At 38.9% G+C, this 64,354-nt stretch overlaps 2 protein-coding genes and 1 non-coding gene across 4 annotated transcripts in view; 1 reads left to right on the top strand and 2 right to left on the bottom strand.

The window, feature by feature from the left end:
• Positions 1-7,131: 7,131 nt before the first annotated feature.
• On the bottom strand, positions 7,132-8,000 carry LOC131237354 (replication protein A 70 kDa DNA-binding subunit B-like). Of its 2 annotated transcripts, XM_058235102.1 has the most exons (3): positions 7,806-8,000; positions 7,466-7,598; positions 7,132-7,330 (listed from the first exon to the last, which is right to left on the bottom strand). In XM_058235102.1, the coding sequence occupies exons 1-3, from the start codon at positions 7,946-7,948 to the stop codon at positions 7,199-7,201; spliced, it is 408 nt and encodes a 135-aa protein (XP_058091085.1). In that variant the 5' UTR covers positions 7,949-8,000; the 3' UTR covers positions 7,132-7,198. The 2 variants fall into 2 exon arrangements, 1 of the variants encoding a protein (XP_058091085.1); XR_009167234.1 differs by lacking the exon at positions 7,132-7,330 and having other exon boundaries at positions 7,464-7,575.
• Positions 8,001-27,862: 19,862 nt separating this feature from the next.
• Positions 27,863-27,969, bottom strand: LOC131222960 (small nucleolar RNA R71). The gene has a single exon (XR_009160247.1). It is a non-coding gene; the product is annotated as a small nucleolar RNA R71 (small nucleolar RNA).
• Positions 27,970-64,301: 36,332 nt separating this feature from the next.
• The window catches only part of LOC131243323 (translation initiation factor IF-2, chloroplastic), an 11,733-nt gene continuing 11,680 nt past the window's right edge, over positions 64,302-64,354 (top strand). Inside the window, exon 1 of the mRNA XM_058242580.1 lies at positions 64,302-64,354. This exon is cut by the window's right edge and continues 1,983 nt beyond it. The gene's annotated coding sequence lies outside the window, so the exon portion shown is untranslated.

Genomic DNA, 64,354 nt, shown 5'->3' with positions numbered 1-64,354 from the left:
TTTGAGATTTTTAGAGAGAGTGCGGCCAAGATGTGGCCCATCATCTAATCTAGAGGGAGTGGACCACACTTCATCGTCCAACCATTCATCCATTGAGGTGAGTCTACACCCCTCCTTCCATCCTCCTCACCTCCTCTTTTTTTCTCTTTTTATTTTCTTGATATGTGTGAGCCCCAGTGGTGTGGAGTTCTTGTGTGCATGTATTAATGGCTATGGTGGTCAGCAAAGTGGCCCATGTCAGTATGGTCCTCCATGATGAACATCATATCCACACCATTCACATGTAATCCTTTTTTTTTTTTGTATCTAGACAGTAAGTTCTAAAAATCATATAAAATTGACTATGCTAAGATCAAAGTTTAAACTTGGGAATAATATGAACCATAATATGATCTAACTCTGAGCCAAATTTCGTAGCCATCCAACAGTCCAATCATCCATAACATCAAGTTTACTTGGCTACTGTCCAGTAACACATGAAGGATTCCAATTTTCCTAAAATAGACCCATTTTTAACTCCTTTAATGAATGTATTAACAATATATGTTCCATTGGATTCATAGAAAATTGAACTAGCTTTCCAACGGTATATAATAAGCCTCAATCGGAGTTCGTACGGCTGAGATCTTAGCCTTATACCAAAGATGTATTTGGGGGCTTGTTATGACCATTCTTGTGTGGTCGATATCCGTGATTCCAACAGTTAGATGCATTTGATATTTGTTTTTAGCGTACTTGCGATAGTAAATAATCATATGTATGGTCCTTATGATTAGATTCTTTCATGATAAATTTAGAAAATTCTAAACCGACAGATACTTCCGTAAGCATAAATATTAAATTGTTTTGCATGGTCCAGATGGATCCAAAGCTCTATATGGTTGGAAACCTATATACAACCTAAATGATGTATTACTAAACCATCCATTAGATTGGATTTTCCAACAAAGAATCTAATTATAGAGATTTGATCAATATATTTCATGTGCTGCTAGATGTGTATGTTGGATATATGTTGTACATAACATTCAGCCTCTTATTAACCCACTTAGGTGTGGGATCACTTGTGATTTATGCATTTTATTAGTTCATCCAATCTAGAAACCCATGTATATTTTTATGTGTCCCTTATCTATGGTTTGCTAGCATGTGGGCCCTACTTGCCATTGGATCTATTTCATTTTCCTTACACTTTCTGTTTGCTGAAATTTTCTACATACTTTTATTTTTATTTTTATTTTTTTTACACACGCACACACCCCCCCACACACTCACGTCGTAGTGGACTCTCACCACCTATGGATACTCGAACCCTTGACCGGGTGTTGAAACTCCCGAGAGTCTGCCACCCGAGCAAGAGCAAGGATCCAATTTTCTAAGTACTTGACTGTATTGGATGTAGGCCTCTTTGACACCTTGTAGTAGGCCCCACACTCTATAGTTAAGGGTCCCACTTTGGGGAATGTTTAATCCTTATATAAGTGAGCTGGGATGTCCCACCTTTTTGTGAGGAATGATCCCTAAGTGTTTGGAAATTGGACCCTAAGTTGTGATAAACTCCATTGCTGAAAACTGTCTGATTATTTGTGTTTTAAACCAACTTTGGGCCTCTGTAGTAGACCGCACGCTAAAGATATGAGTAAACCACCACTTGGAACCTTTAACCTATACCAAAGAATAGATAAATAATATTTTAATCAGGCTAAATCAGACCCCACATGATCAGGAAGTGGATCTCAAAATGGGGCAAGGCACAGTTGTGTAGAAAATTCTGTGCAGAAAATTAAAATACCTATGTTTGACCCTATACCAAATATTATATGTGCACAACTAGTGGTCCCAGATTATAATTTTTGAATTACATGTATAGTACTAGCAAGGGCACCTAACGGCATATTGAAAGGTGGTCTATTGTGATCTTGGGACATACTTAAGATCGAGCCAAGATTAATTCTACACTGTGTTTCCTGCACATTTCCTCTTAAGTACCCATATATGGGACATCATCGTAAATTGTATACACCAAACCAATGAGGATCGCCTTATACCTTTTAAAGCCCATACATAGAATTACCAGGTGATTAATTTCTTTCATCATATGTAGGCCCCACGTAATTATGAATTTGACTCTAAAATGACCCAACCAACCTTACGCCAAAAGTCTGTTTGACATAGAATTTATGTGAGGCCACATCAGTGGGGTCCACCACCTTCCCAAAACGTTTAATGTAACATCTAAACTCTAAAAAATAACACTCAGATACTATTGGGCTTAAAAACCTTAAGTTGGTTATCTAGTATGGGCTATCTTGTATGGGCCTTACCTTTCATGTAATGAGGTCCACCTGGCATGTTTTGTATATGGGTGTTGTATAACTTGTAAAATATTTAGTGGACAGATTTTGCTGTCCAAATGTTCTCTTAAGACATAGGTGGCCTTGAGCTCATCTAAATGATGCTATCTTAAGGCCCAAGCGGGCTTAACACCAAGAGAAATCGTTGGGGAATGAGAAACCCACAATGGTAACCTTCCTTGAGCCTGTTGGGCAGGCCCATTGTCTACTAGGGCAGCATGCCTTTCATATTACCTCTAGTCTATTAGACTACGGTTAGAAAAACCTATTTTACAATGCATAAACTAGATAATTGGGCTCTTCTTGGTTTGTTGTATATGTGGCTAGTGGGCCTAATATGATATATGATATGAAAGATGTTAGCATGTTATCCTTTATGTTTGAGATTGTGCATTATTTCTAGTTGGTTGGACATTTATGTTATACATAGTTGTGAAACTAGATCCACACCATTGAAAGCATTGTGGTTGGACATTTATGCCCTTGAGTTGGCCTATTGGTTCACCACATGGGACTCACACTTGACCTATACGACCCCATGCCTTACATGTAGTTCAAGTCCATTGTGGAAGTCACACTAGGTAGGACGCACCTAGTGATGGGTGAGATGATGACACATGTATCATAACATGATAATGATGATTGTGAGTTGTTGGTTAAAATGATAGATATGATTTAATGGATGGTGAATTAGAGCATGTCCATTGATGATGGATGAGTAATTATTTATAACACTTATGACATTGTTTATGTTAATCATGAAGTGAAAATGATCCTCATGATAATGATGATTATATATATATATATATATATATATGATGACAAAACATGCTAGTTGACCACTATGCTTGATATCTAAGTGATAATAATGCACGTATTGATTGTCATGATGATAATATGGATAAAAAAACCATATTTTACTTGATACGTGGATAATGATAAATAAATGATGTTGGTGGATGTAAGGATAACCTTATGCACGACAGAAAACTAATGCCTAGGGTATGTATAATGAGAGTATTGGACAATGGCCGTGATATTGATGATGTATGTGAATCCCTATATGCTATGTACTCTATGCACATGATTGCATAATACCTGTTATGAGGATAAATTTGATGTTGAATGATGTCTATAATAATGATGATACATGTTAGAACTTGTGTACCATCATAACCTATGCACCTTATGTATTGCGTGTTATAGGAGCCCTGATGGCCATTTGTTGAGTATTCACAAGAAGTATAGGGCCTCAGTGTGTTATTGAAGACGCTTAAATATATGGACCCTCACGTCACATTGGCTATTCTTGTGTTTAGGTCGATTATTGTTTATATCTGACAGTCATGCTAGTGTACCTAGTCTAGTAAGAAACACTGAGAATATGCTTAGTATAACATCATGACACATGCTCATACGCATCATTTGCATACTTGTTATGAGGAGTGATTGATCATAACATGTGCCATTAGGCTGGTTATTTTTTGGACACTCTGAGAGATGGAGTTGTCCCACGTGAGCGCACAGTACGCGCAGGATTATTGCATGACTAGATAGTGTGACTCATTGTGTGACATGATTGCTGTATGCCCTAGTAACATCAGGGCTGTAGCCTCCACAAGCATATCGTGGATGACACGATTGGACACTGGAAATGTTTTGGTTCTAGACATGGGGTGACATAGATGTCCCTAGGTGAAAGTCCCTAAACCCTTATGGTACCAGGAGGTTGCTCCAACGTTGAGACCGAATGGATACATGAGCGCCTGTGTGTCGAATACCAAGAGGTCACGTCTCCCACTGTGTCGTGATCGGTTGGAAGAGGGTGTGACCTTACCCGCCTGGAGAGAAGGGAGTATAGCTAGGTTGAGTTTGACTAGCTCGAGGAATGAGTCTGCTATCGATGTGCCGGATAGGTATTAACAGACTATTGGTCAGGTGGATAGTGAGGTCTCTTACACTCACATTGGACTGCACGCCTAGGGGAGGGGTAGTTAATGTGTAGTACACTAGACCCGGGTGATTGTCCAGAGATGAACTGTACTGATATATGGATCTTGATGAGGACTGACATGTTTACATTGCATCTTGCATATGATATCGGACATGTAGGCCTAGCACCGCATAGCCTTAGTATGACTGACAACATTACTGGAGATATCCCAGAGACATACGGTACTGATATTGTGACGCCCCGTCACTATTGCACACGTGGGCGGGCACACATGAGTGGACACTAATGTGGGCGAGGCCTAAGGGTCTGGGCGAGCTACCAGGGGTTGACAAGCTACTGTGCTGGCAAGCTATTGTGCATACAGTGGGGTGAAATCTTATCCCACATTGGAAGCATTGTGGTGGTTATATGTGGACTTACTAAGTAGGAGTTGCATACTCAACATCTGACTCATTCATTCATTCACTCACTATCCACTCGGGTTGGTGGTGCGCAACTAAATCATTATGTGAACTTTCACTATGGCCATGATTTCGGTTCGGTACGCGACCAACCTGAGATAAGGAGTTTACCACATTGACTCTAGCTATCCAAATTTAAGAATAGGACTGGTTTGGATAGAAGTCCCTTATGATAGACACCACAGCTTGCGTTACCACGTACTATCATCCCGACTCCACACGTCAGCTCTGTCATTGCCCTTCCATCATATGTCATATAGTAGAAAATGGAATTTGATTATCTTGTTCATGATGATTAGATATTTTAATGATTCATGGTCGCTTGTTGAGTGACATGCCTATTATTGATGTCATGTTCATGATAACCTGTGTAGTTGTATGACATGATTGATTGATAACTTATTCACATATGATAACATGGCTAGTTGATAACATGCCTATGGTTGTTTTGGATGTCTTTATGGGAGCGCTCTGATAAGACTTGTTCTACTCCCGGCACACAGTAGGCTCACGAGCTGTGGTTTGCTCATACGTATGACTTAAACCTTTTTTAGGATGCATACAAGAGCTGTTGGAGTTTGCTATTGTTTCATTCATTACTGTTGAGTTGGTGCACCATATTATGTGTGACATGTCGAACAGGTTCGTCTCTTCGATATACGTTGATACCATGAACAAAATGTGTAACCGCCTAAATAAATTAACTGTTCAAAAAAAATAAAAATTCTACGCCATGAGCTGAGTTTCGTGTTCGGTAAATTCGCTAATCGTTCACCAAGTCTGGTAAGTGGTGAGGAAAGTTCTCCGACCTAAGTTCGGGACTTGAGAAGTGGTACTTCCCAAGTTCCGAATTTGGGGTGTGACAGAAACAATCCATGTGGTAGACGGTTTATGATGAGCAACCCATGACATAACATGTGCCACTCACCTCGTGGATTGTTCCCAAAATTTTGCACCAAAGCACACCTTAAATTAAGAAACAATCCACTTGGTAGAGCCGCCTACCACATGGCTCCGTACACCCTTTGCCAAAATGCTCATATCTCTCTCCTTATAGCTCCATTTTCAATATTCTTATGCTTGTTGGAAAGGTAATTTGATAAATTTTCTATGGGACTAAAATCACCTTATTTGGAGTCCATTCGAGACTTGAAAATAAGGCCAAATTCACTTAATGGTGAGACCTTCATTTCTTACAAATTTCAGCGACACCACTTTCGTAAATTGGTTATATCTCTCTTGATATTCATTAGATTTAAGTGATCTTGTGCTTGTTAGAAAAGTAATTTGACGAAATTTCCAATGAACCATAAATAACCTTTATTTGATATTATTTGATTTGTTATGCCATCTTGAGAGGAGTGAGTAGTAAGTGGAGTGGGTTCAGGGCCCGGTTTTAAGTTTGGGTTGGACAAACTCTTATGGGGTTTTCTTAGGATTTTTAGGTTTGGTTTTGGGCTTGGCTTTGAGTTAGAAGCGATTAGATTTGGGCTTGATTTTGAGAAAAAAATTACAAGGCATATAGCCTAGATCTTATTGCAATTGGTCATCTCTCGCAGGGTGGAGTGTCTACACTAGGTTCGTCATCTTATGTTAGGGAAAAGGCCTAAAAATCACCCCATTAATGATTCAGAAGGACCATATGATTAGAAAAGGTGTACATGGCAATAATCTCCCTCTAAACTGTTTCCCTTAATATGGCCCATTCATAGATGAGCATGATGTTTAGGCCCCATACCTAAATTTTGGTGTGCCATTTAATGGTTGAAGTGGATTTCATATAATCATCATGGTGGACACTGTAAAAATCAAGATTGAATGTCTCTCCCTCCACTTTTTTCTTTTATGTAGCCCACATAAATCATAAGTCGGCTTTTTTTTTTTTTCATCTTAACCTAAATAGGGATTATGCATTTAATGGTTAGAGTGGATTTTATATACACATCATGGTGAACCCTGTTAAAAATCAAGTCTCAGGGTCACTCTTTAATATACATAGATTATTTAGGGAAAAAAAGAGAATTGTGTGGGACGCCTCTAATGATTTTAATGAGGCCCACTATGATGTACATGTAAGATCGCCTCTAAGCACACCACACCAAAAGTCATTTAGGAACGGTTTTAAACCGTTCCTAAATGCTTCAGGAACGGTTTCATACCGTTTCTAAATGAAGCATCGCAGAAAATTAGGAACGGTTCAGAACCGCTTTGGGTACTGTTTCAATTTTTAGAAACAGAATTTTAGGAACGGTTTTAAACTGTTCTGGTGCCTACGGTCATATTTGAGAACGGTATTTTTTTTTCTTATTTCGGAACGATTTTAAACGAGAAAACCTGCTGTATAAAATAAAATATAATAAAATATATTTAAGCCATAATCATTTAAGAATCAAAAGATAGTAAAAACAACCATGATGTAATTTGAAACATTATTTATCTGACTTGCAAACCTGACCGTAAAAACTAAAATCTACAATGGAAGGCTTCAAAATAAAAAAACAAATCAATGAAAGTCTGTCAAGCAGATGAAGAGCTCCACAATGAGATGACCTTTTATGTCCCTAACTAACAAGCAACAAGTAAAAAATACGAACAAAAACATGTGAATAGATTGAAAGAACAATCAACTATCAAAACAGTGAAAAAAATTGTGACAATTGAACATACATATGGGGGGCTATTGTTAGTTGACCCACCTGGTTTTTGGATATGCTCGATGCACTCTTGACCCGAGGGGAGCTCGTTCTAGACCAAGCGAGGCAAACTTGTTCACTTGCTAGGTGCGACAATGCATTTCCTGTGAAATCTATAACAACATAAGAACACCACCTATGGTAGTTCAACAAGGAAACTCAGGCAATCATCTTAACTGAAACTTGTAATGCATATAGAAATAGCAAAAGGTAGAGATGCTGAAAATTTCTGCTGAGGAATGTTCAAAATCCAGAATGTAATACTCTAGATTCTTATGAGAAATACATCATGTACATTGTAAAAAGATAATTGGAATGGCATTGCAGGTATAATTGGACTTACTTTCCAGGCTGATTTGGAATGGCATTGCAAGTATAATCAAGAATAGAAATCAGACCAAAGTTCTGAAGTTTTCTAGAATGTATTTCTGAAGAGGAATGGATTAGAAGCATTGCCTTCAGCTTCATCTTCCCATCATTAGCCATAAGCCTGCAGATTACATTAAAATATTAGTTGTCAATGCGCACATATCTCCCATAATCCAAAAAGAACAAGGCTAACAAACTGAGAGCCCCTTGGTGGAACTTTCATAAGATCCACCCCATTAAAATACTAGTTGTCAATGGACATGTATCTCCCACAAACCTGCAGATTACATTAAAACCATTCTTCTAATGTTCCTTGTCAAGATGAAAGAACTACCTAAAAAGTGCAGTATTCCAAAAACTAGGTAGGCCACACCATAGGAAACAAAAGAATATTGATGACTTGGAAAGAAGAGAATGAACACTGTGGGGCTCCACAATGAGTTCCCCAGTTATTAAACTGTCAAATCCCAAAAGCGGCATATGCATGAAGTTGGAAATCATCATTAGTATGGTTTTATAATTTAAAGGACAAGAAACAAAAATTATCATTAGTATGGTTTCTATAATTTGAGAAAAATTATGTTGATGAACCTGCAAAGAAGTGTCACGAGAAAACAAAAATTGAACATAAGGAGCAATAATAGTTCTTAAAGAAAATTAAATTTGATTTAAATAGCCATTCAGTTCTTCAACAAGCTGGCTAGTGGATGTAATGGAACTAGCTTCAACAAGCTGGTTGGTGGATGTAATGGAACTACCCTTCACCATTTCCTGAAAATAGGAGTAAAGCAAGCAAAGAATTCTAGTTAATGTAATGGAACTAGCTTCACAACTATTGATTGCTCCAACCATTAGCAAAAGGCATATACTGCACCTATATATCATGTTTATCAAAATATCCCAAATATCACAAATCATATAAGATTCCAAACAATTTAGAATTGATCAATCACCGTGAAATGCCAAGTTATTTACCCAAGGCATGTTTTGTTCCACAGCACTATAATGCAGATGCATAAGAGATTAGGTTATCTGGCAAGTAATGCAAATGCGTAAGAGATTAGGTTATCTAACAAGGCATGTTTTGTTCCACAACACTCTAATACAAATGCTACCTTGATGCCTGGTGGAGATGTTGAAAGTAATGAAAACCAATAGAAAAAGGTTAGCATTTCCAAGAAATGAGCTTTTCTCGAGATATAACCATGAGAACATTGTATTAAGTTACTATTGTAAAACACAGTCTGTGAAGCAGAGCCCTCTCAAAAGGAAATTGAGGTTTTCAATTTTAAAAAGAGATAAATACATCTTGGTTTTTGGTTGGCATGGACGAATGGAAAATCAAGTATACTCATGATGAAAGGATTGAATTCATCGTCTGGAACTCAGTTCTGGAAACTGTTGCAATTTTCATTCACTGAAATGTCCTGTTCACAGCCATTTACTTTCCTTGTCATTCAGTTAAATACCTATGCCAATAAAATCTATCAAGTTCTACCATGCATCACAATATTATGCGAATCCACCGCATCCAACTTATGTGAATCAGTTGGATCATGCCACAGTCAGAAGAAAACAGATTTGATAAACACGTGACTGTTAATGAAGGGAAAGTACCATAACTCAAGCCAACAAGTCCTACTAGTTATATAATTGGATCAGAGAAGGCCAATGCATCTCCCATGAATTGCGAATCCATACAATAATAAAGGCTTGGACATGACAATATGCAGTTCTAAGACATAGGAAGAATATTCCTGCAAATAAAAAGGGTCTAAGTTTGATTGACTTGTAATGAACAAATTCACTTGATCAAGTCAATTCAAGTTGAGTCAGCCAAAACTTACAGCAAGCTAGCCTGGGTTTCTCTAAACCTAAAGAACCTAGTCAAAAGTACCTTGACATTTTGATCAATAGCTCAAAAATTCAAAAGAGTACTCAAAGACTAGATTAGATATCAGGGTAAAACAACAATTTATAGCCATTTGAAAACCAGCCAATCTTAGAAGTAAAAAGGGAATAGTACAAACATTATTTAAAAAAGAAAAAGAAAAAAGAAAGGGAACTTGTTCACCTGCACCATGGGTTGTTGGTCCAATTCTATTGACCATTCATTTGTTTTACATACACACAGTCCACCTATTATAAAATAAAAAAAGAAGAGAGATTTTGAAAAAAAAAAAACAAACAAAATTCAAATTACAGCCTCCATGTTGTATTGGATGTATTTGACTGATACCGGTGATGTACCCAATGCATGCCCCTGCTTTTTTTTTTTTTTTTTTTTGATGGACTCATATGGATCTGACTGAAAGGGCACTCCAAATTCCTCGAACAATGGGGCAGTTGTACAGTTTGTCCTGCAACCATTGATACGACCATATGCCAACTACAAATAGCAGAGTTTGTATGAGAGATTGAGTGCGAAGGGATTAGCCCCCATATATACGTCAGCCAAAAAAAAAAAAAAAAACAAGAATGTGACCAAGATGGAAAGGGGTCAAAGTAGCCCAGAGACTTCAAAATAGATGATAATGCTAACACAAACTCAATGCGAATGGGGATCCAAGATATAGAGAATTCATTACAACCATCCAACAACTCTGAGTTTGAACATTCAGTTGCAGAGTGTTTAAGCTTTGGTTTACAGAATGAATTTGGTAAACTTATCTTAATATGCAAGGAACTTAGCAGCATCAATACCCGTCTTCAGAACATTTGTAATACCATAAGTCCACTTGGCAGCTACGATGCACTGACTAGCATATTTGGGCCATGCGCCATCCGTGACAATGCCTAGTAGATTAACAGTACATGCATGCCAAGTGTATGGAAATGCAATGCACGATAACTTAAGATAAACAGGTCCAAAATTGGATCATTTTGCATGCAAAGTGGCTAATTGCTCCAGTACCTTATCACGTCATCTTCCATTAATTATTGCCATTGGGAAATAGTTTGCAACATCCCGCATGACTTCACACATCTGTCAACAAGTTGCAACAAATTATGATGTGAAGGAAAGCCTTTGAGCCCAACTTCAGCATAGAAAACTACCAAATGCAGGCTTTCTGAAAATGGCAGTCACAAATGTGTTAAAAGAAGAACAATAGAAAAATGTAGTTTGAGCATCCAAGTGTGGAATTCTCTAGACAAAAAGGTGGAAATGGTCTAAAAACTCGTATGAATGGAATAACTTCTCATTTCTAGAACTATAGTGCAATTATGTCAGGTGACTGAACATTTGTAGAAGGAAGCCTTCTGCATGATACAAATAAAATAAACACAATTAAATCCTTGTAGCATGTTTGTATACATATAACATATCTATATAACATAAACAAAAAAACAAAAAAGAAAAAAAGAAACAAAGAAACAAAAAACAAAATGAAACAAAAAAATAAAAAATAAAAAAATTGGATGATGATGCATGTCAGAGGATACATATTTCAACAAAAAAAAAAATGGAAAACAAATTTACTAGGTTGAACTTCAATAAAAATCTCATATGAAATTGTAAACCTAAATATGCATGTTTTAAGTACACCTTAGAATCAGGCACCTTCACATATTCTACAAAAACAAGAAGAATATTTTTCGGCTTCAGATCTGTGTGAATAAGTTGCAAGTCATGCATAACTGTGAGAAGTAAAGAATACAAATAACATAAGAAATTATCTGACCATGGCCTAGAGCATTTTAACATAGCACTCCCTACTGCTATACTTGTCCACAAAAAGTAAATTGTTGCAGAACTCCAAGTAACTAACTACTAAGAGAGAAGCATGTGGAAATGATAGAATACGGAAAGCAATGAACCATTCATAGAGTCAACAAAGCATTCATAGAGTCGACAAAGTAATCATAGAAGACTGAAAGTAACCCAAAACAGAAGAAGAAGAAGAAGAAGAAGAAGATAGAATGATTCCTCTACAATTGACACTAGATAAACCCGTTTCACATTCCAATGATGCCTGCCGATTTCTCAAAAAAAAAAAAAAAAAAAAACACAATTGAATGCAACTCATATCAAGCAAAACATCAAAATCCCAACAACATAATCAAATAAAGGAGGAAAAAATACCACAACACATACTAGAAATTCATTAAAGAAACAAAAAAAAAAAAAAGCCATCACCATCATAGGCTAGGCCAATTGAACCAAACAACTCTTTTGCTACATTATGTTTCTTTACAGGCATTGACTCTACATTAAGCACATCCATCTGTTTTAAGGCGTAATCAGAGAGTTGCTCAGCCCCTGCTAATTGTGAATTCATTGTGTTATATAGATTATGCAAACACTGAATTTGTCAATATATAAAGTTTGAAAATGTCAATATCATAGCCCCTTGTCCAACAATGCAACCTGCAGCATATAAAAGAAAAAAGAAAAAAGAAAAAAAAAAAAAAAAGACCACCTGATTGCATAAAAATATGAAAATTGCAGGCAATGTTGACAGATGGTGGTTGAGAAGCTTTTGACCAATCAGGTATTTGAATACTTTAAACATGAGGAATTTTTATTCACAAAAATATTGTTGCTTTGTGATTTTCTAAGTTGTGAATCAAACCTTTCTTAGTATAAGACTTCTTTAATACAATGGAATATTAGAGAAGTGAAAAGAAGAATGAAGAAAATGTAAACTTCTCTATCCTTCTGCGTATGCCACTTCAGTGTCCTTCCTACTTCTGTTTTTCCTTCTCGAATACACAAAATAGACAGAAACATAGAGCATAAATCAGAGAAATGAAGGGAAGAAAATATAAGGAAAAAAAAAAAAAAAAAAACTTTCAAAATGAATTTTAAGTTTTACTTGTACTCAAATGCCCTGTCATCTAATTAGTGGCACACATGAATCTATTAGTGATGGAGAGTAATGTCTGGTGGGCAGAGCCATTTGCAGAACTCTTGCCAATCTAATTAGTGGCACACACGAAATCGCAACTTAACATTTATTTTGACTGCACAGAATGGGAGAGCTAATCACTCAAAGTAGATACATGTGGTAGTAGGAATCTGCTTGTCGTGGATAAAACACATACATCATGATGGGCCCCACAGCTTTTCCAATAGTGCATAGTACTGACATTGGTGCTGTATGCCACAATACGCAATCCGAGTCCAAGGAGCACATGCAAAAGAAACATTCAGTTCATACGCAGAACAAGTCCAGAATTAAATCATATATCATGAGCTTACATTTATTTTGACCACGCAAAATGGGGGAGCTGATAGCTCAAAGTAGATCCATGTAGTATTAAGAATCTGCTTGTCATGGTAAACTGATTAATGAGAGAAATAGATGGCAGAAAATGGACCTTTTTTCGAATGGAAAAACTCTTTGTTTTTAGCTCCCTTTTGTAAATAATGATGAATTCCGTGCATAGAATCAATCAGATCCTCTATAAAAACCCAAAAGACCTCCTAACATACTCAATAGATGCATACAGATAATGGCAGATGGTCTGATTTTTGCAACATATCACAGGATTCCTTCACAACACATCACAATCTACTTCAAACGATGTATCACAAGCGGATTGTTGCAAACAACATATGGGATATCACAAGACAACAACAGATGGTGTCCAGCTGATTCTTCAAACACAAGATAAAACCAGTTCCTATAAATCACAAGTTGATTTTCCAAACCAAATATCACAGGATAACAACAGATGGTGTACATAGAAACACAGTAATTAAAAAAAATAAAAACAATGACTAACAACAATGCTCAACAAGAGAGGGACCTAATTTCAGAAAATATCACTTAGTAATTTTCCATTACTTTCAAAAAAATTTGCAGTCATCCAACCATACAACCATATGGGCCGACTCATGGGTAGAGAAAAAAAATGGAACTCAAATGCGATCTACACAAAACATTCCTTGTTGAGAAATTTCATCAAACAGTTAGCATACATGACATACAGGAGATTATATACAATGGATTTTTCACTTTTTACAAGTGAGGCCATTGTTCAGTGACCTAAATTTCGATATTATATATGATCCATGCACCAAAAATCTGAAAAAAGGGGGCCCAACTTGTATAAAATAAAAAGAAAAAACTTAATAATAACTGGTAATTTACTAATAAATTGGAGATTGGTAAGGAACATAATCATTTATGTTTTTCATGTGAAAGTATACTCAGATGACTGAATGACTGAATATCTCACTTTGTTGGAGTGCAACACAAAGCACCCTACAGACGAGTGAGACAGAATCTTCAACTGAGAACACCACAGCACCACCATAGCTTCTTTCCTCTCCTCCGCCACACTCACTTTCTCCCAGAACTCATTCTCGTCATCTGTTCTGGACCTGTTTTCGGTGGGCCTATTACACAGAGAGAGGGAAGGAGAGTGAGAGGGAGATCGAGAAAGAGGGTTGAGATCGGGAGAGGGAGATCGAGAGAGAGGGTTGAGATTGGGAGAGGGAGATCGAACGAGAACGAGGGAGAGTGAGAGGGAGATCGATAGAGAGGGTTGAGATCGGAAGATCAAAATAGAGGGAGATTGAGACAGGGAGAGGGAGACGGAGACGGAGACGACGATGGAGATGCGAAACGAGGAATTTAGGGCTTTTAGCGTAAGAAAGGGTTAAAACCCATCGGCAGTCTGCGGCAGACATAGAGCAACATGCATCTTGGGCCTTGTGGGGTCCACTCAGAGGTTTTTAATCGAATCCGTTCTGTCCATCTATTTTAAAATAAAACAATATAATAAAAGAAGAAGATTCAAACTCAATTGAGACACACCAACAAAACAGTAGAAAAAACAGTAGAAAGAACCATGTATAACATAATGAATCCAGTACGGTTCCTTACCGTTTCAAATCAGAAATGGCTTAAAGCCGTTTCTGAACCAAAATCTCAACCGTACCGGTTCGACAATTTTGGTGTAGTGCCATTAGATAGTCCCAAATTAAATTCAAAGAAAAAAAAAATCACTCACCTGTGATATGGGTGGGCCACCCTAGGAAATAATTGGCAGAAAGAGATGCCCACCATTGATTTTTACAAGACCCACCATAATAAATATATAAAATCCACTCCAACCATTAAATTCTGATTGAGACAAACCCAAGTGTAGGGCTGCAATGTAGAAATAACTCAGTGAGACTGAGGTTGTACCCACAGAGACTTATAATTGTGCGATTTCTGGAACACTTCAGAACTAGAACTAGAACTAACTTATAAAATTTGATTTAGGAAGTAATGATATAATTGAGAAGGAAATCAATAAAGATAAATCACTAGAGCACTGAAGATCCACTTATAGCCATTATTAAGATTTAATTCACTTAATTTAATCATATAACTCAACTGAAATTAAAGTCTTATCCTATCTAGTCGGATAATAACACGGTTTAATTATTATGAATATACCAAAATAAATTTGAACTTCAATTGAATTAGTTCCCACATAAAGTACTAAGGTATTGATCGCATGGAATTCAAAGCATCTATCGTGCCCTTAATCTACGATAGATCAATAAATTTTACAGATCAATTCCTTTCAAAATAGATAAGTAAATACTCTTAGCTTTTTTAAAAATCTAATATGCCCGAAGTCAACAATGGATCAAAATAAACTAAAAATATATCTTAATTCAAACCAAATATCAATGAATTGTTCAATAATCAAACCAATTACTTGAATCAAAGTAAAGTAAGATATTAAAAATAGCTATAAGCTTTTTCTCTTAGCCTTAGCTAAGAGGTTTAGCCAACCAAAGACATGATTAAACTAAAACTCATAAGAAAAATATACAAACCGAATAAGAACTACAGGATTTGAGAAGAAGAAGGATTCCGTAGAAGCTCCATAACTCCTTGCTCTATCTCTTCTACCCTAATTCATATATAGGAAGGCTAGACTCACACATTTAAATAGAAAAAGTTGACACTGACTTGAAACTAACTTCATTTTTCCCACTTTTGTTATGTTTCGATCGCACTGATGATCGTCTTTGGTTATGGCTGAACATGCCTTCGGTCACACCAAACCTTTTTTCGATTACAACCAAATTTCACTAAAATAAATATGAAGCCTCTATCTTCCTCATGTCGCACTGAACTCTCATTCGGTGGCACCGAACATGACTTCTATCGTACCTAAGTGTCGAGCTGAATTTCTTCTGAAAATCATAATTATTGTTGAATTGTTTGTGCACTTTCGATTAAATCGAACCAATCTTAGGTGGGACCGAATAATCTATTATTTTTGTTGACATACTTTGTGATTTTTCCAGCCTTTTCTCTCTTTTACACTTAATTTTCTTAGAATTTTGGCACTTGAATTCTTTATTAATTACTTCCAAATTTTCAAATATTTACTTGGCCATTCTTTGAGCATTAAATCTTCTCTTTTAATCATTCTTTTCATCTTAGCTCTCCAAATCACCTTGTACAGGAAAACATTCATAATTAGATCAATTAAGCATATCTATGCTTATAAAACTAATGCATAATAAGGAGAAAATATAAAGATTCCACTAAAATTTTTAGGCATATGCCACGAGGGAAGGTAGTGGAATGATGATTAAATCAATTAATGAGATAGTTTTTAATTTTTAATTTTTTAAAAGGTACTGGAATCAGAATTCTATATTAATTAGGTAGTTCTTTATAAAACTCATTTTTATAAAGTACTATATTTTCATACTGTTATCCTTGTTAAAAAAAGGTTATTGTAAAGCTACCTAATTAATTTAAGTAATTTCATTAAGACAACTTTCGTTAGATAGTTGGATTGATTAGATCATTTTTTTTTTGCTAATGCCAAAACTGTCATCCCAGAGAGAATGCCATATAGTTTTATTTGATGTGTGGAACACCCATGCATGGTTGGGCCCACCATATTATAAATATATGAAATCCACTTTGTCCATCAGTTGAGAACAATTTATGTTGATCGAACATACAAAAGATCATCCTGAAAAGACTCATATGAGCCACAACAATGGTAAAACGGTAAAATTGTGCCTAAAAAATCTTCATGTTCATGCGGTGTGGCCCATTTGAGTTTTGGATAAAGCTGATTTTTGTATCTCCCCTTCATCCTTGTAAGCCACACCTAATGAACGGGTTTGATGAAAAATACACACCATAATAGCCCCACACACAAACCTTTAGTTGGTTTTCCATCCTCATTGGTCTTTGTGGTGTTGCCCATTTCAGTTCTCTATTTAGCTCTTTTTTTTTTCTTTTTTTTTTTTAAACCCCAAGGCCTATCTTTAAGAGCACACATGATGGACGGAATAGATGCAACACAAACAACATGGGTCCATGGAGCTAGAGTGGGTCTACAAAACTAAGGTGTTTTATTTATTTATTTATTTATTTTTTATAACAATCCGAGCTGTTCATAGGATGGGGCTCTCCTTAAACTAGGGATTCTAGAAATGACATTCAATTGAATATTTATATCCTTATATTTAATAGAGAATTTGGTGACCATCCATAATCAAAGCAAAATAGCCAACTTAATAAAGAAATCAAATAATCCAATTGAGAACTTTGGTTTTTTTCATCCACCATAGAAACATCGTAAAAATGTCATCCAGATTTAAAGGCCACAATCCTGAAGTATCTTTACTACATTACGTTGGGATGTATATGAGCAAACTCCCACAAGTTTTTTTTTTTTTTTTTTTCAACACAAGATCCCACAAGTCTTTTTTTTGTAACGCCCCCAATTTCGAGGGCCGAGTGAATACTCAGCTCCCGAGATCCCGGGTATTACTTGCGCTTTACAAAGCTGGAAGTTTCTTTTGTACGCTTATTATGTAGTATCTAAACACTTGCGTAATTAAACTAAAATAGAGCAACATGTCCCAAAATAATCGGAATGAAAGTGGGGAAGTCAAATAAACATCTACGATATATCTAGTCAGGGTACGAGCCTATAATTGGGCCCAATATACACTTCAAAGTTCTAAAATGAATACATAACAATCGACCAAATCCAAAATACTCAACACTCTCAATCAAGTAACACCCCACCTATATCGGCCTGTCAAAAAGTTGGTAAAATGAGAACTCCTCATCCTAGTCCAAGTATGCATCCTTTAGCGCATCTGCCTCAGCAAGTCTTGCATCTATGAATGCTTCTGGTCGTTGTTTTAAAACACTGTCATAGAGTGGGAGTGAGTGATCAACTTAGTGGTTCCATTAACTATAAGTGAAACATATTATCAACCCAATCAGTACAGGTAAGGACATCAATAGAAAACCAACATTTCCTAATAACTCTTATTAAGTGTGAAACATAAAGGTATGTCATGATACATGCTCTTACAAAACAACACTCCCTCCCAAGCAACTTCAACGCCTATATGGTATATGTCAACACTTCCTCACAGGCGACCAAATGCTAAATCGCAAGTCCTAGCTAATGTAATGCAGTGAATGTGAATGTTAGCTGAGTAGTTATTTAGTCATATTCACCAAGCAAATTTGGGGAAACTAGGGTGCCCTCATTTTATCATGGTCTCAACCAGATCGCGAGGCTCTGAGTGGCCAAAGCAGCCTCTCACTTGTGTCCCATAATCCATAATCAGGTTCATCACCCATGCGACAATTCCCTCATCGATGTGAGCTAACACTGGCCCAACTGATCGCTACAGACCCAAAAAAAATAAAAATCACACATCCAAACATTTTCTAGCCTCCATGAGAGCTTTGTGTGTAGCCCGCTTCCTACCCTCTCCTATCCCATCTCAACCATCAAATCTCCATCTCTTCCATTAGGATCGAAGCTAAGGTGCAAAGGAAGCCAAGGGAGCAAGAAGAAGTGGACGGTGGGTGATCTTGGTCCCACATCTTTATTCTTTTTTGTATTGTCTTTTTGTGATCTAAGGGCCCATATATGGTGGGACCCACTTTGATGTATGCTTGTATCCAAGAGGGGCCCATAGTGGCGAGGCCCCTCCGTTATCTCCGATCTCTCTCTCTCTCTCTCTCTCTCTCTCTCTCTCTCTTTCTATGATCATGGCCCACATATGATGTGTGTATTTTACCCATGCCATCCAAATAAGTGGGCCGCCTTGATCCCTTTTTGGGGCCTGCATGACCGGATGGTCACACAGGCCCGGATGAAAGGGAAAGATAAATATTAGACTGATCCTAAACAGGTGGGCCATGTGGGTCCCACCTTGATGAGGTGCATACCCACACTGTCCGTCCAGCAGACGCACTGGTGGAGGGTGCATTGGCAGTGAGGTATAGCTAATAGTGAAGTGTTAACTGACAGTGGAGGTGTACTGACGATGGGTGTGTGCTGACAGTGAAGTGTGGACTGATAGTGGGGTCCATAGGACTCACCCATGCCATCCATCCGTTTTGATGGGCCACACTACAGTGTATGTGTTTTATCCAAACTGTCCACCGTCTTTGGACGGTGGGACCCACCCCACATGTGGGGCAACACCCTGATGTATGTAACTGTCCAGGCCCTAGGCGGCCTGGACGTTAGATATTATATATATATATATTATATTATATTATATAATATATATTATATATTATATATTATATATACATGATGGTGGGCCCTACGTGAGACCCACCTCGGCCCCTTTGTGCAACAAGATGCGTGTACAGCAGCTACTAGCTACTCCTTTGGATGGCAACGAGCCCGCAAGTCCCACGTGATGTACGTGTACCTCCAACCGTCCATATGGTGGGACCCATCTACCTTTTGCCGATGGCAAGGTCTGTGGGTACCCACCATGAAGTATGTTTTGTATCCAACCACCCATCCGTTGATCTTTGGGGCCGCCTGCACCAGCAAAATTGGCTGGGTACCGCACACTAGTAGGTGGTTTGGACCCCACTGTACTGTATGTTTTGTGTCCCACCGTCCAGATGGCTGGACGATGGGCCCTTCATAATATATATATGCCATCCAAACAGCTTTGGTGAGCGTGGACCCCACCTGTTGTGTACGGTTTATCCAACCGTCCATCCATTTGGCAAGCTGGCTCTAAGGCTTGAGACCAAATGAGACAGATCTAATATCAAGAGGACCACATTGCAGAAAACAGTGTTAAGTGAACATCCACCATTGAAACCCTTCTTAGGGTCACAACAGTTCTGGAACAATTTGAAATTTGTTTTTCATCTTAGTTCAGGTCTGTGTGACCTTACGAACAGATTATATGGGAAATAAATGTTATGGTGGGCCTTGAGAATTCTAATGGTGGGAATCATTATTACCACTGTTATTTGGAGTGCAGCCCATGTGATTTATATTTATATATATATATATATATATATATATACTCTAAAATGATCCCTAGGAATAGATGAATACTGTATATGGCGCGACCCACTTGATAAAGGTTAAGTCCATTGGTGCAGCCTGATTTGATACGCATGAGGTCCATTAGTGCAGCCTGATTTGATATACATGAGGCCCATCGATTCGGCCCATTTGGTCAGCCAATTCGATCGGCCCAACGCGATGTATGTGAGGCCCATGAGTGAGGCCCAATGTAATGTATGTATGTAACCGTTACATTATTTATGAATTCCTTATGTGGGCTACTCCTAGGGAGCAATGTTGGTTAGATGTCTACATTCATGGGCAATGATGGTTAGATGTCCACATTGTGACCTTCCCTTAGGCCTTGTTAGACCCATTCTCATCATTCTCTTAGTGGGTTAACCCAAATAAGTGGGCCCCATTCCCCATAGACAAATAACTCCGTGCCATCGGATTTGATATAACCACAGCCGAGTGTAGATCGTCATACTACAGATGATCGGCCATTCATCTATGGACCCCGCCTTGTTTATATGCTGATTGTCGGTGCTAATTATCGTGGCCGATGCCAATTATCGACCCTGCTTATCGGTGCCGATTATCGATGCTGATTATCGGTGCTGATTATCAAGACCGATGCCGGTTATTGATACCGATTATGAGTATGTGACAACATAATATCATAATACATGCCCATGCGCATTATCTGCATACTTGTGATGAGATAAGTGATTAATCATAGCACATGCCATTAGGCAGATTGTTATGGTACTCCCTGGTAAAGGGAGATGCCCATATGAGCGCATGGTACACGCATGATTGTTGTATGACTGGATTGCATTTATGCATCCCGCATTGTGTGACATGTATATCGTATGCCCTAACGACATCAGGGCCATAGCCTCCATAGGCATATCGTGGTGGGCATAATTGGATACCGAAAATCTTATTCTACATGGGATGATATAGATATCCCTGGGTAAAAGTCCCTAAACTCTTATGGTGCCAGGAGGTTACTCCAACGTCTAGACCGAGTGGGTGCATGAGCGCCGAGTGCCGATTACCAAAAGGCCGTGCTTTCCACTATGTCGTGGTCGGTTAGAAGGGGGTGCGGCCTTACCCATCAGAGAGGAGGGGGCAAAGCTAGGCTGAGTTTGACCAGCTTGAGGAATGAGTCCGCTATCGATTAGTTGGGCCCAATATTGGCAGACGAATAGTGAGGTCTCTTCCACTCACCTTGTTGCACGCGATGGGGTGGCAGTCTGGCTTGGAGTGTACTAGACTCCGGTAATATTCAAGAGTTGAGCTATATTGATATGTGGACTTAGATGAGGATTCGTATGCTTGAGTTGCATCTTGCATCGCATGGCCTTGGTATGACCGACATATTTATGCCTTGCATCGCATAGCCTTGGTATGACTAATAGTATTAATAGATTTATCAGCATATTCCGCATTACTCTAATACTGTATAATTATTTTACTACCTTCCGCACACACTTTCACCACCCTCTAAGCTTTCCATAAGCTTATGCACGACCGTTGTGTGCAGGTGACGTTGGACCGCAAAAGCGCTAAGGCAGGAGCGCTTAGCAGATCATCTTCGAGCTTTTTATTCATCATCATTGTATTTCTTTTTATGCGCTTTGTATTTGTAAAGTTTTGATCATAGTAGAAATGTGATGGAGTTTTTGGTTGTTGTTTGTGGGTTATGACTTTGGTTATGCTTATTACGAATCAAACTGATGTTGAAAATCCTCCTCGTAGCATCCCAGGATCGGAACGTGGCGGATGGGCATCGGCAGCTGAGAATGGGGTTCTACGGAGGCTGTCAGTGCCGAATTCGACGATCGGCAATTTTGTAAGCCTAGTTTCCAAGTTTTGGGCGTGACAGGTAGAGAGCATTCACAGTTAATATAAGAGTCATCCCTCGAACTTAAGTGTGAAATGGTCGTGGTGTCATTGCGGTTTGAAATCTCAGTCTCATAGCCTTCTTAGTTGCCCATTGGTCACTATAGGGAGGCTCGTCACCCCGGCGTAGGCCAATAGTTCGGACACGGTGTTTCATACCATCATGCCCGACTCATGAGTCTTGTGGATTGTACTACAAACGATTTGAAATAGACTCATTCAATGGTAATGTAGGTATTCTATATTCTATTTAGCATTATTGAGAACCAAAGTTTCCAAGCAATTAGTCGACTTTCAGACCGGTTCAGTCGACCTAGGGCATTTCGGCTTAACCGACATTGGTACAGGTGTCCCGCATAGTCCAGCTACTATCGGTCATTCGAGTTCAACCCGGGTCGATCGAACAAGCCAATAACGAATGGTTTAAACTAGGCCACTCCTTAGTTCAAGCAATTAGCCGACATTCCCGAGGTGGGAAGTAAACATGTATTCCTACGATTTAGCAATTACAATATTGTTCTAGCATAGTATTGTCGTCACATCCACATAGGCATTTTATCAGACGCATGAGTACTAGTAGGTCTACACATTCATGTAAATATCACAGTTAACACGTGAGTAGCATTTGACATCACAATTTTACCCAAGCATTTCATTGAGCGTATAATTAGTAACAAAAGTTAAATCAAGAAAATCAGGCATTTCATCGAACATGTGAACTTCGATAAGCAATTTTAACTTGCAATCAATCTCAAGATGGAAACATATAATAAATTAACGAAAATAGCTCGCCACACACGATCATTAACTGGACCCTTAGGGGTCGATAAAAAGCAACCTAAGGTTAATGGTCCGCACCTTTGCAGCGAGCCTCCCAATTTCGTATTTTCAGGGATAGGGTTTGGCGGAAAGAGTCGGAACCTATCCAACACACGGTGCTTATAAGGGATTTGGGAAAGGAAATCCCGATTGCTTTATGGTTTGGGACAAGGGTCGAATGTCACCTTTTGGTATTCAAGAAAATCCAAAAGAGATCCCGGTTGCGGGATAGATTCCACCCGAAGGAGAGGAGAGTAACTCCTCTTGATCGGCTCTTCCCTTGCGATCCCCTTCTCCTCTTGCTTCTTGCTTTTCTCCTCCGCAATTTCCTAGGTCAAATAGCCAAATTCGTGTAAGGGGAGAGTGGTGTGAGAAATAGGATATAAACTAGTTTCAAAACATCTTCCCTGCACCATTTTAAAATAAAAGAAACTACCCGGTGACACTTGTCACTGAGAAAAACAATGGAAAAACCGACATGATGAGGGACAAAGATGGACGCATAAAAGCTAAGTACACGTTTCATTTCATATAAGAATACAAGGTATATATGTTATCCCACGTGACATCACAAATGTACCAACATGGAAGAAGTGTGAGATCCAAGCTGACAATCAGGCAGGTGACATTGAGTAGATAGATGCCTTTGCCCAAAAATCAAGATGGTCAACTAATCAAGTGCACCGAGGTTTATGAAACAAAAATACGGTTGAAAAACATTCCCAAGCTTCTCTAAGCTTTCATTTTGTTTATAATGCTATGCCGACATGATTAGTGGACCAGCCTGATTTTATGGCCAGGGCATCTATAATGGGACCCTCCAGATGGACGGGTCATCTCTCAAAGTTGCAGCCCGCACTGCATGAGTAGATGAGCAGTGCCATATACCTACTTGCGGGATCAGAAAATCCCTAAAAACAAAATGATGGTGGACAGACCTTATACCAGGATGCTGCTGACTTGGATTCCATTGTTTGGATAGGAAGCACATGTACTAGAGATTCGAAGGCATCTAATGCATCCAACGTAAGCTCCCACCCAGATAGAGCAACAACAACAGCACCAAAATCAGAGCTAGAACCACTACTACTGCAACCTGCAGCAACAACATTCCCATTCACCCATGGACAAAAATGGTTGTGGTGCTTAATTGGATCGAATTCCATGGCTTCTACTTCATAGTTGCTTTCTCCATTTATAGGCCATTTTGCAGTTTAAAAAATGAAAGAAAGAAAGCAGACAATTGATAAGAAGCAGAACATGAAGGGGGAGAAAAATAAAGAGATGGAAATGGACATAGAAAAAGCTGAATAAGTACAGTGCAGGAAGCTGATCCAAAAACAAGGATTTTACTGAGGAATCTAATTAAAAATAAGAATAAAATAAAATATAAGGACTAAGAATGATATCATTTAACAATGAAAGCACATCTTAATCTTACAATATAAGAAGTTGAAGAAACATGCTAAGTGTCATGCAGTGTGATGTAGGAATGCTGGATCAACAATCAAGGTAAATCTGATTGAACTGTGGATTCAATCGCATTAGGTTATATTATCCACCGATTAGACTACATGGCACATATATCCAATTGAATTGACCCAGATTACCCATCAATTGGACTGTGGGGCCAACAACCCAATCGATAGCCCTTTTTAGGTTTATATACAATCATGTATGGGAGGGTTTTCTACAGCCTCACAGGCTTCCAAGCCCGTAAAGTTATTTATAGCCAATGTAGTTGAGGGTATTCGTAGCCTTTAATCTAATTTCCCTGTTTTATTTTCTTTCATCTATTGACAATTTGTAGGTATTTTGAGACAATTAAGTAAGCAAATTGTGAGGGCGGATATGATTATTGACAATTTCCCGTTTAGCTTGAGACATTAGGTAGGATAATTGTGAGGGCATATATGATTGAAGTATTAGCTAATTCTATTTTAAGGAGTCACACACACACACACATATGGAAAATGGTACTATGAGGTCAACCTCATGGGAAGCTTCCCATGAGGTCGAGCTGTGGGCCCCACCATGACTTGTGATGGACATGCACATGGTGCATTTGGCAGGTCCCCTCTAGGTTATGGGATGTGAAAAAATCAGCCATATATGAAATTGAGGTGGGCCATACCATATGAAACCATGGAAAATCATGCTTAAAACATCTAAATGTACTTGGTGGGCCCACCTAAGATTTGGATTGGCCTAAAATTTGGTGTGACCCCTCATCTAAGTGGGACACATGCAATGGATGGGTTGGGTGTCTAAATCACATCTAACTGGGCCATATATACAATTAGGAAGGCTTCAATGGGCAAGCATCCACTCTCGACTATTGTTTGTGGTGTAGCCCACCTATGTCATGGATTGGCCGGATTTTTAGGCCCATGGATCACCATGGAAGGTGCATCTGATTAATGGGATGGATGTCATTCACACATCACGGTGGAATCCATAGAGCTCGATCTCATGGGAAGCTCCGATGAGGTGTACCTCACAGGGAGTAAAACTATAAAATTAAATAAAAGTTTTCTTTCTAGAAATCTTCTCTAAAAGCGTGAGTCTCCTAGAAACTAAGGGTAAGACTCTATTGAGACTCAAATATTGCATAATTTTCCCCATTTATATCTTAGTTTTATGAACATAAATCATCTTAATATTTTATTTTACTCATGTATGTGTTGCAAGGGGAATTTAAAAGCTTGGATTGAAAAAAGGTGCTAAAAAGTAAGAATTTGATGCTCAAAAATCACCAAGGCAAGGGATGGATCTTAGGAGACCAAGATTGAAGAATTCAGATGTTAAAGATCTAAGAAAACCAAGTGAGGAATGAAGAGAATTGAAGATTTGAAGTGAAAAATCTTGAAATCGTCCTAAAAAAGTGTATTACGAAGCTGTGAAGTTTATTTTGAAAAACTATGCAGCAGGAAATCTGTTTTAAGCAAACTATGCAGCGAAAAGTCTATTTTGAAAAAATACGTATATTTTAGACGGTTTCTAGGGTTTTTCAACTTTATACGAAAATTGGAGTTCCCTACTTATAAATAGGGCTTCCTAGGGCATTCCTAAACATTCTTCAAGACATTCCAAAGCAAAATTTAGGATTTTTAAAGAGTTTTTAGTTTTATTAAAGCTTTGTAAGTTATTTTTTTTAGATATTTTCTATTTACATTTTTTTCTTTATTTCTTGTTGCTTTTTATTTCTGCAATTTAATTATGTTTTTCTAAGTTCCCTCTAGCTTAAGCTAGAAGGGAAGCACATGGGTTTAATATCTCTTTAAGATTATGATGATTGATTGTTTTAATGATGAGAAGAATGGTGTATGCATGTTATCTATTATTTAGGTTTTGTTTTTTTATCCTTTTGTGAGATCCATATGTTTCCATCATATGAGATCCACATTGATGGATAGGCTTACCCTAGATCAATCAGATTTCCTAGATAGGAGATGTTCTGGACCTGTTATATTTCTTTGATATTCATTATCCTATAGATATTGAATATTTAAAATCACTGGCGCTTGAGAATATATGTCAATGATGCAAATCCATCATTTTCTAATCTTTTATATCATTTATTAAAATATTTAAACTGTTTTATTTTTCGATTAGGCTGACTATAGTACTCAGATCCTAGTTGTGTTATCCAAGTCATCATGATTTTGGAACATTAACCTATGTGTGGAACTTTGAAGCTTAGGTGTTATTTTATTCAGTTGAATTACATCCATTCAAAAATCCCAAAATCAAATTATCAGATTAATTTTTATTACTTAGTTTGTTTTGCATTTGATTTTTTTCTTCTCACAATTCATCTCCCTGTGGGATCGACCCTGTATTCACGGGATACTACTTACGAACCTCTGTACTTGAAGGTAAGCAATCAAATTTTTTGGCACCGTTGCCGGAGAAAGACTGAAATAGATCAGATCTGTGCAAGATAGTTAAGATAAGTTTTCTTCTAAGGTAAGTTCTCTTCTAAATCCTCCAATTTTTCTGTAGATTTTTTTCTTTTTCTTTGAAAATAAATTCAGTTGGGTCTTTCAAGTACTAACTATGACATAAGGTTGCCCTGCATGGGATTTTATCACCCAAGTGTTATGGTTGTCCTACAGTTGCTGTTTGATCACAAAGATCATCCGCTGAATCTATTTTCCAAATTAGCATAGTTTAATTTCTACATTAGTTTTACTTTGTTAATTAATTTATTTATTTATTTTATTATTATTATTATTATTATTATTATTATTTGTAGATTGAACCCTCATGGTCGGCCCTGCCGCCTGGGTTGTTGATTTATTTTGCTTTGTGGATTGAACCCTCATGGTCGGCCTTGCCGCCTGGGTTGTTGGTTAAGTTTTTATTTTTATTTTAAGTATCATACTTGCTATTTGAATTGGTAGTATTTGTTGTGTGGTGTGGATGGTTTATGTCCTGTTGAAGTAGGGATCAAAACAATCGACTCTCCTCTGAAGGGGGACTAGTTCCAGGCCTTGATCATTCACTTATAAGCGGCACTCAACATCACTTGGATTCCATGGCAGACCCAGTTGATAATCCAAATCCAAATCTGCTAGATCCAACTATAAATCAAAATAGAGAAATCAACATAATCCTCCTCTTGAGGATGAAAATAAAGTTCATATGAATGTATTAAACTAACCACGGACTTTACATGAACATTTACACCCTGAGAGATCAACTTTACTATCTTGCATAGCTTTCCCTACTCACACAGGGAACATTGATTTTAAATCAGGTGTGATTCAATTAATTCATAAATTTCATAGCTTGGATTCTGAAAGCCCCTACTTGCACCTCAAGGACTTTGAGGAAGTAATTGTAACATTACTAGTAAATAATGACAATAGGGATGTACTTAAGCTTAGGTTATTCTCATCTTCTTTAAAGGATCGGGCCAAAACATGGCTCAGCTCTTTAAGACCTAATACCATCACTTCATGGTAAGCCTTAAATAGAGAGTTTTTGAAAAAGTTTTTTCCCGAGTACAAAACAAATGCACTAAAACAAGAAATCACGTCATTCTCCCAAAAGGGGAATGAACTATTTTTTCAAGCTTGGGAGCGCTTCAAAGATATTCTAATTACTTGTCCACACAATGGTTATGAACCATGACACATGATTGATGCTTTCCGAAAGGAGCTCACCATGGATACCCATCAGTTCATAGAGATGATGTATGGTGAAACCTTTCTTGACAAAGATCATAATGAGGCTTGGAATTTTCTAGATATGTTAGCAGAGAATACGCAAACATGGGATGTCTCTACTAAATCAGACCAAACTAGACCCATTCCTAGAGAGAAAGTGGGAATATATGTCCTAAGAGAGGAAGACAACCTTAATGCAAAATTCACTACATTGGCTAGAAAGGTCGAAGCCTTAGAAATTAGGAAGGTTGATATGGTTAAAGCAAACACTTCCTTAGATAATTTTTGTAGCATTTGTAGTGGTATAGACCATGACACAAAGGATTGTCCAATAATCTCAGTTGTACAAAATATCACGTATGAGCATGATTAAGCAAATGTTATAAATAACTACCAAAGGTCAGTTATGCAACCAATGAGAAACATGTATAATCCAAATTGGCGAACCATCCTAATCTTAGTTGGAGAAATGAACCACAAATTAATGCGCCCAATGCACCTCAAATGCCTCCACAAAACTTCTTTAGGGCACCTAACAATGCACCATATGTACCCTCGCCAAAGCGATCATCTATGGAGGATGCATTGACCGCATTCATGAACTCTCAAGCTCAAATGAATCAGTCTCTAATCCAATCAAATCAGGAATTAAAGATAGTTGTGGTTAGGATTGAGACTCAACTAAATGCTAGGGAAAAAGGCACTCTTTCTTCTCAACCTGTGCCAAACCCTAGAAATACACATTTCATTGGAGACTCAAATCTAAGTGAGCTACATCATGAACAAGCTAAGGCCATCATTACCTTGAGAAGTGGAAAAAATGCCGATAACAAGATAATGCAACGGGTAGAAATACCGGAGGATGAGCCACTGTCTCAAGAAAATGATGAACCGACTATGGTTCAAGAGCCATAACAGCAAAAGGATAAAGAGACTAAGTCATATGAGCCTCCAGTTCCATTTCTATCTAGACTTCGAAATTCGACTTTCCCCATGAAATATCAAGAGGTGTTGGATGTGCTCCAAAAGGTTACTGTTAATATTCCTCTGCTTGATGCCATTAAACAAATTTCATCATATGCTAAATATCTCAAGGACTTGTGCACTGTAAAGAGGAAATTAAATGTACACAAAAAATCCTTCCTTACTGAGAAAGTGAGCGCTATCATTCAACAAAGGGTTGTACCCAAATACAAAGCCCCGAGAAGTCCCACTATTCCTTGTATTATTTAGAATTTCTAAATTGAGCATGCTTTACTAGATTTGGGTGCAAGTGTCAACTTAGTACCTTATTCAGTTTACAAACAAATGGGGTTAGGCGAGCTTAAACCAACCACAATTACACTCAAACTTGCTGACCACTATATTAAGGTACCAAGGAAAATTTTAAAGGACGTGCGAGTCAAAGTGGAGAAATTCTACTTCCCCGTAGTTTTATTGTACTAAACACTGAACCATGTGAAATGCTAGCGCTCAAGTTCCCATCATTTTAGGCTGCCCATTCCTGTCAACTTCAAATGCAATCATAAATTGCAGGAATGGAATGATGAACTTATCTCTTGGTAACATGACTCTAGAGCTAAATATTTTCAATCTATGTAAGTAGCCCATTGATAATAATGAAATCCATGAGCTGAATTTCATGGACTGCTTGATAGAAGAAGAGGAATTGGAACCTAGTCTGACTGAGGAATTAATTCAAGTCATTGGAGACTTGAAAATTTCTGATTTTGAAAAAGTGCTTGCCGAAATTTGTGATGATAATGAGAGCACTACCACCCAAGACATTGATATGTATTAATGGAGACCGCGCACTCAAATCCTATCTATTGAGGACCCATAACCTCTGCCATCACCAACCAATATTCCAAAGCTTGATTTAAAACCACTACCAAATGAGGTTAAATATATATACTTAGGTGAAAATAAAACTTATCCTGTGGTAATCTCTTCAATTTTAGACAAGGATCAAGAGATTAAATTGTTGAATATTCTAAGGGACCACAAAGGAGCATTGGGCTGGACCATTTCTGACATCAAGGGTATAAGCCCTTCCATATGTACTCATCGGATCCACCTCGATGAGGGCGCCAAACCAATTAGACAACCTCAAAGGCGTCTCAATCTAAACATGATGGAAGTTGTAAAAAATGAGGTAATTAAATTATTGGATGTGAGAATCATTTACCCAATATCTGATAGTGTTTGGGTGAGTCCAATTCAAGTAGTCCAAAAGAAATCTGGAATAACTATTGTGCAGAATTCTAATAATGAACTCATATGAACACGTGTCACCACTAGTTGGCATCTTTGCATTGACTATAGAAAATTGAACCAGGTCACAAAGAAGGACCATTTCCCTCTACCATTCATTGATCAAGTTTTAGAGAGGGTAGCAGGTCACTCATTCTATAGTTTTCTTGGTGGATATTCCGGATATAACCAAATAGAGATAGCCTTGGAAGACCAAGAGAAAACCACGTTCACTTGTCTATTTGGCACGTTTGCTTTCAAATAGATGCCATTTGGATTGTGTAATGCCCTAACAACTTTCCAACGGTGTATGTTAAGTATTTTTTGAAATATGGTTGGGAAGTTTCTTGAGGTTTTCATGGACAATTTTTCTGTATTTAGGAGTAGTTTTGAGGAATGCCTCAACAATTTATCTCTTGTCTTGTTTAGGTGTGAAGAGAAATACCTTATCTTAAATTGGGAGAAATGTCATTTCATGGTTCAAAAGGGAATTGTTTTGGGCTATGTTATCTCCAAAAATGGAATCGAGGTAGATCACTTAAAACTCAACATTATAACTAATCTACCTATCCCCCAAACTGTTAGAGATATTAGATCACTTATAGGGCATGCTGGTTTTTATAGAAGATTCGTCAAGGACTTTAATACCATTACTAGACCCTTGACTAATCTTCTTCAAAACGATGTTCCATTTAAGTGGACAGATGAGTGTGCAAGTGTTTTTAATAAAATTAAATCATCCCTTACCACTGCACCTATCACGCATCTACCAGATTGGATACTTCCTTTTGAACTAATGTGTGATGCAAGTGATTATGCCATAGGAGCTGTTTTGGGCCAAAGGAAAGATAAACGGCCCTACGTTATTCATTATGCGAGTAGAACTCTAAACTCAGCCCAAGTGAACTACTCAACAACTGAAAAAGAGTTACTTGCAGTAGTTTTTGCTTTGGATAAGTTTAGGTCCTACTTATTGGGATCCAAAGTGGTCATTTTCACGGACCACTCAGCTTTAAAATATTTGCTATCTAAGAAGGATGCAAAGCTGAGACTGTTGAGATAAAAGATAAGAAAGGAGTAGAAAGGAGTAGAAAACGTAGTGGCCGGTCACCTTTCTAGATTGGTGTTAGAGGATTCCACTGAGGAGATGCATATCCAGAATACTTTCCCTGATGAACAATTATTTGCGATCTCCAAATTGCCTTGGTATGCGGATATAGTGAACTATCTTGTAACAGGAAAAATGTCATATCATTAGAAGTCACAAGATAGGAAGCGTTTTGAAACCGAGGTTAGGAACTTCTTCTGGGATGACCCGTATTTATATAAATATGGGACTGATTAGATTTTTAGACATTGTGTCCCAGAGGATGAAGTTCAGAGTGTTATTTCCTTTTGTTACATGAAAGCATATGGTGGCCATTTTTCTACTAAGAAAATCACTACAAAAATCCTGCAGTGTGGTTTTTACTGGCCCACCATGTTTAAAGACACCCATGCTTTCTGTGTTGCTTGTGATAGATGTCAAAGGTTGAAAAAAGTGTCCCGGCGCAACATGATGCCTTTATCCCCAATTTTACCATTGAAGATTTTTTATTGTTGGGGTATTGATTTTATAGGCCCATTTCTATCTTCTTTTGGATTTCTTTATATATTGGTTGGTGTAGACTATGTTTCAAAGTGGATTGAGGCAGTTCCAAGTAGGACCAATGACAACAAAGTGGTCATACGATTCCTCAAGAAAAATATTTTTGCTAGATTTGGAACTCCAAAGGCTATCATTAGTGATGGCGGGTCTCACTTTTGCAATAGGACATTTGAGGCTTTGATGAAGAAATATAGCATCAAGCATAAATTGAGCACCCCATACCACCCACAAACGAGTGGGCAAGCTGAGATTTCTAATCGGAAAATCAAACACATTTTAGAGAAAACTATAAGGCCAGATAGGAAGGATTGGTCCCTCAGACTATCCGACGCTTTATGGGCTTATAGGACTGCTTATAAGACCCCGATTGGAATGTTTCCATACAAATTGGTATATGGGAAGGCTTGCCACTTACCTGTGGAATTGGAACATAGAGCCTACTGGGCAATAAAAAAATTAAACTTTGATATGGACCAAGCAAGTAGACAAAGGAAATTAAAGTTGAATGAATTAGAGGAGCTGAGGAGAGATTCTTATGAAAATTCTAAAATCTACAAAGAGAGGACCAAAGCTTTTCATGACAAAAATATCTTGAGGAAGAATTTTAAACCTCAGCAAAAAATCCTATTATATAATTCTTGTCTCCAGCTCTTTCTGGGAAAGTTAAGATTAAGATAGACAGGCCCCTTCATTGTGAATAATGTTTATACTCATGGGGCTTTTGAAATTGAGAATCCACGTAATGAAAATATGTATAAGGTTAATGGTTAAAGATTGGAGCCTTATGTGGAAAACTTTCATTTGGGAGAGGAGTCCTTCCCTCTTTATGAGCCAGAATATTCAGAATGATGCTCCTAGTCTGACGGAGCATTTGTGTAGGATTTGTATCATATTCAATTTTTTTAGTGTCACATAGCAGATACTATCCACCCTTTCTTTTATTTTTATTGTTCTGTGCATTACATTATCATTACATTGGGGACAATGTACATTTTAGGTTGGGGGGTGTGGATAGTCATCCATGCGAAGGTATTTTTTTAAGGTTTCAGTTTATTTTATTATTATTTTTATTATTTTTATGTTTCAGTTAGGTTTAAGTTCACTTTTTAAGGTTTATGGAGAAATTTTTTCAACATTTTCAAAATAATATATACAAGAATGTGAACATGATATTATGCGAATTCCAAAGGCAAAGTTAATACTTAGTCTAAGTCAGTAGTAGTCAGAATTCTGATAACTGAAAATTATAAACTTGAGTTCAATTATCTAATCACTAGTTTAAAGTGAGTTGTAATTTGATGTACTAAATTCACAATACACCCTAACTAACTAAGTGTAGAATATGATATGTGAACTAGAATAACAAATTTTGATTCAAACAAGGTTGAATGAACTAGTAGCATTGATATATACTTAAAAGAGAGAATATTGAAAAAAATGATGAAAAAAGAAAATTTTATTATAGAACATGAATGCAATGACCATAACAATCATGTTAGTAATCTGGAGTAAGGATACCTAAGTATCTATTACTGTTACCATTACAAGTACAATACCTTAGGTTATGAAGCAAACCCAGTGGGAATCTTCATCTAAGGGTGATCTATAATAAAGAGGATATGATGATAAAAGAAAAAATGACATGAAGAAAATAAGATAACTAGAGATTTCATATTATTGAAATGATTGAAAGGAGTTAGGATAGAGAACATGCATATTTCTCCAAGTTAGATTAGTGTCATGGAGCACCTAAGGATATTGGATCATAACTATTTTAAATTTTAATTAGGTCTCTGAACTCAAGGATGTAATGAATTAAAAAATTAAGATTCTAACTAACTTCAGACTTAGGGTAAGTATTGTTTTGCTTTGGAATTCATATGATGAATGAAGGCATAATTATATAAATTTCTGAGTGTTGAACTATTTTTCATGTTTTCAATGTTTGTGGGTAACATTTCTGGAAACCCTCACGAAACTATAACTCGTCCACTAGGGGAAACCTAGGGGTTTAAAGGCTTGTTACATATGCTAAATGCAATCAAGATTACCTGCGAAAGTGGTATAGTTAGAATTTTTTTCATTTTAAATTTATTTTTAAAATTAATTTTTATTTTTATTTTTATTTTTCTTCGCTTATTTTGCTAGGGATTAGCAAAATGCTAGTTGGGGGGTGTGTTGAGACTCAAATATTATATAATTTTTTCCATTTATATCTTGGTTTTATGAACATAAATCATCTTAATATTTTATTTTGACTCATGTATGTGTTGTAAGGTGAATTTAAGAGCTTGGATTGAAAAATGGTGCTAAAAAGTAAGAATTTAATGCTCAAAAATCACCAAGGCAAGGGATGGATCTTAGGAGACCAAGATTGAAGAATTCACATATTAAAAATCCAAAAAAACCAAGTGAGGAATGAAGAGAATCGAAGATTTGAAGTGAAGAATCCTGAAATCGTCCTGAAAAAGTGTATTCTAAAGCTGTGAAGTTTATTTTGAAAAACTACACAGCAGGAGTCTGTTTTAAATGAACTATGCAGCGAGAAGTCTATTTTGAAAAAATACGTATATTTTAGATGGTTTCTAGGATTTTTCAACTTTATACGAAAATTGGAGTTCACTACTTATAAATAGGGCTTCCTAGGGCATTCCTAAGCATTATTCATGGCATCCCAAAGCAAAATTTAGGATTTTTAAAGAGTTTTTAGTTTTATTAAAGCTTTGTAAGTTATTTTTTTAGATCTTTTTTATTTACGTTTTTTTCTTTATTTCTTATTGCTTTTTATTTCTGCAATTTAATTATGTTTTTCTAAGTTCCCTCTAGCCCAAGCTAGAAGGGAAGCACATGGGTTTAATATTTCTTTAAGATTATAGTGATTGATAATTTTAATAATGAGAAGAATGGTGTATGCATGTTATCTATTATTTAAGTTTTATTTTTTTATCCTCTTGTGAGATCCATATGTTTCCATCATATGAGATCCACATTGATAGATAGGCTTACCCTAGATCAATCAGATTTCCTAGATAGGAGATGTTCTTAACCTGTTATATTTCTTTGAGATTCATTATCCTATAGATATTGAATACTTAAAATCACTGGCGCTTGAGAATATATGTCAATGGTGCAAATTCATCATTTTCTAATCTTTTATATCATTTACTAAAATATTTAAACTGTTTTATTTTCCGATTAGGCTGACCATAGTGCTCAAATCCTAGTTGTGTTATCCAAGTCATCAAGATTTTGGAACATTAACCTATGTGTGGAACTTTGAAGCTTAGGTGTTATTTTATTCAGTTGAATTACATCCATTCAAAAATCCCAAAATCAAATCATCAGATTAATTTTTGTTACTTAGTTTGTTTTGCAGTTGATTTTTTTCTTCTCACAATTCATCTCCATGTGGGATCGACCCTGTATTCACAGGATACCACTTACGAACCTCTGCACTTGGAGGCAAGCAATCAGACTCCTTTAAATTCTTGTGGTGAGACTCCACAATACTTATCCCACTTTCATCTTCCTTTGCTTCTATCTCCTTGATGTGTGGATTTGACAAAGTCTAGAGAGTTAAATGCATATCTAAAGTCTCTTCATGCTATTAAATATGGTAAAACTACAACAAATATATTCCCTATTCTCTTACTGATTTGGAATGGAAGCTAGAACCATTGACTATTTATTTGATTCCATCACCCAAGAAAGACAACAATCATGAAAATGATAATACTTATAATGAGCTCTATTAATTTTTCCTTGGGACTCTGTCAGTATTACTTTGCTTCTTGGGGCCTATTAGGATTGCCAATTATAATTATAATGTACTATAAAGTGTAATTATTATAAATTACAATATTTATCTCTTGAGAAGCAGATAATTTAACCAATAATTCTTGTGTTTTGGATAGGCATGGTAAAATTGTAATGACAATACTTTTTTTAAAAAAAGTTGTAAGAACAATACTTTTATATTACTAAAATTTCAAATCAACAAGAAAAATGCACTGATGCGCGTATGTGGATATAGGATTTTCATGGCAATGTACCGTAAAAATGTAATGATTACAAATTCTGTCTCCTACTACATCTACATTTGACCGTTAAATTACATATTAAAAGAAAAGTTATAAAATTGTAATAATGACGCTTTTTCATAACATTACTTTTGCAATTCACAATCCAAATAGGCCCTTAAGATTTTGTCATGCCAACACTTGGACACTCAAACATGACACTTCTGGATGTTGTACAGATGATGTGCCCTACTAATATCATGAAAATGTCATGTTGTACAATTCAAACGAGGCATCTTGAGGCATCTTAGCATGTATCCTTTGGGAATTTTGACTCCTTTCTTAGTGACAATCTATTAAGTAGGCTTTAATAGTAAAATTTAAAGGCTTGCCATTCTTCATTGTACTCAAGCTTGCATTTGAACTATTCGTGTTTGGGAAACTAATTAAAAATAATTCCCTTATGCACCACAGGAGTTTTTAATCACTTTTTATAATGATCAATGGGTCAAATGTCAAAATAAATGCAACCTTCTCATTTTTTATGGGATTTCTATTAATTTTTTTAGATGTATCATATACTCATTGCATGAAGCTTGTGAAAACATGTGAAGAGAGAGAATCTACTAGGAATGGGGAAGAAAAGAGATAAAGAGAGAAAAGAAGAAGAAGAAGAGTGGGTGACTGCACTCGACAATACCTTCACAAGTTTCCTTCATCTTTGTTTATTAGGGCTTCATTAAAATATCATAAAATTAAAAAATACACATGTTACTTAAGTAACATAAGTAGGACTAATTATATAAGCCTAAACACTATCCAACATATACAATAAAGCTTAATATCATACATGCCTAGCTTAGATATAAGCTTTTGAACTAAGACTTCCCCAAGTGCCTTGGTGAATAAATATACGAAGTATAGATTTTCATTTAAGAGATTTTATCTCGATGAAGTATCAATTAACTTCTATATTCTTTGTTCTCTCATGGAATACTGGATCATTGCCAATATATATAGCAGCTTGATTGTCACAGTGTAAAGGCATTGGACCTTAAACTATAAACCCTAATTCTTCACAAAGTGATATAAGCCAAAAAAAAAAAAAAGTTCACAAGTTGTATGTGTTTTTTACCTATATTCTGCTTCAACACTTGACCTGGTGTTGTGGGTCAAATATTGCATATTAAACCCCAATTATTACCTGATTTTACGAACATGATACTGTTTAACGCCCTATTTTAATCGTGTTTGTGCTGCGAGGTGAATTTAGGAGCTTGGACTGAAAAAGGTACTAAAAGCATGGATTTAACGCTCTAAAAGCACCAAGGCAAGAGACAGACTCCAGGGGACCAAGATTGAAGAATTTACACGCCCGATATTTGAGAAAATCAAGTATTTCATGCTAAAGAGGCCTGAAATTCATCCAGAATGCAAGATCACAAGGTTACCACCATCCGTTTAGGTCAAAACTTTATATTTGGCCTAAGGACCCTAAATTAACCGTACACATCTAATTTTAGCTATTGGATCCTTGTGGAAGTGGTCCAATGATCAAATCAACCCATGAATTATCAATTTGGGGCTCACCTGATATCTAGATATGCTTCAATTTTGGTCTTAACTCATTAAATAAGCTAACAAAAGGATGGACGGAGCGGATGTCTCATATACATCAAGGTGGGACCCACTTTACATGGTGCATGTGCACAGCACACATGCACTGGACGAGCACCAAAAATCAAGAAATCGGTCAGCATGTGCTGACCGATGCTTCTTTAAAAAATTCTCTTAAAACATGTCAGGGATGGTCCCGTCCAATTGGGTTTCCCTAGTGGACCCTACTCATCGTCTGGATCAGCAATCTGGACCGTCCGTTCACTCCACAAGGGGTGCAAGACCCTCTCCTAGCTTTCCTTTTTGGCCCATGCATGTGATCATGTGATTTACACCGTCAAATGCAAGATGAATGGCAGCTTGAGTTGATTCAGTGGGTCACTACAGAACCTATCAAAACCACCCCTTCCCTACTAGTTTTTCGCTAGGAATCCAATGAACGAGGTGGATTTCTCCTTTACAAATGATCAGAGGACCACCGAGTATCACAGTGCAAGTGCCTAAGGAATTCGCACATTTGGACATTACTCGACATTCCCAGCCATTCGACGATCAAGATCATGATCGATTTACTGATATAAACCATTCAAAACACTCCTAAGGTGGGGCCAACCAGAGCTAAGAAGCCTGAACGACTCAGATCCCTGCAATGGATCAGTTATCAACGTCAAAAGCAGGCCAAATGTAGTTTGTATCTGCTGGCTACGTAAACAAGGTCGGTGACCGACCTAGCCTCCATCCTAGCTTATAAAAGGGAGAGAGATAGAGAGAGAAAGGGGAATCAAATATTGGGGGCAGCCGTGAAGGCAATTCCTAAGCCGTGGAGGCGTGGAAGTGACTACGAGGGGAGAGAGAGAGAGAGAGCGTGGGCTGGCGGCATCAACATTTTTTTCTTCCTTCTTAGGTTTTTCTTTTCCTTTAATGCTTATTGAGGTCTTAGTTTGATCATGTCTATGACAAGCTAAACCTCTTAGCTAGGGCTAAGAGGTGAAGCTTGTAGCGTGATGGGGTCTTTTATTACTTTGATTTATGTTACATTGAACTCTCTTTGATTATAGTTTGATATTAAGGAATGCTTTCAGTTTTTAATGGTTTGTTGTGACTTAAATTACAATGGATCTGCAATAGCTTTAAGTATGTTTTTAGCATTATAGGGCTTGTTCACCATCGTCTCCTAGGCATGGTTGGATGACGGAATCCTTCCCAACATTCATACATCCCTTAGTTGGATGTGGATTGGCTAAATTCTATTGTTTGCTTTGTCTCATGGGCATGGTTTTGTGATGGAATCAATTCTAATTCTCATACCTATCTTCTCTTGAAAACTAAATCAAAGGAAGTTCATATTTGGATTTTAATGGAATATCTTCCAACTGGATGAAGATGGGACTTTGAATCCAATTGCGCTTAGGAATCAAGTATAGATTTCCCTGATCTCTACAAGTGGATCCTTGGCACCCTAGTTTCCCACCTTTAAATATTACAAGTTTTAGTTTAATTAGTTCACTATTATTCTTCTGAATTCTCCTAATTAGATTACATCTTCACCTAGTTCTAGTTTAAGTTACTTTCAAATTACGTATAAGGTACAGTCGTTGTGGATTCGACCTTGGTCTTACTGAGATTATTACTACATCGTAATCTTATACTTAGGGTGTGAACAAGTTTTTGGCGTCGTTGCCGGGGACTGACGGTTACGTTTTTCTAAGATTAACTAGTTTTAGAATTAGGTTAAGATTAGAATTTTCTAACTTTAGGTTTATGTTTTTTTTGAATTTTTTAGAAACTAACCTATTTTTTTGTTTTGTAGGACTCTAAGATAAACTTTCTAAATTGGTAATCTCTTTCTAGTTCTTCTATTTTTCTATTTTTTAAGATTAGGGTTTTTTTTTTAAAAAAACTTTCTAATTCTATATTAGGATTTTTCTGATTAATTTTTAGAAATTAGGTTAGTTATTTCCCTTTTTAGAAACTTTTTCTTGTTTTAGAAACTAACTTGTTTTGTTTTCTTTTGCAGGATTCTAACATAGGAACTTCCAATCTGGTAACTTCTTTTTAGTTATCTCTTTTTATTTCTAGATCTCTTATTGCTGTAGGATTTTTTCTTTTATTCTTAGGATTAGATTTAGAGTTAGGGGTTCACCATGGAAGAGTGGGTATGTTAATATGCTGAGATGGCTAAGATATATTGGGGAGGGATGTATAATGATTATGATGTAATTCAACCTATATCTCAAGATTTTTCTCAAACCATCATCGAGAACCGACTAGAATATTATGCTCTATTAGTTAAGAAGTCCTTATGCGATCATAATTATGAGAATGTGGACTATTATCAACCATCATATTCTCCCACATATGATCCATATGACTATAACCAGTGGAACCATCAAAATTGGGAAGATGAACCAACAACATGTTATAATGATTATTCTATTGGATACCCTACCTTTGAGATCCAATTAGAAATGATCTAAGAGGATTCATTTCAGCATAACATGGACTATCTTGCGAAAATTGGAAAAACGTTAGAAGTGCTTAAATCAAGTGATAATTCTCTTAGGTCCTCTATCTTTAAAATTCAACCAGAAACAATCCAAGAGAATTCAATTCAAAATTTCTTCCAAACTCTAGATCTCAGCTAGCAAAATACACTCCAAAGACTACAAGAACTTAGAAAAGATATTCAATAATTGAGTTCACATGAGGTGATTGTGGAGAACTCTGGAATTTTGAATGAGGAGTTGGATTCCGTTAATGAGCATACGGTTTAATTTCCAGATGTGTCGATCTCAATGACAGTTCAAAAGAATGATCAAGAGACATAGATGTCTTTCAAATATAATGATGATGACACACTTCATTCAAACACACATGATTACAATGATGAGGTAGAGGTTAGTTTATTCGAACCTCAACCCAATCTAGGAATTGAATGTGAGGACTGTGATCCCATCCCAAGTGTGCACTGCATGGAATTAGATGATGATGAGTATTGGGATGACGATTATGAATGTGCAGCCCAACTACCCCTGGAATCAATCTCAAGTAGGGTCCAGTTAGTGATCAAGAAGTACACGAAGTGATCTGTCATAAGGATCTACTCCACTCATCTAACATGCTTGACTTAAATGTGGAGGATGAGTCCCTTATAACCGACCCTTCTAACTCTTGTGAAACATGTTTGGACCACTCCTATGAAATGAATGATGATATGAGTCAGGAGAAGGACGAGTTGCTTGATACGACTTTGGAATTTGAAATCACCCAATTGAGGCCACCATCTGAGTTATACACTTTTGACGATTCAATGTCTCTATTGAGTAGCTTCAATAAACAGAGTGTTCACATCAATGCTTCCCCTATTGATTTTCAATCTGTCTGTGCAAGGCAAGAGCAAGAGAGCATGCGTCCATCCACTTTCAAAGACGATGGATTCCTCGGACAGATCATCACGAATTTTAATATGGAAAATAAGTCACTCTCAGCTGAATTTCCCACCTCTTTAGATGATTACTTGACACACTTTGCAGATTCAAACGATCCCATGATAAGAGCCATAGTGAATGCCTTGTAAGACAACATCTCGGTAGTTATCACTGACTGAGAGAACTCTTATTCTGAAGCCCCTCCTTCCCCAAATCCTTAATGTCTACCATCAAAGGAGGAGGAGCTGACAATGGAACCAAAGTCTGGAACTTCGGAATGTGTAGAGACTACATCACTTCCTGAGAATTTTTCTGAATTTTTTTCTACCTTTAGTCTCAAATTCACCATCAAGTACTAGTCTCAAATTCACCATCAAGTACTAACATTGAAACTTTTTCTGTCATAAGTGAATCATATATACTTTAGATACCTCAAGCGATTCAACGACAATTTTGTATTGAGGTCCATCAATTTCTCTGGAAATTTATGTTCCAGGGCATCCAAGCCTTTTGCAAAAATGGCTTTTTGATGATCCTATTGAGAAACTTACTGAGAAATTTATCCAGATATTGGTCAGAAGAGGAACCTTGCAGCATGACCGAGTAGCTTTTCCCTTGCTTTCATAGGACTAGGGTAATTGCTTTATCCTCTTATGGGTTAGTCAGTTTTATGCCATTAGGTTAGTTTGCTTTCAATGTTGTTTTAGGATAGTTTGCTTTTGTTAAATTAACTCTTGTGCAAAGCCACCTTCATGCTGAAATATCTTTGGGAAAAAGCCACTTAACTTCGTACAGGTACTATCTTTCCATCACTTATCTTTTACTTTCGTTGTCCCTATGCATTGCATGCTTATTCTTTTACATTGAGGACTGTTACGCCCCAAACTCAGAAATCAGGCTCATAAAATTTTCGATCCATGAATCCAGCACCGACAGCCTCCGTAGTACCTATTCTCTGCTCCTGGCACTTATACACCAAGTTCCAATCCTGGGATTCTACAATGAGGATTTCAAACATGGTTTCGATTCGTAATAAGCATAATCATAAGCATAACCTACAAACAACAACCAACAACATCATCATCACCAATCCACTATGATTAAAAGCTTTGAATACAATGCACATAAAGGGAAAATACAATAACAGGATCAAAACTCCAAAAGTCTGCTACACGCCCCAATCTCAACGCTACTGTGGGGTCTTAGCGTCACCTGCACACATCAATTATGCGTAAGATAGAAAGCTTAGAGGGTGGTGTAAGTGTGTGTGCAATATGAGCATGCTCAGAATGCAATGTCAGAGTAATGTGGAATCATGCTGATGAGTACATGAATGCAATCAGCCATACCAAGGCTATATGGTGCAAAACATGAATGCTATCAGCTATATCAAGGCCATGCGATGCGAGATGCAGCTTAAGCATACCAATCCTCATCCGAATCTACATATCAATGCAGCTCATCACTAGAGCGTCAAATATCAGTACAGTTCTCACTCTGGATAATCACCGGAGTTTAGTACACTCCAAATGACACTGCCCCTTTATCAGACACGCAGTCTAAGTGAGCGTAATAAACCTCACTATTCACCTGACTAATAGCTAGTCAAAACCTATCCGGCACATCGATAGCGGACCCATTCACGAGCTAATTATACTCAGCCTAGTAATGCCCCCTACCCTCGGGTGAGTAAGGCCACACCCCTTTCCAACCGACCACGACACAGTGGGAGACGCGACCTTCTGGTATTCGGCCCTCGTGCGCTCATGTATCCACTTGGTCTCGACATTGGTGTCATCCTCTAGTACCATCGGGTTTTAAGATTTTCACCCAGGGACATCTATGGCGCCCCGATGCTAGTAATAGTATTTCCAGTGTCCGATCCTGCCATCCACGATGTGCTTGTGGAGGCAACAACCCTGATGTCACTAGGGCGTACAGTAATCATGTCATACAAATGCGAAGTGCGTGAATCACACTATCAGTCATGCACATGCCGCACACATATGTGAGGCACCTCCGCCTATCAGGGAGCCCATAAACAATCTGCCCGAAGGCATATGCTATGATCAGTCACTCCTCATATCAAGCATACATATGATGTATATGAGCATGAGTCATGGAGATATACTAAACATGTTATATGGTGATGGACTCTATTCATAACGGAGATGGGCCTAGACGACCTACACACCACAAGTTTAGGCCTGACAATGGGCCCTAGGGAGAGTTACAATGTGGACATTTAACCATCATTGCTCCCAAGGCATGGCCCCCATAAACATCATTACATACATCATGGTGGAGTCTTACATCGCAATGAGCCTCATATACATCACATTCAGCCCACACAAAGGCGTCATATACGTCTTGTTAGGCCCACTCATGGCCTTATATACATTACATTATGCCTCAACCCATGGGCCAACATGCATCAAATGGGCCGCATCATGTGGGCTACTCTAATGGGCCAACATGATCAACTAGGCCATATCATTTGGGCTGCACCAATGGGCCCATATACATCAAGTGGGTCATATCATTGGGCCGCACCAATGGGCCTCAAATACATCAAATGGGCCAAATTATGTGGGCCCCAAATACATCAAATGGGCCCCATTATGTGGGCCTCAAATACATCAAATGGGCTGCATTATGTGGGCCTCAAATACATCAAATGGGCCGCATCACGTGGGCCACACCGATTACACCATTCACATATTCTTTTTTTAAAAAAGATCATTTTAGAGTATTATCCAAAAAATGAATCATATCAAAGATCATCTAGACCAAACCACAAATAACAGTGTTGATAATGATTTTCACTGTTAAACTTTCAGAGGGCCCCCCATAGCATTTATTTTCCATCCAGTCTGTTCATAAGGTCACAAAGACCTGAACTAAGTGGAAAAACAAATTTCATATTGGTCCAAAACTTTTATGACCCAACAGGTTTCAATGCTGGACGTTCAATCCCCACTGTTATGGAAGTGTGGTCCACTTGATAGCTAGATCAGTCTTATTTTTCTTCTCAAGCCCTAGGACAAGCTCACCAAATGTATAGATGGTTTGGATGAATCACATACTCTAAGGCAGGTTCCACATAAGTGGCCCACCAAAGAACTAAATCTACTTCTCAAGCCCTAAGACGAGCTCACCACATCAATGTGGGGTCCACATACGTGATTGTCCACCAAATGAATGAACGGTTTGGATGGAAAACATCCATCATGGTGAGGCCGTTGGTCGTCCAGTAGATGGACGGCCAGATACTGCCAAGTGGATGGACGGTTTGGATGAAATACATCCATCAATGGTGGCCCCAACTGCCACTGTCCAGCTAGACGGATGGATAAAATGCATACACCAAGCTTCATGGCACCGTCCAGATCCACCTGGACGATGCTGATGCTCAAACATTAAAGGTGGGTCCCACGTGGGAGTGGCCCACCCAAATACACTAAATATAGTATATTATATTATATAATATATATATATATACATTATTTATATATAAAAAAGGGTTGATGTCCAGATCCACCGTCTAGACCCTGGACGTCTGGACAGTGTGGATTCCAACCATCCATCGTAAGCATCCCACTGTCCAATGGTGGGAACGATGTGGGTCACCACATATCAGGGCGGGTCCACATGTGTGGCCCACATTGGCTTCGGATCAAACTGATACTTGTGTTTTCCTTCAATCAGGCCCGTCCAAACAGACTGCCATGTGGGCCCACTCGGTGGACAACATGGATGAAATACTTACTTCATGGTGGGCCACACACACACACACACCATCCATACAAGAGAGAGAGGAAGAGAGAGAGAGTGAGAGAAACGGGGGATGGAGGGACCCCGCCACTATGGGCCCCTCTCTTATACAATGCATATATCAAGTGGGTCCCACAACAAGTGGGCCCTTTGAAATTTGAAATTTAACGGTGGATCACCCACTTATCGGCCTTCTTCCTTAGCTCCTTGAACTCCTATGCTCCTTGTCTTTGATCTTGATGGAGGTTGATGAAGAATGGAGGGTTGAGATGGGAGATGAGAGGGTAGGAAAGCGGGCCACACTTGGCTTTGGGAAAGCTTGGACGTTGGGTGCTTTCTCTTGAGAGTTTGGCGAATTGTTAGAGAGAGAGAGAGAGAGAGAGAGAGAGAGGAATGATGGATTGATAAGGAATGGTGGAATGGGTGTTGTAAGGAATGAGGATGGGAAGTTATGGGTTGGGTTGAAATTTGGGTAAAAGATGAATGCGTGGGGAGAGAGAGAGTTGACTTGGGGAAAAGAGGGAATGGGTGCTTGTACTTGTGATAGGGTGAAGTGGCATAGGGTATTGGTGGTGTACTTGACTTGTGATTGATGTGTACTTGATTGATTTGATGTGACGGGTCGTAGAAATTCTCTCAGAATTGTCTCGAAATTCCATCCAAATGAATGAACAGTTTGGATGGAAAACATCCATCATGGTGAGGCCGCTGGCCGTACAGCAGATGGACGGCCAGATACTGCCAAGTGGATGGACAGTTTGGATGAAATACATCCATCAGTGGTGGCCCCAACTGCCACCGTCCAGCCGGACGAATGGATAAAATGCATACACCAAGCTTTATAGCACCGTCCAAATATATCTGGACGATGCTGATGCTTAGACGTTAAAGGTGAGTCCCACGTGGGAGTGGCCCACCCAAATACACTAAATATAGTATATTATATTATATAATAATATGTATTATAAAACCAATGTAGTACATATATATTATATAATATTATATATATATATATATACACATTATTTATATATATATATAAGGGTGGCTGTCCAGATCCACCGTCCAGGCCCTGGATGTCTGGACGATGTGGATTCCAACCATCCATCGTAAGCGTCCCACTATCCAATGGTGGGGACGATGTGGGTCACCACATAATTAGGGTAGGTCCACACGTGTGGCCCACATCGGCTTCGGATCAAACTGATACTTGTGTTTTCCTTTAATCAGGCCTGTCCAAATGGACTGCCATGTGGGCCCACTCGGTGGACAGCATGGATGAAATACTTACTTCATGGTGGGCCACACACACACACACACCCACACACCATCCATACAAGAGAGAGAGGAAGAGAGAGAGAGAGAGAGTGAAAGAAACGGGGGATGGAGGGACCCGGCCACTATGGGCCCCTCTTATACAATGTATATATCAAGTGGGTCCCACAACAAGTGGGCCCTTAGAAATTTGAAATTTAACGGTGGATCAGCCACCTATCAGCCTTCTTCCTTAGCTCCTTGAACTCCTATGCTCCTTGTCTTTGATCTTGTTGGAGGTTGATGAAGAATGGAGGGTTGAGATGGGAGATGAGAAAGTAGGAAAGTGGGCCACACTTGACTTTAAGAAAGCTTGGACATTGGGTGCTTTCTCTTGAGAGTTTGGAGAATTGTTAGAGGATGAGAGAGAGAGAGAGAGGAATGATGGATTAATAAGAAATGGTGGAATGGGTGTTGTAAGGAATGGGGATGGGAAGGTATGGGTTTGGTTGAAATTTGGGTAAAAGAGGAATGGGTGGGGAGAGAGAGAGTTGACTTGGGGAAAAGAGGGAATAGGTGCTTGTACTTGTGATAGGGTGAGGTGGCATGGGGTATGAGTGGTGTACTTGACTTGTGATTGATGTGTACTTGATTGATTTGATGTGACGAGTCGTAGAGATTCTCTCGGAATTAGCAAAGCGCGGTGTTTTCCTCAAAATGATCACAGGCCCATATCTTCTGGCTTAGGTATCGGATCGATGTGCGAGTTGTGGCGTTGGAACTACAGCGACGGCATGGTCGCAAGGATACAAGTTTTAAGTTGAATCGATATAAATCTTTGGGATGCAACTTAGGTTCACGCGCAGATACCGGTTTTAGGTCGAGGGTTGTTGGAATTCGACCGGAAGGACCGCAGAAGCCTACGGAACGGTACGGTCTAGGATACTGGTCTTACATTGAATCTTTACCAAGGGAATGACCTTGGTCCGGAGGACTTGCTCCTCCTTATAAGGATATGAACTAGCTGCTCAATGTAAGAAGCATCCTCACGAACCTCGAATGGCTGCCAATTAATAATAGGAACAATGTTTGACCCACACTTCCTTAGCATGGATACATGAAAAATGTTGTGGACGCCAGATAACTTAGATGGCAAGGCAAGCCGATAGGCCACGGCGCCAACACGCTTAGTAATCTCGAAAGGTCCAATGAATCTCGGGGCATGCTTGCCCTTCGCTCTAAATTGAACTACGCCCTTCATGGGCGAGACCTTGAGATACACTCTGTCCCCAACAGTAAACTCCAAGGGACGACGCCAGCAATCAGTAAAACTCTTCTGCTGGCTCTGAGCTGTGTGCATCCTCTGCCTGATGATATCGATAGCCTCTGACATCTGCTGCACAAGCTCGGGACTTAAGAGACGTCGTTCTCTAACCTCGGTCCAACAACTCAGAGATCTGCACGGTCTGCCATATAATGCATCAAAAGGAGCCATGCCAATGGTCGCTTAATAGCTGTTGTTGTATACAAACTCAGCCAATCGCAGATGCTCATCCCAGCTACCCCTAAAGTCAATCACACAGGCCCGAACCATATCCTCAAGGATCTAGCCATCGGTTTGTGGATGGTATGGGATGCTGAGCTGCAAAACAGTCCCCATCGCTCTCTGAAAGCTCCCCCAAAACTGAGACGTGAACCTCGGGTCTCGGTCAGAAACGATCGAGACTGGAATGCCATGCAGTCTCAAAATCTCCTCGATGAATAACTTTGCAAGCCAGTCTATAGACCAAATCGCACGAATCATAAGAAAATGTATCGACTTTGTCAGATAATCCACAACAACCCAGATGGCATCATGACTACGCTGAGTCCTCGGCAAGTCCATAATGAAATCTGTCGACACGTGCTCCCACTTCTATGTCGAGACGCTCAACAGCCGCAATGGACCAGGGTGTCTCTAATGATCGGCCTTGACAAGCTGCCACGGGTCACACTTAGCCACAAAACTGGTGATTTAGTGCTTCATCCCCACCAAAAAATACTGTCGCCTCATGTTACGGTACATCTTCGTCGAGCTAAGGTGGATACAAAATCGTGATCGATGTGTAACGCCCCAAACTTTTGGTGCTCGAGCGTCGAAAAGTCCTCGAGCGTTACCAAGAAGAGTAGCACGATTTATGCATATGAGCAATACAAATCTCACCATTCGTACCTTACACCTACACCGGGACATGAATCTAACCATCGGAAGTGACGCCCGTTCATAAAACCCTTAAACTAGCAATAAGTACAATAACACTGTTAATATAGACTGTGATCACTTGGTTCCCACAACTAGTTGGATATGAAAATGTTATACCATGCCTTTATACCATAATGTAACCGTGCACCTAAAAAAAAAAATTTAAAACCCTTGATCCATCATAAAACTGACTCAATAGACAGATCAACCTGTAACAATAAAATCTAGGGCCACCTGACCTTTGATATATCTCGAATTTGGACTCAACTCCTTAAATTCGATAGGTAAACAAATGGACGGTGTAGATTGGTCACTCGAGCAGCACAGCGGGCCACAGAGCTTATGCGTGTGCACCACAGCGGTGCTATCGCCATGCACCGAGTCAAGGAGGTCGGTCAGTGTACGCTGACCTGACTCCAGCTCAAAAAAAAAACCGGATACCCTGTTTCGTCGCCGCACGCAACGGACGGGCCCTGTCCGTTTTGGGAGGAGCTGTGGGCCACCATCATGGGCCACTTGGTTAATCCAGACCGTCCATCTTGTAGACGAGCTCGGAACCGTCAGGATCATGCTGACCAAGTATACCTATGTACGCACACGTGCCTGCATCAACAGACAGATCTATTGCGCTCAATCTACCGCAGCACGTTTAATTCCGTGAGGCCGCGCCAAATACAAGACGAAGTGGCCCATCCCTGACCGGAATTCCATCACGCAGCTGTTGGACGGTATGGATTTCGTAAACACCAAGGAGTACGGGCCCCACAGACCCCACCGCAGTCTCCCTTACGCGCAAGAACGTGCGTCCGAGCCTCCCGCTGCGCAGGATGAGAAGTTGTCTTCGAAAGAGACTCTGATAGAAACTGGGCACCCCACCTATAACAGGGGGCGTGCTGTCCAACGGAGGAAGGAGAAAACGAGAAGGAAAGAGTGAAGGAGAAGGCGTGCAGCAGCTCTGATCGCCCCAGGCTTGCGGTCGTCCAGCAGGGAAGAAAAAAAAAACAGAAAGGGAAAAGAAAGAGGAAGAAAGAGGGCAGGCACGCACGATTCTTCAGCCTGAGATTCCGGTTGAGGATCTCCAGATCACAGCTCGGTAAGGATAGAACTCCTCCCTCTTCCTAGACCTTCTTCTTTCTTCCTTCCACGGTTAGACATGAAGTGACTCGCCGGTTGAACTGAGTCAACTCAGTGAAGAGGAATGAGTGGAAGTTCCTAGGCAGGGGCTATTAGGAACTTCTAGCTTCCATGTCATATGACGCGTCTAACCTTAACCGAGATCTTTTCCCAGAACCAATCACCCCTAGCAAACCGATGGAATCTAATTTTTTTCTTAATAATGTGAACTCGGACACAATCAGGTCCTAAGGTGGGTAACCAGACAATTAACCTTGAACTAAACAATCAGACGACTCAAAGGTGAGGGTTTTATCCTTTAAATTTTCGGTAATTTAGATTGGTTTAATTACTTTGCCTTCCGTTGCATTCTTATTATCTGGACTCTTTTATGTCGATAGTAACACGAATTATCTTTCCCTTCATGTTTATAGGTTTCTTGTGATTTTATTCTTTTAATTGATTTAGTTGATATCATCACTACCTGTTGGCCCTTTTGGGATTATGACATTGTATCAAGTACAAACAAATTTCTCTGAATTCATGTAAGGCCATGGATGCAAGCTTTGCCCCTGCCGCATCAGATTTATTGAGTTGGCTCCGCCACTCGTCTCCATATTTAAGATGACTCTGCAACTCTTCTTTATATTGGAGTTGACCATTGTCACTCTTCTCTTATGTTATCGGCCTTGAGCCGTCTACCTTTACGGCACGGGCATGTGTCCTGTATTCCAAAACCTTTATAATTCAGTTGACATTCTTTATGATTCAAATTCAGTTATATGTCTATAATTCAAATTATATCTGTCCGTGCAAGTGATGTAAGGTATCATGACTAGTGATTTGACCATCTTATCATGGACGTAATGCATTACGGGTAGCGGCCCTCTTGGTCAGCACGTAATTCCGTGGGTTAGCTGGCGTGGTGCACAAATCGATGTATGTAAATCAGTACGTGTGTTACATCAACTTTTCGGGATTGGATGTCGCAATTAGTCGCTCCACGAACATATCGTGTTACGTAAATCCCCCAACCGCGTGTGGTGTTGACTTGAGACGTTTGCATAAATTCACGTTAATGTTGGCCATGCCAGCGAATATCCGTAGTTATGGGATGCGGGTCGAGCCGGGTGTCTTATGAAATATACTTCACATCGTGATGATCACTAGGCATGATGAGTCACACGCACTATCCTAAGCATTGCCCCTCTTGTAGGCAGATTGCGCATGCTGATATCCCATGTACGAGACGTATCATTTCATCATTTTCTTTTTATGAACTTTTTGAATTATTGTTAATCTTGAAGGATGACCATCACTATGAGTAGGGCATTGACCCTCTCCCAACCGTATTAGATGATGCAGGTGACGAACAGGGGGAAGAACCTGAGAATCCTCAACTTGAGAAGGAATACGACGAGTAAAGTAGAGAATAGGAATTTAGTTTTACTTACGTTTCTGCCATTCATGGATTTGATGTTGTGCTCGCATTATAGAGCCTTTGACAATTTAATTATTTTATTTTGAATAAAGGAAGACATTTAATATTATTCCTATGGTTGGTTTCCATCTAGAGTATAATTGAATGTGATGTCGATAGGAGAAAATCTCAGGACAAGTCCTTGGGACATTCTTACTTTACAATATTAACACCTGGTTTCCTCGAACACGAGTACATACTCTGGTCGTGAAAAATTCGGGATGTTACACGATGTGCCTTGGCCATAAGATCTCTACGCAACTCAGGAATATTCGGGACACATAATCGACCTCTGAAACAAAGTCCACCATCAGAACAATCTGCCAATTTGTCTGACTCTCAGATGCCACCTCGGCCCTATAACTCTGCAATGACTCATCAGCCTGCTGAGCCTCGATCACCCTTGTAACAAGAGAGGGTTGAATCGACAAGCTCGATAACTACATGGTAGAAGACTACAGACCAAACTTAAAATCATATATTGCCACATCCTTAAGCATCCTTCACTCCTGAATTATCATATGTGCCACCAGGCCTCGTGGCTGATGGCTTAAGGCATCCGCCACCACATTTGGCTTACCTGGGTGGTACTGGAGATCAAAATCATAATCCTTCAGGAGCTCCATTCAACACCTCTACCTCATGTTTAGCTCAGACTGAGAAAATAGGTATTTCAAGCTCTTGTGGTCGGAGAAGAGCTCAAACCTAACCCCATAGAGATAGTGCCTTCACACCTTCAGTGCGAAGATGACTACTGTCAGCTCCAAATCATGCATGGGGTAGTTCGGCTCATGGACCTTGAGCTAGCGAGACGCATAAGCCACTGGTCTCCGGTGATGCATAAGGACAACACCCAAGCCAATACGTGAAGCATTGGTAAATACACCAAATCCATCACTCCCAGAGGGAAGAGTGAGGACAGGAGCAGACGTGAGGTGGTCCTTTAGCTCCATAAATGCTCGCTCATAAGCGTCACTCCAAATAAACTCTGCGCCCTTCTGAGTCAACCTGGTTAATGGGGCTATAATATGGGAGAAGCTCTTAACGAAACGCTGATAATAGCCTGCTAAACGAAGAAAACTATGGATCTTAAATGCAGTCGTGGGTTGGTCCACTAACGCACTGCCTCAATCTTCGAAGGGTCCACTGAGACACCCTCTCTTGTCACCACGTGACCGAGGAACCTCACCTCCTCCTGCTAAAACTCACACTTCTCCAGCTTTGTATACAACTGATGGGCATGGAGGGTCTGTAACGCAATCTCCAAATGCTGCTCATGCTCCTCACGGGTCATCGAATAGATCAGAATATCGTCGATGAATACCATAACAAACTGATTAAGATACGGATGAAAGACATCATTCATCAACTACATGAATGCTGTGGGCACATTGGTTAGTTCGAAGTACATAACTTAAAACTCAAAATGACCATAACGCATCCTGAAAGCCGTCTTCGGGATGTCCTCCTCTCAGACCCAAATCTGATGATAACCAGAATACAGGTTAATCTTCGAAAAGAATTATGCACCTTGCAGCTGATCAAATAAGTTGTCTATCCTCAAGAGCGGGTACTTGTTCATAATCGTGACCCGGTTGAGCTCGCGGTAATCGACGCAGAGCCTTAACAAACCATCCTTCTTAGAGTACCGACGTTTCCCATGGAGAACTACTCGGATGAATGAATCCCAACTCACATAACTCGTCTAACTGTCGCTGCAACTCCCTCAACTCCATCGGTGTCATGCGATACGGGGCCTTCGAAATAGGAACGGTACTAGGCACGAGATTAACCTGAAATCTCCTAAAACACATCAGAAAAATCGCAGACCATAGGCAACAGATCGATACCCAAGGCAATGAGCTCCTAAACTTTGTAGGACATGAGACAAGACAACGACTCTCCTCTGGGCTTGGCAATGAATTAGAACTGCAGCCAGTCTGGTATACAGAATGTGATCGTCCTTGTAGAGCAGTCCAAAATAGTATGATACTCGACAAGCCAATCCATGCCCAGGATGACGTCGAAATCTGACATCGATAGCACAAATAAAGTGACAGGCAAAAAGATATCTTCGACTAGAACTTGGCAAGATGAATAAAAATGGCTCAACACTGTCGTCTTCCCCAAGGGCATCGATACGATCAACCCCTCGCTAGTAGACTCCGTCGGCAATCCAGACGATCGACAAAAATCCTCAGACATGAATGAGTGCGAAGTGCCAAAATCAAATAATACTCGGGCGATGCATGCAGAGACTGAAAGTATACCCTCAATGACTCCTCCAGAGGACTACGGGTCCTGTTGAGCCGTGTAAAACCTAGCTTGAGCTGGCTGGGGAGGTGCCTGTCCCCTATGAGGTCCCTACTGCTGCTGTCACTGAGGCGGCCTATGCTGTTGGGGCTTTGGTGGCAGAGGTGAATGCGATCGCTACTGATAGGATCGCTGCTGTGGTGGATGCTGTTGTGCCCCTCTCGACTGCTGCTGGTGAGGGCGGGGGCACTCATACACGCGGTGCCCTATCCCACTACATCCATAATAAGTCCCTATAAACGGTTGCTGGGGTGGCGCTGGAGGTGTCACTGGTGCTACTAGTGATCTGGCAGATGGGTGGCTCATGTGTCTCTATGGCCGTCGATGCTGTTAGGAGCTACTGGAGGGGGCCTTAAAGACCGTAATGTAAGCCCTTCTCGAAACGGCGGGCCTTTCACCCCTCATCATCAACCAAATATGGTACGAACCTTGATAGCGCCACGAAACGAGCCGCGTATTATGCCACAAACATGTCTCCCTGCACCAAGGTCTCGATCTCTAACGCTCGCTACCAACGAAAGTGATCGGGGAAGTACCGCTGCTCAAATCGGTTTATAAAATCCTCCCATGTCCAGACAAAATCAGGCCCCGCAACACGGGTAACAGAGGTCCACCTATGCTCGGCCTCACCCTGGAGAAGAAATACTGCTAACTGGACCCGTTGTTGGGTCATATATGCCATTGTATCAAATATCTTCTCTACCTTGAGCTCTATCTCTCGGCTGCAGTCGGATCTGACTCGCCCTGAAAACGTGGGGGATCGAGCTGTCGGAACTCTCAAAGAAGGGTGCTCCCGCGCTCCTGCTTTGCCTGGGCTAGAGAAATAACAGGGTGCCTGTCTTGTCCCTAAAGCACAGTCGTCACTGCCTGCAACATCTACCGTAACTGGGAGGCACTCACATCACTACATGAAACATCATTTTTAGTGACGAAATTTTTACCAACGAAGAAAATTTTGTCGGTAAAAGTACAGTTTTACTACCAACATTTTTTATTTTTTGTCAGAAATAAATTTTTTAGCAACATATTTTCATCGCTAAAAGTAATTTTCCAGCTATTTTAAAAATTTTCCCACTAAAAGTTTTACTGACGAATATTTTTGTCGGTAAAAAATAGAGAACAACTTTTACCGACGACAATTTTCATCAGGAAAAGTGTTGTATATTTAGTTTACAAAATTTTCGCCCTGACTTTTACCGATGAACCAAAACCGTCGGCAATAATATTTTTAGCGACAAAACTGTTCGTCGCCAAAAGTGTTGTACTATTAAATTAGAAATAATATTTTTAGTGACGAAAGTGTTCGTCGCCAAAAGTGTTGTACTTTTAAATCAGAAATAATATATTTAGCGACAAAACTATTCGTCGCCAAAAGTGTTGTACTTTTAAATGAGAAATAATATTTTTAGCGACGACACTATTCATCGCCAAAAGTGTTATACTTTTAAATTAGAAATAATATTTTTAGCGTGTATTTTTAAATTCGAAATAATATTTTTAGCGATGAAATTGTTCGTCGCCAAAAGTGTTGTACTTTTAAATTAGAAATAATATTTTTAGCAACGAAACTGTTCGTTGCCAAAAGTGTTGTAATTTTAACTTAGAAAAATTTCCACTAAGAGTTTTACCAATGAATATGTTCGTCGGTAAAAAGCTGAGAAATAATTTTCCCAATGAACAGTTCCGTCGGTAAAGTGTTGTACTCTTTAACTTAGATTTTCACCCTAACTTTTACCGACGAACCAAAACCGTCAGCAATAATATTTTTAGCAACGAAGTAGTTCGTCGCCAAAAGTGTTGTACTTTTAACATAAAAAATTTTCCACAGAGAGTTTTACCAATGAATATTTTCGTCAATAAAAAGCTGAGAAATAATTTTCCTAACGAACAGTTTCGTCGGTAAAGTGTTGTACTCTTTAACTAAGAAAAATTTTCGCCCGGACTTTTACCGACGAACCGAAACCATTAGGAAAAATATATTTAGTGACGAAACTGTTCGTCGCTAAAAGTGTTGTAATTTTAACTTCAAAAAATTTCCACAAAGAATTTTACCGACAAATATGTTCATCGGTAAAAAGCTGAGAAATAATTTTCACCTTGACTTTTACCGACGAACCTTTTCGTCGGCAAAAAACACACAAACAACTTTGACCGATGAAATATTTCATCAGTAAAACTGTTATATTCTATGGATGAGACTTTTAGCTACGAAATGTTTCGTAGGTAAAAAACATGGGTGAGACTTTTACCTACGAAATATTTCACAGGTAAAAGTCTTTTTTTTTCACTATTCCAACTCAAATTTCCTGATATACACCTGTTACAATATAATTCATCATATTCTTCCTGATATACTCCTATTACAATATAATTCATCATATTCTTCCTGATATACACCTGTTATACAATATATTTCATCATATTCACATTTACATCCATCTAAACCCAAACTACGTAAATCCATCCAAACATAAACTACATTCATCCAAACATAAACTGCATCCATCCAAACACAAACAATCTTATCCACATCACATTCATCCACGTATAAATACATATAAGTTTAACATCATAAATAAAATACAAAAAATTATTCATAGCCTATTTCCTGGTGGGGCTCACAAAATTCAGTGTGGTGAACACATCACCGACTGTGCACACACCTAGGTCCTTACTCATGCCTTCATGCTAGATTCAAAATAGTTTCAATACAAATGAAAAGAGAGAGAACATATGAGAGGTGATCCTTATCTCCTTTGATGGATTCAAGCTCCATGTGCCCTACCCAACTTCCTATAAGGAGAAGTTATATGTGTCTTGGAAAAATGTTGGTGACAAATCCACCTTGTCTATTAATATTATCATATTGTATTAGGACATGACTCTAAAAATGAGATAAATCCAAATCTCAAATAATATATGCTATAAGAGATAGTGGAGATAAAAATAGATGCATTGTGATGCTTGACTTCGAGTATGCTTGCCAACAAAGCAAGATTTTTTTGTTTGTTGCCATATGATTGGGCTATATATACATTATTACATCAATCGGGTTCAGGTTTGGGATCGGGTTTAGGTTTGGGTTTGGATTTTCAAGTTTAGGTTTAGGTTTAGGTTAGGGAGTTGAGATTAGGATTAGGTTTAGGTTTAGGGATTTGAGAATACATTTAGGTTTTAGGTTTAGGTTTAGGTTTTAGGTTATAGGTTTAGGTTATAGGTTTAGGTTTAGGTTTAGGTTAGGGTTAAGGTTTAGGTTTGGGTTATAAGTATAGGTTTTGAGATTTGAGAATAGGTTTAGGTTAAGGTTATAAGTTTAGGTTAAGGTTATAAGTTTAGGTTTAAGTTATAGGTTAAGGTTTAGGTTTAGGTTATAGGTTAAGGTTTAGGTTAGGTTTTAAGTTTAGGTTAAGGTTATAAGTTTAGGTTATGGGTTTAGGGATTTGAGAATACATTTGGGTTTTAGGTTTTAGGTTTAGGTTTATATTTAGGTTATAACTTTAGGGAATTGAGAATAGGTTAAAGTTTAGGTTTAGGAAATTGGGTTCGGGTTCGGGATCGGGTTTAGGTTTGGGTTTTGAAGTTTAGGTTTAGGTTTAGGCTAAGGAGTTGAGATTAGAATTAAGTGTAGGTTTAGGTTTAGGGATTTGAGAGTACATTTAGGTTTTAGGTTTAGGTTTAGGTTTTAGTTTATAGGTTTAGGTTATAAGTTTAGGTTTAGGTTATAAGTGTAAGTTATAGGTTTAGGTTTAAGTCAGGTTATAGGTTAAGGTTTATGGAATTGAGAATAGATTAAGGTTTAGGTTTAGGAAATCGGGTTCGGGTTTAGGTTTGGATTTTCAAGCTTAGGTTTAGGCTAAGGAGTTGAGATTAGGATTAGGTGTAGGTTTAGGTTTAGGGATTTGAGAATACATTTAGGTTTTAGGTTTAGGTTTAGGTTTTAGTTTATAGGTTTAGGTTATAGGTTTAAGTTTAGGTTTAGGTTACATTATAAGTTATAATTTTAGGTTATAGGTTAAGGTTTAAGTTATAGGTTTTGGTTTAGGTTAAGGTTATAGGTTTTGGTTTAGGTTAAGGTTTTAGGTTTAAATTTAGGTTAAGGTTTAGGTTTAGGTTATTGGTTATAGGTTATAGCTTTAGGGAATTGAGAATATGTTAAGGTTTAGGTTGAGGAATTCGGGTTTGGGTTCGGGATCGGGTTTAGGTTTGGGTTTTCAAGTTTAGGTTTAGGTTTAAGTTAGGGAGTTGAGATTAGGATTACGTGTATGTTTAGGTTTAGGGATTTGAGAATACATTTAGGTTTTAGGTTTAGGTTTAGGTTTTAGGTTTTAGGTTAAGGTTTAGGTTATAGGTTTAGGTTAAGGTTAAGGTTATATTATAGGTTATAGGTCATAGGTTAAGGTTTAGGTCATAGGTTTTGGTTTAGGTTAAGGTTATAGGTTTAGATTTAGGTTTAGGTTTAGGTTAAGGTTTAGGTTTAAGTTATAGGTTCAAGTTAAGGTTTAGGTTACGGTTTAGGTTTAGGTTATAAGTTATAGCTTTAGGAAATTGAGAATAGGTTAAGGTTTAGGTTTAGGAAATAGGGTTCGGGTTCGAGATTGGGTTTAGGTTTGGGTTTTCAAGTTTAGGTTTATGTTTAGGTTTAAGTTTTAGGTTTAGGTTTACATTATAAGTGTAGGATATAGGTTTAGGTTTAGGTTAGGCTATAGGTTAAGGTTCAGGGAATTGAGAATAGGTTAAGGTTTAGGATATTATACGATTATGGATTACCAGTATTTCTGGTATTATATGGTGATGGCATTGCATTAAATACTTGGCACTTACATTGTGCACACACTTACACCACCCTTTAAGCTTTCTATAAGCTTATGCACAATAGATGCGTGTAGGTGATGTTAGGTTGCAGCAGTATTGAGCTTGGAGCGTGCAGCGGTCTTCTGGAGCTTGATTTTCGATTGATGTATTTTCCTTTCAACATTGTACTCAAATGATTATATTAGTGGATATGTGATGATGATGTTGCCTTTGTGAATTGGGTAATCTTATAGTTATGCTTATTACAAAATGTACAAAAAAAAAATCCTCATTGCAGGATCCCAAGATCGGAATCTGACGTATGTACGCTAGGAGCCGAGAATGGAGTACTATGGAGGCTGTCGGCACTGGATTCGGCGATCGGGATTCCCGTGAATCCGATTTTCGGGTTTAGGGCATGACATTTTCTTTGCTATTTTATTCTTTATTCCACTATATCGGTTTGAGATTTTGATACACAGACCATTCTAGAAATCAGGTTGTCCTACCATAAGCCATTGGTTTTTGGTATAAGGTTGTCCTTAGAACAACATCTGTATCAACCTCTCAATACTTGTACATTTGAGGTTGTTATTCATTTCTGCTTTGTGGGATTGTTTTGTGCTATCTTTAATTATATTCGTTTAAATTCCACATTTAATTTTTTAATTTGGCATAGTCCTATTCACTCCCCCCCCTAGGACTCTTAGCTCGGCCTTTTCAATTTCCCCCACCTCTTCTACTACTCTATCAGAGCGATCCCGAGGGACTTTTTCAAAGTCTATAACAACCCCATGAGTTATCCATCCTTTTAGGGTGTTAATGGGGTTTCACTCGCAAATTGGATCATCCACGGATATCTTCCTGTAGAGGTAACCAGAAAAGGGGGCATGACTCATCTCTGGCACAAAGCTTATTCCTTCTTCAAATTTATGGCCTTTAAGCTTCGGCAGTGAAATCCAGATTGGCTCAGTCACAGGTAAACATTTATTAGCAAGATATGATTGATGCACCCACCCCCTCATGTGACCATACGAAGCACGAGTGATGCGATTACTACTTGGAATTATGAAAGTAGATCTGACTCGATCGCCCAGTAGCTGCTTCCATATCATCGCCCAGTTATATGGGCTAGTTCCATAGCTGCGCATTCTCCTTGTTACTAATCCGCTGTCTTCTGGCACGGCTTGATCAAAACCAAACTAACGAGCGAACCGGCTTGGATAATAAGGCTCCCTCCAAAACTTGACTCCCTCTCTTAATGGGAGGTTGCAGGATCGAATCAAAAGGAAAAATACTCTCTCCTGAAGAAAGCGATCCGGTGTCTACCTTATCTATATCCTCTGTGTAGCGATACAGGTAAAATTGGAAGAAATCAATTTAATCAGTGTCCAAGATGGTGTTGACAACCCAATCGTATGATCTTCTAGCCATAGTCCTCTTTTCAAAGAACCATAGTGGGAGATGTGAAGAGTGAACGTATGCCTTCTTTGGAGCATCAAAAGTCCATGAAAAGTAGACACCTAGTCAGCCCGTGATATAGTGCCAGGGAGTATAAACGGAAGAAGCACCGACAACAAGATTCTTTACATGAGACGTTATTTCTCCAAGAGCCTTATAAATCGAGCACAGGACTAGAGGGGCAAGAGAATTTTGTGGCCTTCCGCCATGGCACCAACAACAACAAAAACTGTAGGGTGAATAGCATTTGCCCATTTTGAACTTGGAAGAACCACTACGCTCAGCTAATAAATGAGGAAAGCTACAAGTTCTCCATCGAGGCTATACTTTGGACGCTCTGTTATCTTGTCACAGAGATTTGTTAGCTCTTGTGAATGGCAATCGCTGAATCTAATAAAATGGAGAGAAAGATAACATATAGTGAGAAGTATGGAAATAAAGATGCAATGAAAACAATTGGTTTACGAAGAAGAAGATTACCGACGGGCCATAGTGAAATGGGCAAGCCATTGTAGTGGTGAGATCTTGTGAATGTTAGGAAACTTAGATATCTCTTTAAAGAGTTCTATGGTTGTTTCCGAAATCGAGGCCACTTGGCCGGGTGAAGAAATGAACGCCAATTCTGCGTTCGTGGGTACGTATTCATCATAGAATTTTTTGGTCAGTGGAAGACCATCAATTCGATGAAGATCCTAGAGCTAATACTCATCTCGCCTACTGGAAGATGGAAGGAGTTGGTTGTGGGACACTAATAATTAAGGAAGCCTTTCAAGATGGAGGTCTCCCTGTAGAAATGCTGAGAAGTGACCTCTCTTACATTATATAGGTCAATCTTGATTAACACTTTGGAATGTTTGGCCAAAATTGTCGTCGCCTAGTCAGAGTAGTAGTCACAAGATGTTAAGAGGCCTCTGGTTCTGAACTCTTCACTGCCCTAAAGTGATTTACGATCCCTGAAACGTTGCTGAAGTGTTTCATAGAAATGGGTCGAAAATAGGGCGTGAGGACTATGAGAGGGAGTAAGGAAGATCATCGGATGGACGTCGCCAATTTGCTATCTTAGATTCTTCGTTAACAAGACCCCTTGCAAGATTCTTGGTTCCCTTGATGACCAGGATTCTGTGTAGGCTAATTTTTCCCTGTCCATTTGGTCTAAAGGCTCACAATTCAGAATGGACTGGTAGCGGTGAAGGCTTAGAGGGATTATCATCATACCCTGTCTATGAGGCTTATCAAATTTCATAATACCCTCGATGACTTGGACTCCTTCCCAAGAGTTCTGGAGTCTCTTTTTATTATGCTCTTTGATCTTCTCCTGAAACTCCTCAACTTTGTTGTTGCAAGTCTTCTTTGATCTAGATGGTGGGAGAGTGTCTTCTCTCATTGATAGTTTCTGACTCATCGTCGGTAAATGAGTCGTCGTCTTCAGCCATTCATCCCAGTCGAAATCTCGGCCATGTCTTGGCGGCCGTTCAATCTCACCCAGAGATATAGCCCTATGGATGGGAGAAAGTAGTGTGGTGATCCGGTTTGCAAAATTGAAAGTGGGGAGTATGAGCTCCTTTATATAAGCGGGACGCTTGCTAGTAGTCTTGAAGTGCCTTTTGGATGGTTGGTCAGGAGATGGTGATGATTCAGTGGCATGGGCAAATGAAGGATTTGGCAAATCCTGGTGAGAGGGTTGTGTTGTGAAAGGCTCAATAGGGCGGAAAGTCCTCTTAGTACGGGCCATGGTGAAAGGGTGAAGTTGTGAAAAAAATCTAAGTCTGAAAAACTATGTAAGGAGTCCTTTGTGCGGGGTCACGCAAATGAAGTTAGTTGCATAGGGCAACGCAACGCCTTAGTGCCTTGTGCGAACAGAAGGTCTATTGCGCAGGGTCGCGCAAACGAAATAGATTGCGCGGGGAGTAATGAAGGGGCAGAGCTTATAGAAGAAAACAGATAATGGGGAATGAACGCTGGTTATTGGTGTTTATAGGGAGCACGGCCCGAGTACGGTACTCGAGCGCCCTTTGCGCAAGTACGCGCAAACGGTTACAAGAATTGAAAGATGAGTGGTTGATCCTGATTCTTTGACTTTGAAGAACAAAAAAGGATCAAGGGGGCATCTATTGAGGTATAAAAAATAATAATAAGATAGAAAAGATTTTTTTTTTTTTTTTAAATGAAGAAAGTATGTAAGCAAAGATGTGATAGAGTGCAGAATCATCTAATTGTGCGTGTTCATGCAAATCATATTGATTACGTGAGTACGCACAAACGATTACATTGATTGTGCGAACCATGCAAAGTGTTGCAGATGGTGTTTTACATTATGGAAGGTGGGCCCTATAGCACAAAGATCGAGGATTCGCACGTATGAAGGTCTATAAATACCCCATTCTCCCTCTTATTTAAAAAGGTTAAAGATTTTGAAGAACGTCAGGGCTCCAGAGAAGACTCAAGGTATCAGAAGAGAAGGATGGAAGGGTTTGCGCGGGTCCGTGCAACAGTGTTGTTGCGCTGCCAGTAATGGTTAAGAGCTGACATGCTGCCGGAATCGTTGATCTTGGTTTTCACAGTCTTCAGTTCTCCTTTTGCACAAGGATATGAGCTTAAGATAGGAAAATCAGATGATCAAACCCGCACAATATTCCTCTTAAAGAGATGATTAAATTATAAGTCGAAATGCTGCCGAATTTGGCATTCGGATTCAATATTCAAATCTTGTCAAATTCTATATTTTAGATAATCTATCTCGGAATCAAGGGACACTCGAGGATGTAAATGAATTCAATATTAATAATACGATGATTGTTCTTTATACACTCTCTTTATTATGTTTAAATAAGATAATTTTCCAAATCAAATGCATTTGTTTCTTGTTCGAAACATGGATCAAGCTGATATTTGTGTTTTCCCTTCATTTTGATATGTGTGTTCTTAGTAACAGGTTAGATGACAAATAAACATTACAGTGGACCTTAAAAATTTTTAAATGGGGACAGCTAGATAGCTTGTGTTCGGCCACTGGCCCAACCGCACCCTATGTAAGGATAGGAGCCAAAGAAATGAGGGAAAACCAAAACTCGAACACTCCCTCTGGTAAGAAACAATGCCAATGGAGCTCCCATCATTGAAACCTCTAGTCTATAAGGTTCTGAGTGCTTACTCATGCCTCAGTGTTAGACTTGCAAGAGTTTTAACACAAGGTGATGAGTTCAAGTACCCGTTGCGATGAAATTCTGCTCTAACATGAGTGTGAGCGTGTAAAAAGAAAAAGAAAAAAAAAAAAAAAAAAACTGCTCCCAGGAGTTCTGCATCAAACTGCTTAAAGAAGGTTTTAACCATGCACGTTTCAATCCCAACTGTTTTCTTATGTGCGGCCCATTTGAGCTTTGGATCCGCCTATTTATTTCGTTTTCGTGTCTTAACATGAACGTGAGAAAATGGGCGGAGTGGATGTCACAGGGACATCTCTGTAGGCCCCACAAGAGTTCTCTGCACCGGTGTAACGGTCACAGGAAAGTTGCGTCCCTGGTAAGTCGGTCCCATGGCTCAGCAATCCAGGCCATTGTTCTGTTATCTCCCATTAATATTAATGCCCTCTTCAGTTGAAAGCGATGTTTCTGCTCTCAACCGTCCATTTGTAGGCCCCTGATCTCTAGATCAATATAAGCCAATCGATGAGTTTTTTGAAGCACATTTTATCCACTGCAGGACACATCAGACCAACCCGTCCGGGACTCGGGACCACGAGGCCACTCACTTGTCAGAAATCAAAACCCATCCAGACAGTACAAAGATGGGGGCGCACGTGTCATATACTAGTGCGATGGAGATGTTGATAGTGGACTGGAGTCCTCTGCCAGCTTTAAATCCATCGGCCTCACCATGTTGTATACGTAAATCCACTCCGCCCATCATGTGAAAACCCTAATTTGAGCCATTCTGGAAAATATCCAGCCTGATAAAATATCCGGTGGGCCACACCAATGGGAAAAATTCAATAGCGTGGCCCGCTGATTATTGATCAGGCTAATGTTTGCATCTTCACTTCATCCCGGTGAGTTACACCTGATAAACGGTCGGACGAAAGAAACACAACATGGTGACTCCACGTATAAATCTATGGCTGGCATCCCATCCCATCGTTCCATGTAGTGTGACCCACCTAACGTATGGATCTGGGCAATTTTCTTTTCCACCAGGACGTAGAGTCCAGGACGAAACGTGATGGACGGAGTAGATTTTACGTATATGATATGGTGGGCCCACAGCGGTGGGGTGTTTTATGCTCTGTACTGCATGAGGATTCGGGTCCATGAAAATGGTGAATGAAATTTTCTCTTTTGCATACTTTCAAAAACCTTATCGTCACATAAAATCGAGGAGACGAGAAATAGCCACACAAACGAACCTTTGCCACCAATTTCCATCCAAGAAAATCTTTTATACTCCGGCAGACTCTCATGGATGATACGCAGGCCATTAGAAATTACCTTAGAAATTGCATAGGTGACTACAAGTACTCAAATTAAACCGTCCAAATTACGGTATTAATTTTAAATGAATCATGAACCCAAAATTAAGCTCATTTAGTAATATGAATATTGGATCGGTGGACACCTATTGGACGGTCAAAAATGAAAAGTACCCAATAGTCGTAATTCCACAAACATGTGTCCATGAATCAGAGGTTAGAACTGTTCAGCCAATCTGATCTTGGGAACTTCACTTGGAGACAGTGGGCTTCAAAATCTAGTCGGCTTTATTTGAGTTAATATATGCCACGTGGACAATTTCTGAGTGCCTGCGTATCAAGCGACATACACTGCCTGACTATCGTAGAACTCCTCTCTCTCTCTCTCTCTCTCTCTCTCTCTCTCTGCCCTTTTAAAACGAAAAAAGAAAAAGAAAAAGAAAACCAATTCCAATTTCCATACGCAGCTTTTCTCTCTGAGGTAA

The sequence above is a fragment of the Magnolia sinica genome, chromosome 1 (assembly GCF_029962835.1).
Source record: "Magnolia sinica isolate HGM2019 chromosome 1, MsV1, whole genome shotgun sequence".
Lineage (NCBI taxonomy): Eukaryota > Viridiplantae > Streptophyta > Magnoliopsida > Magnoliales > Magnoliaceae > Magnolia > Magnolia sinica.
The sequence above is the reverse complement of the archived record's forward strand: the minus strand, read 5'-3'. Positions and strand labels throughout refer to the sequence as shown.

Bases quoted from the DNA above. Each gene is read 5' to 3' on its own strand.
- LOC131237354 (XM_058235102.1), bottom strand. From the start codon at position 7,948: ATGGCTAATGATGGGAAGATGAAGCTGAAGGCAATGCTTCTAATCCAT. The intron at 7,599-7,805 runs GTAAGTCCAATT...GAACTACCATAG, and splicing joins ATTCCAAATCAGCCTGGAAA to GTGGTGTTCTTATGTTGTTA. The intron at 7,331-7,465 runs GTGGGTCAACTA...CTTGTTAGTTAG, and splicing joins CGAGCATATCCAAAAACCAG to GGACATAAAAGGTCATCTCA.